Consider the following 71,538-nt stretch of genomic DNA (forward strand, 5'->3'; position numbering starts at 1 on the left):
ACTTATGAGGCAGTAGGCCTACAGTATACCTCACGGTAGTGGCCCAGCCCTTGGTATATTTGTATGTGGCCCTCTGTGAAAAAGGTTTGGACACCCCTGGAGTAAGCCCTTAAATATACACAAAATGTGAGTATATTTGAATTTTAAAGAATATAATGTTCCCTCAGGATGTTAAAACTCTGAATTCCCCCCTCCTCAAGTTAGTTGCCAAACTGAAGTCATGTGGGGAAAATAGGGCACAACAACTCAGAGAAAGGTAAGAAATGTGTAGTTATTTTTTATTTGTTCTCAATTTGAAATGGACATTTATACAATAGCACTGAGAATAGAATACTTTCAGGGCTAAGTCATGAAATTATCACAGTACAGGATTGTACTTTCGAAAAACACTTAGCGCCCTAAAACTTGCATTTGCCATGAAGATACATTCGGCAGAGTATTGATGCAAAAGATAGTTCATGGTAAATAAGCCCTTTTGTTGTAACAGATTCCACAATACTACACCCATTTCACACTTCCTTCTCAACACAGGTTTTTACATACACACATACACGTTAAATGACACACAATCATTGCGTCATTCCATTATGCATCCAGAGGCACGGGACACATGGACAGACAAACCAAATTGAAAGCATAGAAGCAAATCTGTGTTAGCACAACACAGTCTCCTCTGTTAGAGTAGAAGGAGGTGGGCGTGATGTAGGCCCAGTCAAAGTTCCGCAGGTTTAGTGGCTTCTGGCAGTGCTGTTCGCTGAGAGCAAACAGGGCACGCACAAACGAGTATTTGGCCGAGCAGCTGACGGCCGTCACTGTACGGACCTTGTCAAAGTGCAGCAGGAAACAGGGGTCATCCTGGAGACACAAAATGAGAAAGCATCATGAAAAGATAAATAAAAAGCCTTCTGGTAATCTATTTTAAAACCAGAGGTAACACAATTATTTAAAAGAAAACCGTGTTCCCTCAATTCAAATGAAATGTGACAAGAAACTATTGGCAAATTGACGTACATTTAAAAGGGAATGGCCTGGTAGGCAATAAAAGCATAAATATGCGATAATGTTTTTGATCAATATTTCAGCAGATTTCCAGCACACTACCTTTTGTAATAAAAAACTTTCCACGTTTATAAAGGCTTTCCGAGAGATGTCATTAATTGATCCCCAGCTGGGAAGCTTGAAACCATATGGACTTTGAGTTAAGATGTGTTTAATCAAGTCCAAATAACATTTGACAAATTAAGATAATTGGTGGTTGTGCATATAAAACGTTTATGATTATATATAGTAATCATTTGTATAGAAAACAATGGTAGATAATGCAGAAATTACCAATGAAAAGCACATGTGATAAAATTGTTAATTACCACATCAGCATCGCGTCCGTCAACAAGAGTCAGGTCCTGCAGGGACCAAATCTCCGCCTTCCTGTAGCACTCCTGTATGCTGGAGCGTTCGGTGTGGGACCCTTTGGATCCAGACTTCAGGGCCGTCTGAGATATCTGACATCGCACTATACATAACTGCACTAATTTATTTTTAGCAACTGCAAAAAGAAAAACAATGTTTTTGTTGGTATGTTTGCACATAAATAGGCACACTGCAGCACCAGACAGTCCATCTGCAGCAAAAGTATAACCTTGACTTCTCAGGCCTCATAGGCCAGGTAAAGTACACATTCAGTACATTTCCTATACAGATTATCTACAGCAAGATAATGGTCTGTAACCTGTAACAGAACATTCGACTCAGCATGGTTGACCCTTAAAAATGCTTTCATAAGAGAACCTGTTAAAAAGCTTTTTACCTGAGACACAAAGAAAATGTCTTCCGTGTGTTGGCTCTTCAATCTCAATATACTCCACCAGTGACTGTTTTGACGGTCGGAATAAAACTCTCTGCATCTCCTCCCTCAGAAGAGACGACATCACTGGAAAGAGTAGGAGAAAGATCAGATGGTGAGAAAAAGCTCAAAACAGAAGCAATAAGCAGGAAAGACACAAGAGAGATGAGAAATTCCAGAGATCACTGAAACCTGGCAGTGGTGGGATGGGAGGCGCTTTCCTCTTGTCAGACCACGTGAAAAGTATGTGGTTATGTGTGAAATGAGCTCCCTCTCACACACACACTCCAGTGTGGGGCGTTCCATTTTTGATGGTATATATGTTGATGTTTCATTAAAGTACTGCCTTCAACTCGCCCAGAAGGGATTTATTAGAAAGGTTGCAATCAAAGGCCAATCGTTTCATCATTTCATCCTTTTATTGCTTCAATTAAGATCCATTAAGAAGATGATCCTGATGTTTCCTGCAAATATGGATTTTAGTCCTGAAATTGTGTTTACTTTTAGTCATAAAGACACAAACAGTACTTTATCCTGGTATTAGTTATAGTCTTCCTCACAACACATATACAGTCTCTTTCTTTCCGTCTCTCTGTCTCCACTCACTCACATAAAGATGTTGATATATAATGTGGCAAAGCGCCTAATGTTTGTCTGTGATTAAATGTTGTTGTGTGGGAAAAGGATGTCCCACAGCACTCTGCATGGTTTCCATTACCAATTCAATATCTGAGAACAGGTACAAGTGGGGTAAAGCACTTAAATGGAAGGATTTGACAAGCACATAAAGTATACTACACTTCTTTAGGGACCATGGCTCCATTACAAATATATGCTAAAGTTGATGCACTGTTAAAAAGAACAGAATACAGAGAGGAAAACAAATCAGTTCAGTTTGTGAGAGGCGGATTGAAACAATGTGGGAATACTTTTCCATAAACAAACCTCATAATGAACCAGACCAGGAGCCTGTACTACGAAACTGGTTCAACCTAACCTGGATATGTTTGAGTTAGCCGGTTGGCCTAATCCAAAACAAACGCGCTGTCGCTAAACGGTACTACGACGCGGGTTATCAAGTGGATCGCTCAAGCCAGCCGTGTCCTATCTAGTTAGGTGCGGGTTCACATGAAAGGGGTGGTATTTGGAGCATTCGACCAAGCACAAACATGGAGAAGCATACTGACAGCGCAGCGTCATACTTCCTGAATGAAAAGTGAACTTTAATACTAGTCAAATATGAAGAAGTTAAACTTTAAACATCCATGACTTAACACTTTATCCATGATAAAAGCCATAGCTGCACCTGCAAGGTGAATACAGCTGGTACAATAAAAAGTGTTTGAATGCATACATTAACAGGTTTATGATATCACTGCCCCGTCTAAAACACGAGTGGATCTGACTTTAATTACATTTGTCTCGAGTGTTTCGTCAACTTAATGTGTTGCTTAAAATAATACTTCTGCATACGTGACACTGAGTGTTGCACGACCAGATACGGCTGACTCAGATAAGGAAATATATGATACATTATGATGTGATATGCCGCGGACTGTAGTTAATGTTACTCTGATCCGGTTACTTATGTTGTGGCAGATATTTAAGTAAGCTTTCTTAACGCTAATGAGAGCAAAATTAGGGACTAAATCTATGGCAGTCAGTAGGGGCTTGGACTGTGAGCCGTAGGGTCGCCGGTTCAAGTCCCCGACCAGACCTATTTGGAGTGTGGACTTCTACTTGGAGAAGTCCCAGTTCACCTCCTGCCCTGCCGTGGTGCCCTTGAGCAAGGCACCAGACAAGGCTGTACCTTTAGTAATGAATATTACATGTTGTGAGGAAATCTTTCCACCAATAATTCCAATAAGTAATCCAAAATGTATTCACTTCAGGTTTACGAAAGTAACTGTAATCAGATTACTCATTTTTCAAATGTAACACGAGCTGAATACAGTTACTTGATTTTTGTATTCTGATTACGTAACGCCGTTACATGTATTCCGTTACAACCCAACCCTGGCCACACCCCACTGGGCTGGGCTGGGCTGGAACACTTACAAATGTGGGCCGGTAGGATTTAGGCAAAAAAAAGGATTTTTTCTTTTTTAGAAACTTTTTTTTTTTTTGGCCCTCCGGCCCACACACAGCACCGGCCCACCGGGGAAACTCCCGGTATTCCCAATGGCCAGTCCGCCCCTGCTGGACGATGATTGATTGTTGGCGTGCCATGTGTCACCGTGTGTCTTATTGGTTTTGTGATATACTGTATTTTATTGTGTGCAGCTGGTCCTTATCTCCAGACACATTTAAAACAAATAACCTTGAAGTCCCATCTCTCCCCACCTGCTCCTGCTTCCTACATCCCCTCCACACCACACCAAGTTGTTCTTCTTAATAATAATAATACATTTATTTTGGGGGGCCGCCTTTCATAACACCCAAGGACACATAGGATAGTTTATGTTTAAATTGTTCCCTATATTGCATAGGGGCAATATAGGGAACAATTTAAACAGTGGATTTTGTGATATATCAGCCGGGGTGAGACAAGACAAACCACAAATGGACTACAGAAGGACACAAAAGGACACATGGTACAGTTTATATTATTCTTGGTCTTTTTTCAATAACATATTTCAAAGGTTCTGGATTTGTTTACAAATCTAGAAACTAAATACAAAACTAGGATGATATGAAGATCTCATGTCAAAAATAATTGTGATAAATTAGACAGAACTGGTCTGTGAGCACATTTTATTTTGGTTTGGTTCTTCTGATAAAGGTGTGAATATCTAAATAATATACCAACATATGCTATTGTCATTAGTTGTGTCCCTGTTCTTAAAGCTAAGGCATTGCTAAATTAACAACTCTTGGCTTACAGAGTTGGTAACATGAGACCGATTTTTATATATAAAATATAAATGTATTTTAATTTTATAATTTATTTTAAATATTAACAATATAATAAAATAAATGGAAATATATACACCGGCAAATATTTAATATAAATACCTTGTGTGTGTATAGCTATTGCTTTATCTGATTAATGTTATTTTCATATGAAAGTCCATGATTATAAGTATGCAGTATCATAACTATATCTTTGATGTTTATAAAAAAACAAACCGTTTGAAAATTGGTTGAAAATTGAGCATGCTATGGTTATTTAAATAGTAAACCATAATGTTATGAATGAGAGAACTCCCTGTAGCAAGATGGCGGCCAAGTGGCAACGTCGGTCTCCATTGGCCAGCAGCGCGGGTGAGTCATCTAGTGTTTATATATATATCTATGGTCACATAGGCCTACTGTATGCAGAAGTATTATTTTAAGCAACACACAAGTTGACGAAACACTCGAGACAAATGTAATTGAAGTCAGATCGTGTTTTAGACGGGGCAGTGATATCATAAACCTGTTAATGTACGCATTCAAACACTTTTTATTTTGCCAGCTGTATTCACCTTGCAGGTGCAGCTATGTGGCTTTTATCCTGGATAAAGTGTTTAAGTCATGGATGTTTAAAGTTTAAATTCTTCATTTTTGACTAGTATTAAAGTTCACTTTTCATTCAGGAAGTATGACGCTGCGCTGTCAGTATGCTTCTCCATGTTTGTGCTTGGTCGAATGCTCCAAATACCACCCCTTTCATGTGAACCCGCACCTAACTAGATAGGACACGGCTGGCTTGAGCGATCCACTTGATAACCCGCGTCGTAGTACCGTTTAGCGACAGCGCGTTTGTTTTGGATTAGGCCAACCGGCTAACTCAAACATATCCAGGTTAGGTTGAACCAGGGGGGTATACTACGAAGCAGGATTTTCGCTTAGCCGGCTAAATTCAGGGCAAACTCCGGCTTTCCGGTCCTACGAAGCTGGTTCTCTTTTTAGCAGGCTAGATCTCCATGGTAATTTATGCTTAGCGGCTAACCTGGTCGGGACCAGGTTAGGTTGCAGGCTAAGAGCTCAATTCAGTGAAAGCACCGCCTGCTGACCAATCAGAGCTCAGTGTGCGGAGTTTAAAGCGATCAAGTCATATTACAGGAGAAAGGAAATACAGAAAAGCTGCCGTCGCAGGAAAGACGGCCAGCAAAAATCACCGACTGTGTGAACGTGAACATCAATAGAATATCACCTCCCATCTTCAGAGCAATCTGACTATTATAACATTAGCGTTAAGAAAGCTTACTTAAATATCGGCCATAACATAAGTAACCGGATCAGAGTACATTAAGTACAGTCCGCAGCATATCACTTCATAATGTATCATATATCTCCTTATCTGAGTCAGCTGAGCCGTACCTGGCCGTGCAACACTCACAGTGTCACATACTGTATGCAGAAGTATTATTTTAAGCAACACATTAAGTTGACGAAACACTCGAGACAAATGTAATTAAAGTCAGATCGTGTTTTAGACGGGGCAGTGATATCATAAACCTGTTAATGTACGCATTCAAACACTTTTTCTTTTGCCAGCTGTATTCACCTTGAAGGTGCAGCTCTGTGGCTTTGATCCTGGATCAAGTGTTTAAGTCATGGATGTTTAAAGTTGAACTTCTTCATTTTTGACTAGTATTAAAGTTCACTTTTCATTCAGGAAGTATGACGCTGCGCTGTCAGTACGCTTCTCCATGTTTGTGATTGGTCGAATGCTCCAGATACCACCCCTTTCATGTGAACGCGCACCTAACTAGATAGGACACGGCTGGCTTGAGCGATCCACTTGATAACCAGCGTCGTAGTACAGTTTAGCAAGAGCGTGTATGTTTTGGATTAGGCCAACCGGCTAACTCAAACATATCCAGGTTAGGTTGAACCAGCTTCGTAGTACAGGCCCCTGGTCCCGACCAGGTTAGTCGCTAAGCATAAGTTACCATGGAGATCTAGACTGCTTAAAAGAGAACCAGCTTCGTAGGACCGGAAAGCCGGAGTTTTCTCTGAATTTAGCCGGCTCAGCGAAAATCCTGCTTCGTATACCCCCCAAAGCTCTTATTTGATTTGTTTGAAAGAAAAAGTGTGGGTCCATTGGATTTGTCACATTTGTGAAAACAAAGATGGGTTGCTCCATAGCTAAGTGCTTTATTGTTGTTGTTGTTGTTGTTGTTGTTGTTGTTGTTGTTGATGATGATGATGATGATGGTTTCTGCGGGTGTTCATTGGAAAGGCTTTATGCCTCTGAGATGGAAAGATGAGCGGATGAGCAGGAAGTAAGTAGCAGAGGAAATATACAAGTGTTGAATCTCATGAATAACACATGAGGTTTATTGTACTTACTCAATCTTCAACCCCAGCATGTTGTTCATGAGCATTAAAAGGATTCTCATTTACAAGAGTTGGAGGAATCTCCAAATAGTCACAGGAGTAGTATTGTACTATCTTGGAATATATTTAATATGTATTCAATGCAAGGCTTCAACGTGTCTGTATTTGGCAGTAGTGTTCTTGTCATAAAGCATTCCCATAATCCCTGACTTTGTTTAGACCTGCAGGAGAGTAGCTATAAACCAAACAGCAATTATAATACATAAGGCTATATGGGAGGGGGTTAGAAAGAGAAGGACGTGTGATTTGAAAATGATTAAGAGGAGGTGTATCAGTCAGAGAACCTGGCACTAAGGATGACATTAAGATCTGAGTAACACTGTAAGGATGGATAACGTTGGGGAAGAAAGAAGAGGATGAAATTATGAAGAATAAAGAAAGGGAAGAAGTATTCAAAAATGATCAAGAAACAGGAACACCAGAAAGGATGGAGAGCAATGACACGGCAATGGGGAAAAGGAGAAGGAAGAAAACATTAAGGATCGTCAAAAAAAAGAAGGAATACATATGAATAACAGGAAGTGCTGCTGAGTGCAGGGGTTGTGGAAAAAAGATAAGAAAAGGGGGCCAGTCGTTAACGGCTAATCCGAACAAATCCTGAGAACTGTAAATGATGAAAGAGGAAAAGCGAGGGGGCAGGCTGAGTTCACAGAGAGGAAGGAAATGGGGGGAGGGAGATAATCTACAAAGGTGTGGAAGAATTATGGGTCCATGCAGGAGTAAAGACTGAATGAGGATCGCACTGTTATACATTAAACTGTGATTTCGGTGAGATTATGAAAATGGTGGTCCAAAATTACAGAGGGGGTGCCAAAGCACCAGCTCTGACACATTTAGAAGCACTCATTTAATTGTATACACCAAGAATCCAACGTAAAAGGATTTTGTTTGCTTAAACTAAAGGAAATAACTAACACTAGTGTGATTTCGCTAAGATTATGACCACATGGTCAAAAGCTACAGAAGCGATGCCAAATCTGGCAGGACCAACAGCTATCCCATCATCATTTTGGATTGCTGACTTGGGAAATTCCTAAAAAAGGACATTTCTGTAATAGCTTTACCTTTCACAAGAAAATATAACAATGTTTTCCTAAATGCAGTCAGGAAACATGTTTATGTTGTATCCATAAACCTGGATGTTATTCTGAAGTGACAAGAACGAATTTCAGACTTAAATGTTTCAGTAATGAAGCCTCTGAACAATATACTTAAAACGTAATGCATTAAATAGGAGCAAAGGACTCTAAATGCACTTCCACTAAAAAGAATATGAACAATTTATTAGTAGCTATTGTACTGTGGCAGATATTGATCTGAAAAGTTGACATTACTTGTTGTAATGTGTTTTGACATCAATGTAAACACACACAAACACAAGGACTGTGGAAATTGATTTACCCACACAGCCACAAAAAACGTATAACATTTCTGATAATGGCCTCATATCATTTAAATTGTGCTGCACTGATGTAATACGATGTGTATCTTCTACTCTAGCAGGACTGGCACAGGTAAAAACTCCAGGTCTGTTATAGGCTGCACACATTTGGCAACAATTAAGCTATTGCTTTGGATTTAGTTTTAAGATCAGGATTTGTCTGTACCCGACCAGACTCCTCTGTCATCTCTTTTTCAATATTTTTTATGAATTTTTGTATTTATCCAGAAATATATTGTAAACTCATTATAATCAATAATGCAATATCATTCAACAAAAATCACATCGTCGTTTGAAGAGAATGTGAAATTCACATCTAATCCGTAGACTAATTCATAGGAAAGGTTTCTAAAGGTCAACAGGTTCAATAATATTAATGTCGGGGAACCACTACACAATATAACGTCACAGTCTATAGAGCTCCTGATTGGTTGTCAATGAAAGGGGAAACCCCCTGCCATCCGGAACGCAGGGCCATCCCTACCCTGCCTGCAACCTTCTGGCGACCGTCCAATGTCACATTCACAGCCAACTCACTGTAACATATGTATTTCCCGAAAAATAATACGGTGGTGTTAAATATGCATATTAGTAAAATTGTGAATATAAATAAAAACAAGGTGGCATTGAATGCATTTTAAGTCGTAGGCCTATCTATTTAAAGGAATATCCTATTCGGCATAATTTCCGCCATGCTCGCTTTAGGTGCATTCATTTGCAAGCCAGGACGCACGATCTCAATCTTCCTTTTATACATTTTCTATCATAATAAAAACTATATGGCACTGACAGTCGATTGGTCTGACTGGGAAAGCGAGAAAAACAAGCGGAGTCATTTCCCCGGTGAAGATCACTCAGCGATCTGCTGCTTGTGTACTGTGCTAAATAGTGCGCCCTACTGTCTCCATTGCGCATGACTGTACGGCGTAATATGAAGTAGGCCTCCTGTTTTTCTCCCCAACCCGGAGTCCTCCGAGCCCCCACCGACTCGATGCAACGTTCAAGTAAGCAAAACACGGAGGCTGCTGTCGATTACTCAGGAAGGTAAGCTTAATATTAAATGCATATAAAAAGCCAGCGGTAGTTATGGAATAGCAAAGCCGCGGTGATCGTTAAACGGTGTGTGTTTTAGCGGTGGGACTGCAGAGGAGGGTTAGGGACTGTTTCCGCACGCTCGAGGGAGAGCAAGGCCCAGTGACCCACATTCAGAGCAGCCAGCAGTGTCTATGTGCACGAGTGGCTGAGCGTGCGCGTCTCCGTGTGTGCGTGTGTGTGTGTGTGTCTGTGTGTGCCCGGGGACCGTGTATCTTTTGTGTACATTACATCTGCCGCGAAAATGTTTTCACCATCGCTGATTTTAGACATTTGTCCGCGGCCGACTGTTATGTTGTTGTCTGTTTTGGTGAGGACCTTTCCCCGCACGGTGTCTGAGGACACACGGTAACATTTTTAGAGATTATTTTGTCTTCAATGTCAGTTGTTGCGTGACAGCTTGAGGCTCGGCGGCAGCTTTGCCATGGCACAGGCTGATCATTTCTGCTGTTTATTTCACAACCTGATTTACCTGTCATAACTGTGTCATTGTGTGCGTGTGAGTCTGACGTGAGATACGGGCCATTAAGAGCATTACATCTCTGGGTTAAATGGTCAGTTTTCGGAGCAAGCTTAGTTAGCCTGCTAGCTAGCTTTATGGGTTGCTCTCTTTAGGTTGTATAACGAACACCTGTGGACTTAAAGGTGTATTAAAATCGTTACCGTGCATATCTGATAGCTAGTTGTGCTTTAGTTGGACTGCCTTGCATGTACTACATTGTCTTTAAGCGTGTTTATTCATTGACAAAGGTGTACAGTGGGCAGACTGGTCCAATGAAGGAGCTCAGTGTAATGAGGCTTCACTTATTGGCCATCAGGAACAGTGACTGTAGGTCAGACCAGTGCTCCCCCAAGTAGAGACCAGTGGTGTAAGGTAACTAAGTACATTTACTCAAGTACTGTACACTTTTGAGGTACTTGTACTTTACTTGAGTATTTCAATGTTTTGCTACTTTCTTCTTCTACCCCACAAAATTAAAAATAGGTAAATCATGTATTTTTACTCGATTTATTCAATACCTTTATTTACTTTGCAGATTTGGATTAATGATGGGAAAATACAACACTTAAATATGACTTCAGTCACACCTGGAGTAAATTCACAAGCTAGCCTGCAGCATACAACAAAAATGAAATCATGCTCCACCTTTACCAGATTTGATAAACACTGTAATGCATCAATAATCATAATCAAAACATATATATAACTCTGAAATGGGCCGGTCTGCATAATGAGTGCTTTTACTTTTTGGACTTTAAGTATATTTTGATACCAATAATTTTCTACTTCTACTTCAGTAACATTTTCAATGCAGGACTTGTACTTGTTACTGAGCATTCATACACTCTGGCACTTCTACTTTTACTTAAGTACAACATCCCTCTGATAGTTTAACAATATGCCTAAAATCTTCCACACAAATGAGTGCAATAAATAATTTAGCAGGGTGATAATGTAGGTCATTGGGTTTGACTGTCATATCTTGCAGCTAAATCTTCTTAGCTCATTGTTACACAATGTGGTATGTTGACTGATCTGGTGCCAGATAGGCTTGACAAGTGCAGGAACTTAATTGTTAGCTTTTTTACCCAGACATCACAAAAGTAATCAATGTGAAGCAACAATTACAGCATTACTAGATTAGCAGATTCTGTACTTTTTCTTCATCTTATGTGATAGTAATAATATGATATTCATGAGGTGACTTCTACTTAGCAAGACATCAAACTCTTTTTAGATGCCTCTTTAGGCTGTGGTTGTCAGAATTTCTAGTTTCACATTTTCACAATTTGAAGACCAAATTACTGAGAAAGTAATCAGTTTTTGATTGATAAATGCTAACAGATGTTTTTCAATTATTCAGTTATCAAGCTTCCATCAATTGTGAAGATATACTGGTTTTCTGTTTTATGGTTTTATACATACAGGATATTTATCAAAGTTAACTGAATATCTTGTATATTGGACTGGGACAGACCCCATCTAGAAACATTTTTATTATTAAAATGAATCGACAGTTTTATAGACAAAAATGGTTACTTACAATAATAATTGGCAGATACATTGATAAACGGTTAACTACTAGGTGCTGCCCTAATCTTTTAGTAGTATGAGTATAGTTTGTTTTGGACTGTTGGTTGGCTTGGATGGTTATACATTAGCTAGGTCTGGGCAATATGGCAAACATATTCTCTCATGGTCATGTCAAAAGTACTTCAATGCAAAATTACTTTTTGTTGTGAAAAAAATATAAAGAATAATAAATAGATATGGGCCTAACTCTATCTAGAGAAACAATATTTAATATACATATAATCTTGAAATGTTTTATTTTGCTCACAATATATATCTTTTTAGGCCAATCCCTAGTTGCAGCCCTAGTTTCCTGTTTTGATCTTGCAACAACTAACATATTTACTTTGGTGGTTGGCCCTTAGAATTTGCATGCATGGTAAACAGTGAACACAGGCTGGCCCCCTGGTATGTTTGTGAATGAGTATGGTTTCTGTGTTGCAGGTGAGGTGTGGCTCACCCATGAAGTGTTGTCTGTGCCTGGAATGATAGGATCTTAATTAGCTTTTCACATTCCAGAAAGTAAGTTGAAAAACACCTTCTTAACACTTTTTCATATCTAGGTCACTGTGCTGAAAGTTTCTGAAGAACTTTGAATGTAATCATAATAATTGATTATTCCAGGGTTTCCTCGCTGCACTGACGTTATTTGCACTTTAAAGGCTGGAATATTTTTCTATGATGTTTTGTTATTGAAAAGCTGAATTTAAGTAGTGTGGTTATGTTGGGTTGTATTGTTTGTTGTAGTCTTTGTACAAAGGTTTTATAAACTGTACCAGAGTATTTTTCCTTTTTAGGACTTTATAGCTTACAGTGTTGAAAAGTAACATTTATTCAAGTACTGTACTAAAGTAAACATTTGAGGTCACTATATATATTGTACAGCTTAGGTTACTAGCTACTTTCCACATTAAACTATTAATACAAATATATAAATCAACTAATAAATTATAACATATTATTTTAGGCTGAGCCTAATTCAAACAATGCACCTCTTTCTGACAGCCTAATAAAATCGACATTTGTCAGATGCAAGTGCAAAAAGTGCTGCCTTTTAATTGACCTAATGAACCCTCATGACCCCAATAAACCTACTGCTGTGATTTGTCCCGCAGGTTTGGTTGACCACCATGTCTTTCCTGTGGTCTGTTGTCCTCTCATGACCCCAATGACCTCAACAGCAGCTTTGACCATAGAGTCAGCTTTGACCCCGTACGCTTTCTCTGACCCCTGAGAAAAGACATTAAGTGACCACGTGCATAAGCTGTGTTGGGGTAAGAAGTGACCACACACACACACACACACACACACACACACACACACACACACACACACACACACACACACACACACACACACACACACACACACACACACACACACACACACACACACACACACACACACACACACACACACACACACTACAGGTTGTTCATGCATCTTTTATCGCAGTTAATTTAAATACACTATAATAAATCAATTTGATTTGTGTTTCCTAAAAATATGCTCTTTTTTAATAAATCTATGCCATGACTCCGTAGTAATCTTAATTGACTGTAAAATATGTTATAAGTATACAAGCAACCACCATAGTAAGCCAGTTATCCGAACCCCATGTGTTCATGCTAATACCCCATGCTGATAATTGTAATAAATGTTGGAGAATGACACTGGGTAAAAAAAACATGCAACTTGCCTGTCTATTTTCGACTCATGCTTAGATAATACTTTATTGCATATCAGCTATTGCTTTGATCAAGTTTACAGAAATCTAATGGTCTCCTCTTCTAGCCTGAATAGTTAAGTTTGTCAGTGTGCTATTCCGTGTGTGCAATAAATTGCTTTCGCTTCAACACATTTGTAACTGCACTTTGGTCTGATTTAAATCTTTATTCATAAGACACAATTCAGAATATATTTAATAATTCACAAGTGATTCTTGATTGATGAGATTTAACATTATTGCTGTACCATGTGAGCCAGAACATTTAGTCACTGATGTTTTAGTCCACTGAATTGCTATGTAAATCCTAACTGGAACCTAAGCAAATAAAATAATTGTTTTTCTGTCTCTCCAGGTGGTCGTCCAAATGCCTACCTCACGCCTAAAGAGCAAATCACTGCAGCCACAGGCCTGATCAGCAGCTACCATGACATCAAGCATAGGGTATGCTGCAACTCACAGACATTTTTTATCATAAATTACTTCCATACGCAGACATACATACACAGAGTTCAAGCACATTTAGTACAACATATGTTCAGATTTAAACCTTTTTGAGTAAATTAAGCCCTTAACAGGGTTAATGATTGACAAAATGGTCCTTATTTATTATGCCATGATGTGCCTCCGAAAAAAGTCACACGTATTAAATTAAAAATGAAAGTATTTTTATTGACCTATTTTAGTCGAAATGTACGCAAGAACACGCCCTGTTTCACAAATGCACTCGTAATCTTTTTGGCAAGCACAACACATTCCTTCTCACTCTCTCTTTCCCTCTCTCCGTCTCTCACTCTTTTTTTTGTGACCCAAAAATAAACCTGCTGCTGGCATGTAGGAATCCTCTCATTACCAACATCCGTCATTCGCTATTATTAACAATACAGATCTGCTTTCAAGCTGCCAACAAAACGTCCACACACAGGAAAACACAACGTGAGACTTCAAATATTATGCTCTCTTTTTGTAGGGATGATTGTAGCATCTTTGATGGGTTGATGGAAGAAGATGAAAAGGACAAAGCAAAACGGTAAGCTTGATATAGAGGAGCAACACACTGAAGTTATGATACTTGTATTTTGTATTGATATCAATAAAACATTCCTTTTTATAAAACATCCCATGGTATTTAAAGACTGAAACCTGTTAAATTAATCATTATTTGAAAGTCCTACCTATTTAAATGTAGGTACATTTTTAGCTACAGGGAATATACCATGTCTAATCCGACATTATTGTAGGCCATACACAGCAGCCACACTGCATTACCTCATTAAACATTATAGAGTGAAATATCAAAATGTTTATAGCAGTTTATTTGCAGGTTGTTTTTTCTGTTTGTCAGAATCTTGACATTTTTAATCGAATGTATAACTGTAGTTTCGATCGTAGCGTGTCCCGTAACAAGTCTGAGAAGAAGCGGAGAGACCAGTTCAATGTCCTCATCAAGGAACTCGGCACGATGTTGCCGGGCAACACCAGGAAGATGGACAAGTCCACCATCCTGCAGAAAAGCATCGACTTCCTGTGTAAACACAAAGGTCAGGGCACGGCACAGGGTGGACACTTCTTGTTTTATATTTAGTTGTTCTTATGTACACACTGTTGTTGTCTGTGCTGCTTTACTCTCATTACTACAGCTTGTTTCACTTTTTACAAGACTTGCCTTGCGACTGTGTAAAGTTGACTTAATCATTATGAACAATAGTAATTTCATACTCTTAACTACTTCATTTTCTTAGGTTGAGATGCTTCACACCACTTCTCTATTTTACCTTCATACCTTAATTGATCACTACTTGAATACTGTGATTATATTATGATGAAAGATTTTTTTTCCCTTTGCATGTGTTCACGCGTGTATGCTTTCTACTCCTAGCTCTGTTCATTGTTGTTCATGATGATTAATTTAGCTTCCACTTTACTGGCGCTGTTCTTTCATTGTGCGTGCTTACCTTTTGTGTAGTCTCTTTCTGGTCACGTCGCCTCATGTTTTCCTTACAAGACTTTTTCCAGAAAGACTTTGTTTTCTTCTTAACATTCCGTTTTCTTTTTCCTCCACCAGAGATTGCAGCCCAGTCAGAGTCCAGTGAGATCAGGCAAGACTGGAAGCCTCCGTTTCTTAGCAATGAGGAGTTCACCCAGCTCATGCTGGAGGTCAGATATTTAACATTTTGTTCTGTTCTCCTGTCCGTTTTTATCTCCCCGTTTATTATACTCTTAATAGAAAAGTCCTTTTACTTGTACTGCTGTAGACCAACACTTAGAGTTGTTCTTTATCTCATCTTGCATTATCAGGCTTTGGATGGGTTCTTTATAGCAATCATGACTGATGGGAACATCCTCTACGTCTCTGAGAGTGTTACCTCACTACTTGAACATCTACCGGTGAGTAACACTGGCTCTTTCTTTTGCCTGGTCACATTAGTCATCCCTTCTATTGCAGACCAAGCTTTTATCCATGTTGTTGTTCAGATGTCAGGATGACCTTTGTGTGTACTGGAAAAAGGGTTCGGCTGTTCTTCTTGTTTTTGTGTGTGTTCTCATGCACGTATGTGTGTGTGCTCCTCAGACTGACTTGGTGGACCAGAACCTGTTAAACTTCCTGCCACTCGGGGAACACTCTGATGTGTACAAGGAGCTGTCCACACACCCCACCGAACACGAGAACCTTAGCTCCGATTACCAAAAGAGTCAGTATCTCCCCATGACACGCTACATCTGGCTGCTGGTTTTAGAATGATTTAAATCAACTGTAATGTGTTTGGTGGTTCAAAGGGAATATAATTCTGTTTAATATTTACATGTATACTTCCTTGCTGTGGTTACAAGATTTTGTAAAGAATTAAATCTGTGTTTAGGCCTTAACATCCAAAGAAAATTATGTAGAAACGGAATAAGAAAAACAAGTAACACATGTTCTTCCCATTAGACGCTTTCTCACCAGAGTACTTTTCCCAGGAATAGTTCCGATAGTTCCTGGGATTTTGCGTTCACACCAAAAATATCTGGAACTAGAACTTTTTTTCGGGAACCTTTTCACCCCTTTTCAGGCCTTCTAGAGAGGTGGTACTTTCCTGGGTAGGAAAAGGTTCCAATTTCTGATTGGCTGGGCGAATTGCAAACCACGCCCCGTAAAACTCTGAAAAATGTTGTGTCGCGCTTCTGGCGATTTACTCCCAGCAGCTTCTACTGAAGCCTTCCGAGTAAATCGCCCCAAGTCTGGGGACTTCCGTCCGGGGACTTCGGGTGGCAGACAGTGGGTGTTTCTCAATGTCGAGGACGCTTCCTTGGTAGCACATGTCTTCCGAGTCAGGTCCTTCAGAAGCGAGGCAAGAATCCTTCCTAGCCTCGCAAAACGAAGAATGGTGGAACAGGCTAGCAGGTGTGCGTCATATGCGAGGCCCCGCCTTAAATGGAGCGAGATTTCCGCCAAAGATTTTTGAAATGTTTCCGTGCGCAAAGCATTGTAGGGATTTTAAGACCGCGGAGGATACACATGTGCAGCCTCGACATTTTCCCCAAATTCCAAGGATCCTGGACATTGGAACAGTCCTTCGGCAGGACTCGATGACATAGCATCCTTGAAATAGTGGCTCTGGAGGAGCCTTCCTCTACATTGAGAAACACCCAGTATAGTTGTTTGCGGCCTGCCAGTAAACCCAAAGCAGAAGAAGAAGTGACGTCAGGGGCTTCATTTGCGTAATCCTCCCTCAGGGACTTATTCCGGTGTGAACGCGATCTACTAGATAGTTCCTGAACTGCAAATGTCCGGGGATCTAAGTTCCGGGAACTATTCCTGGGAAAAGTACTTGGTGTGAAAGTGCCTGTATAGACTGTAATGAAAGTTATTGAATGTATTTCTGGCAAAAAATAGTTTTCAAAACCGTAACTAATATTGTTAGTTTATTATAAATCCTTTCCTGTCCATCTAGTATGTAAGGAACCACATCGGTAGATATAAAGTAAGAGACAGATAGTTATTAGTGCAGGAACACAAAAAAGCACTTATTCTAAGTGTCTTTGGATAAAAACGTTAAATAGAAGTTAATCTAATGTAAATAAAGGCTGATATACTGGCTTATCATTATCCCTGTTTTGTCTTGATACCCTAACAACACCATTCACACATTATGAATCCATTAACGCTATGTTTACAACACCTTTTTGACATATTATGTTTATTCTCTCCAGCTAAGAACCACATGGAGTTCTGCTGCCATATGCTGCGAGGGGCCATTGACCCCAAAGAACCGCATGTGTACGAGTATGTCAAGTTCATCGGCAACTTCAAGTCACTCAACAATGGTATGTCACTCAAATAGCTTTCAGCACGGCAGGCTTTGTAAAGCTTGTTATAATTAGAAGTGAACATTGTCAAGGATTTGTCTTTGTCTGATGGAGTAAACAACATTTTCAACGGCAAACTCTTCTCTGTGGTGTGCAGTTCCCAACGTGACGAGGAATGGTCTGGCAGGGGTGTTACAGCGCTCTCTGCAGCCTGCGTTCGACGACAAGGTGTGCTTCGTAGCCACAGTTCGGCTGGCCAAACCTCAGTTCATCAAGGTAGCCTAGGGCACACTGACAAACAAAAGTGAAGTCACACTGAGTCATAAATAAATCATTTAATCTAACATAATCTTTCTTCATTTTTATAAACATAGGAAATGTGTACAGTGGAGGATCCTAATGAAGAATTCACCTCGAGGCACAGTCTAGAATGGAAGTTCCTCTTCTTAGACCACAGGTAAACACACACATACAGATTTCATTGAATTCTTATGTCGCCACTATTCTCTGTCAGAAGTGATTGTCTGGTGGTCACAGTTTTCCAATGTCAAATTAGGGGGAGTCTTTTTCTGACTTATTGAGAAACTCAAATCTGACATTCTCTGTGTGATTAGCTAGCTGTGTAGAAGAGAGAAATGAGCCAGGGTTTAAACTTCTCAAAAGTCTCTTGTTATTGTTCACAATACTTTGAACAACCTAGTGCAACATTATAAGTAACTTCCAGGAGACACTGTCTGAAAAATAGGCGCTGTTCCCCTCTCACTATGACGGCCAGCTTTTCACCCCGCCCTCAAATGTGGCTCTTTTTTCAGATATTCAGGTATTATAGAGTACACTACATCTTGTTTGTAGGCCTACTGTCTGTGGCTTTATATAAAAAGAAAACCAGCATGAAAACATCTTGTTACATAAGAGAGAAAGAGAGATTTGAATATACTTTTGACATTGACAAGCCTTCAACTTAAAGATAAAAATGGAATAATTCAAGTGTGTGGTGATAAAATGCTAATTAATATATTGTGCACGTTTGTGAAACAGAGTAATCTTTTAAATGCCTTTTTACTGAAGTTGTTCCTCTTTGGTTACATTTGACTGAAATGTGAAAGCACTCCGTTGGTCCAGGTCACTTTGACTTTGTAAAGCCTGCATGCCGCTTTTTTGTGAAAGCGAATTATAAGGATACAATTTCTCCTTTTCAGAGCTCCACCAATCATAGGCTACCTGCCGTTCGAGGTTCTGGGAACATCAGGGTACGACTATTACCATGTGGACGACCTGGAGACATTAGCCAAGTGTCACGAACACTGTGAGGGCTCGTATTACACACTTTCAGTCACGATTTTAAAAGAAAGCATTTATCTTCTTGTTGTTTCTAACAACTCTGCTCTCGTCTCTCTACTGTTCAGTGATGCAGTACGGTAAAGGGAAGTCGTGCTACTATCGTTTCCTGACTAAAGGTCAACAGTGGATCTGGCTCCAGACGCATTACTACATCACCTATCACCAGTGGAACTCTCGACCTGAGTTCATCGTCTGTACGCACACAGTAGTCAGGTACTGCAGCTCCCTTTGGCCTCATTACTGATGGTACAATTATCAGAGATCATTTTTTTCAAGATCATTTGACATTTCAGATACACTCATTTACTGGTGACACTACATATCGCTCATTTTCGTCACATCCTTCATGCTTCTTTATTGGCTTAACTTTTTTTTTGTGCTTAAAATACAGCTATGCAGAGGTGAGGGCAGAGCAGCGCAGAGAGCTGGGCATTGAAGAGTCCAACCCAGAAGGGACTGTGAATAAGGTGAGAAATGACATAATCTGTTTTCCTAGACACGAGCCGAATTATAAAAGGTATTACAATATATAACGTGTGAAGGAAACATTTATTCAAACTAAAAACAAAACATGTTGTGTTTGAACTTTTAGATGTGTTGTTTAAGCCTAAGTAACAAAATGAAACTATCAGTAGTGTAATTTAATTTGTATTAAATGTTTGACTGAAATTCTCTTGAGAATGTATTCATTATACATTAGAAATAATATACACAGCATTTAAAGAGCATACGATTTAATATGTCAAGAGGCGTTTAAAAAAATAAACAAACTTCAAATATAAACAGTGTCACACAACAATAAGCCAAAAGCTTCCAAACTTTTAACCTTTAACTTCTGTCAGTGAGTAACTGCTGCCCATTGATGTATCTCACACTGTCTACAACTCTGATGCACTTTCTGCTATCTATATTATCTCAATCCTTTTGTTTAGTATCAACATCAAGCTGAGAACAACAGATGATCCTAAATCAAACTCCAAACAGCATAATGTTAATCCCACATACATTCAGTTCTATTTGCTGGTTTAGTTAAGTTGCCATCTAAAAGTTGATAATCAGTATGTATGGGTAGAATAGCACATTTAAGCACATGAGTATTTTATCATGAATAATGCTTCGCTCTTTTACAAATCAGCCCTGTTATTATCACCTTTATGCAGTCTGAATTAGATTTTTAGGATTGGATGCCAAGTGTATTTTTTCTTTGTTTCTCTGCTTTAGATTCAGGACTCAGAGTCACAGCTGAATACGTCCAGCCTCAAGGAGGCTCTGGAGCGATTTGATCGCAGCCGAACGCCCTCGGAATCCTCACAAAGTTCTCAGAAGTCCTCGTCGCACGTCTCTGACAATACTTGCACCTGTAAGGACACACGTGTACAATGTATAATATTATGATGTTTATACTAACTTTTCAGATCAAGTCCGAATTTGTGTTTCATCACAGCAGCTCCATTTGCAAATAAAAAGGCCAAACATGTGTACAAGAAAAGACACAATTATAATCATTAAGACAATTCATGCAAACCCTTATTGTTGTGGAATAAGGCTCCATATTTAATTACAACTTGATGATAATTATCTGTCTTTGATGTTCAGGGCAGGATGGGGTCAGAGGCAATGTTGTTGTCCAGCCTTAGTATAATCATATTAATCAGTCATGCCTTGACGTAAGACGAGTCAGTGACGCATCAGTTTGGGAGTTAGATGGGATGAGAGTTGATACGATATCGTGACTCTTACTCATCAATGATTCTGTCTCTGCCGCAACAGCCTCTAAGCTACACATGGACACGGCCACACCTCCTCTGCAGTCCATGGCCTCCACCATGGTGATTACGTCACAGCGTCGCTCGTCCATCAGCAGCCAGGTGAGATCTGATTGGACAGAAACACCCAAAAATACCAAGCTAGGACTTCCTAAACTGATGACTGAACAAACTCACACATCAGTTGTCATAATTATCTTGATTATATCTATATTTGCAGTCGATGAGCTCTCAGACCACGAGCCAGAGTGTAACTCCAGGGATGATCCCTCAGCAGCAGCAGCAGCAGCAGCAACAACAGCAACAACAACAGCAACAACAACAGCAACAACAGCAACAACAGCAACAACAACAACAACAGCAGCAACAACAGCAGCAACAACAACAACCACAGCAACAACAACCCCAGCAGCTACAGGCAAACGTACAGGTGAGAATGGGTCTTCATTTCATGACATCATTATGTACTGTGGTGTAAAGCTAAAACGTTTTGTTGATTAATTGCCCAGACAATCAACAATACATTCATATTTAATAGATAGTGTTATTTTTGGGAGAATTTTCTTTCAGCTTACCTCTCTTTCTTAAAGGTCCCATGTCATGGCCATTTCTACTGATCATAATTCCATTGTTGAGGTATACTAGAATAGATTTATATTGTGCAATTTCCATACTATTTCCAAACTCACATTGGTTTCTCATGCATCTCTGTATAGTATGTGTATTCACTCTCTGTCCTAAACAGCTTGTTGGAGCTCCTGCCCCCCCTCCCTATGAGCCCACTGTGCTCTGATTGGTCAGCTCGCCCACTCTGTTCTGATGAGTCCACCACCGTTACAGCGGAACATCAATGATTATGTGTTACAATGGCGTTAGCAACCAGAAAATGACACTAACAATGACAAACAGATGAGAATGCTGCGTGGGGTCTGGGTGCCGTGTTGGCGGGACGTTGCGGGGCCTCTTTGCAATGGCTTTTAATACTAGTTGAGCATTACATTTTTATATTTGTATGTGTTTTTTTATTTATTTATTTTTATTTTTTATATGTTTCTATTTATTGTGCTTTTTATTATGTTTTTAATTATTGTTTTTATTATCGTACTCCCATTGGGCTATTCACTATTGTAGTTACTGCCTGCCCTGTACAGCACTTTGGTCAGCCGAAGGTTGTTTTAAATGTGCTATATAAATAAATAAAGATTGAGATTGAGATTGAGGAGCGGCCAGTGTGAGCTGGGTTCATTTCCGTGTGTGTGTGTGTGTGTGTGTGTGTGTGTGTGTGTGTGTGTGTGTGTGTGTGTGTGTGTGTGTGTGTGTGTGTGTGTGTGTGTGTGTGTGTGTGTGTGTGTGTGTGTGTGTGTGTGTGTGTGTGTGTGTGTGTGTGTGTGTGTGTGTGTGTGTGTGTGTGTGTGTGTGTGTGTGTGTGTGTGTGTGTGTGTGTGTGTGTGTGGAGCTCCACGGATTGGTCAATTTTGACCAATGGGTCCATTTGGGTATGGTCACGTCACTGTACCCAGGAAGAAAAAGAGAAATCTCCAACGAGGCATTCTGTGTTAGAGTTGTACTCGCTACAGGGTGTACTTTGAGGGTTTGTGACTCTGCAGACCGTTTACATGCAGAAAAACCTTCATAACACACAAGGGGACGGGTAATAACCGGAAAAGCATGACATGGGACCTTTAACTCTGTTAGTTACCAGCTTCATATCTTCAAGTGGTTGTCTTTTAATGTATCCTGTAAAAATTCAATTTTCTTACTATGCACCATGACATGGAATAATCTAAAAAAAACAAAAAACATGATAAAGGCATGTGTATGTTTTTTATATGTTGTATTTTAATGTATTTGTTCTGCCAGGTATCTTTTTTTTTTTTTTTGTATTGCAATGGGACTTCCTGAAGTAAAAATAAAGTAAGAATCTGGGGGTTACAGGTTCTTCAATGTTAATTATTGCTTGGGCTAAAAATACACATTTGGAGATGGTACAGGGAGTTCTTCGATTGTCATTCTCTACTTATTTCTGATTGTTAGAAATAATAAATCAATGGATGGAGTCAGACAAATCAATAATAAAAAAAATCATGAGCTGCATCTCCACTGTGGACTTTGTGATGTTCATTAGCCAGTGTTTCGTAATGAAAATCAAACATCAGTTGCTGCACAGCTGAATTAAGTGCCCTTTTCTCTCCACCCACAGCCGGTGATGGAGTTCTCGGCGCAGGTGAATGCTATGCAGCATCTTAAAGATCAGCTGGAACAGAGGACAAGACTAATCCAAGCTAACATCCAGCGGCAGCAGGACGAGCTGAGGCACATCCAGGACCAGCTGCAGAGGGTGCAGGGACAGGGCATACAGGTAGGATTTACACACATGTAGAATGTACCTCAAGTTGTTACATTTTGGTCAAATATGCTCATTGTATATGTATTATATGTAGTCTTTAGTTAGATATCTTAAATCTGAGGGCAGTTTTATATTCAAAATATATTTTCTTTCTGCTTGTTTGAAAAAGATTAGCACGAAAGCCCTTCTGTTTTTAAAGATCAGTAGGTGTATGGTGCTTTGTCTCTTCCTGCTGTATCTGACCTAGATCAGGAGGAGAATCATGCATTATGAATAACTTTTGTTCTATTCAGAGGAAACAGCAGCTTCACTACCTGCGTTTGTACCCTGATAGGATCATTTCCGCTCATTAACTAATTGTATTCTACTCTAGCAATAGGCAATTGCTAAGTAAATGTTCAGTAATAAGGGCCTGCAGTGAAACCTGGACAAACTGGCATTGCGTGTTTCCATCCTGACAGATGTTGCTACAGCAGCCGGGGGGAGCGATGAACGTGCAGCTCCCTCAGACGGGGTCGGTCCAACAAACGGCTAATTTGACCAACCAGGTCCAGCAAACAACAATTAACCCCGTCCATTCAGGAACTCAGCAGCTCACCATCCAGCAGCAGGCCCCACCCCCCCAGCAGAACCTACAGCAGCAGCAGCAGCAGACCAATGCCCTCACACAGGTGACACACACACACAAACACACACACACACACACACACACACACACACACACACACACACACACACACACACACACACACACACACACACACACACACACACACACACACACACACACACACACACACACACACACACACACACACACACACACATTTCAAACAAAAGGTCGGCCATTATAAGGGAAAAGATCCAGCAATATTTATGTTGACAATATTTGAGGCTATGCAAGAACACTGACCTTGTGCGAACTGTCCCGGCTATCTGTCATTCATGTTTGCACTTCACAAACTGCACAAACACAGTAGTGCTCTGTGGAGTCGGCAGGAAGAGCCTCAGGGCACGTTGTTAGTGTTAAATCACCTAAGAGATTTCAAAAAACTCAACGCTGAACTGAAAAACACACAAAGCATCATTTCTACCTTGTTTAGACATATCCTCGTATCCTCTGCTATTCATTTCATTTCAAACCTTTATTTATCCAGATTGGTCCCATTGAGATCATAGATCTCTTTTTCAAGGGAGACCTGCAGCATATAGGTTCCACATGAAACATAAAACAATAAAGGACATTATACATTATATTTACAGGATACATAGTTATAGACATTTACAAGTGCCCATAGTATCAACGAGCATTTCATTTAGCCTAGCTTTAAAAACATGCAGAGGAATGAGATTGCTCAGTTTCAATTCTTGCTGAAGATTGTTCCAAGCAAGTGGAGCTGCGCACATAAAAGCTGTCTTACCTAAGACAGTCCTTGCTCTTGGCACATCTAACAAGACTACATCATATGACCTCAGACAATAGCTGCTTGCAACTCTCTGTGTTATCAGAGAGCAGATATAATACGGGAGTTTACCCAACAAAGCTTTATAGATAAACGTGTACCAATGACTGAGCCTCCGTACAGAGAGTGATGGTAAACCTGCCTTGGTATACAGTGTACAGTGATGTGCAAGCGCTTTACAATTTGTGACAAATCTCAGAGCACTGTGATACGCAGCATCCAATTTGCTCAGGTAATTGGCAGGTGCATTCATATAGACCAGATCACCATAGTCCAGCACAGGTAAAAAGGTCTTATTGCTCTTGTTGTTTATTATTAGAGTCCATTTTATTCCGCGAGGGCAACAAGAGCAACACATTTCAGGAAATGTTCATATATTATGTATCACAGGAAAGCATACTATAACCAAAGAGTAGCTGTGTGGTTTTTTTCTCCTCGAGTTTAAGTTTTAAAACAACCTCCCAGTCACTGACACTTTTTCATTTAGACACTTCAATCTATTTTTATCTTTATTTATGACATAATCTGTTGGGTCTATTTAATGTATTTTCAAATGAGACATGCATGAAAAATGACATTTAATGTAAAGACTACTGGAAGAAAGAAGCAAAATGACCTAAAAAGCACGCTAACAGTTTACTCTGTCTTTAAAGGAATTCATATCATGTCCCTCCCTCCTTCCCCACATTACCACCCTCCAGCCCCAGCGTCAGCCCCAACAACCTCCGCAGGCTCAGCCCCAGACCCAGGGCTCCGTCTCTGCTCCGCTCTACAACACCATGATGATCTCCCAGCCCGGGCAGCCCAACATGCTGCAGATCAGCACCAGCCTGCCGCAGACCAACACACAGCAAGGCACAACGGTGGCTACCTTCACACAGGACCGACATATCCGGTAAGGAGGACGACACGATGACAGTAGTCATAATATTATGTTAACCCCGCCAGAGTCATTCCTCTATGGCAGGGGTGTCCAAACTATTTTCACTAAGGGCCACATACAGAAAAACATACGAAGGGCTGGGCCGCTCACAAGAGGTGAGGCAATTGCAAGTTATAAGTCAGCAAAATCAATCAAACGTAGGTCAACTATTCTTGATAATTGAACATATGAACAAAAACGCCTACATCACAGCTCTCCATAGGGTTTAATTTATTTAGTTCGAAGCTCCTTCCTAAGAACAGAACCTCAGATTGCAATATGCAAATATGTTGCTGGCCTTTTTGTTATCAACTAAGATTTGTTAGAAAATGTTTTCAACTTTAATTGACTGACTTTATTTAAACATTGGGCTTATTAACACATGAATACTATTCTGTAATATATGTTTACATATTTAGGAAATACAATATAATGGCGCATTTCCACCATGGTTTAAGCGTGCAGTGTCGTGCCGGGCCCGTTTTTTGGTTGCGTTTCCACTAGGCCTTGTTCCGGCCCGGGGCTACTTTTTCACCTTTTTTCTGGCCCGACAAAATCGTGGTTCTATCGGGGCCAACAAGCGGGCCAACAACGGGGCTGAATATGCTAAACTAGTGAGAGAATCGCTGACAAGGGGGCTACAACTACAACAAGATGAACATATTTGACCGTGATTTAATTGTAATACACGTTTCAAAATGATGCCGAAGTAACAACATACTGATACCGGTTAGTAAAAACCATGAATTAATGCTTTGACAAGTCTGCAGACAGACGGCAGGCGAAAAACCCTTTTAAAATGCGTGTTTCCTAAAGAGCTTGGCTAAGCTAACGCAGTATATGCTCCGACCGTCCACACTCACAACAACGGCCTATACAGACATAAATAAACCAGCGACTGTATTCGCCATGACACAGGCAGTCTGTGGTTTGTACTTGTTTAACTTTTGTCTAGTTTCTGAACAGATATGAGGAGCTGTGAGCTTGAGTGCTAACAGCTAACGGCTGATGTTGTTTTTCTGAAGATGACGTCACGGCTCCGCCTACACTGCGTTACTATAGATACTACCCCAGTTCCTAAACTGTAATGGAAGCGCAGCATTAAAGTGAGCCGGGCCTAACAAGGCCTAACAAAACCGTACTAAGTCGAGCGAGGCCTGCGGTGGAAATGCGCCATTAGACAAGCACAAGCTTCATGTGTTGGCCATATTCCATTATACTTTAGAATTTGCTGAGGGCCAATACAAAACTGAGCACAGGCCGCATTTGGCCCCCGGGCCGTAGTTTGGACACCCCTGCTCTATGGCATCAACCAAAATAAGTGGGAAAATGTGCAGATCTGATATGGGCAAAAATCCAATAATGTGTATCTCAAAATGTATGGATTGTTTGTGTGTATGCTGTGTGTGTAGCATGAAAAGGAGGATTATACACCCCTGTGTTGTTAAGTGACAAATACACAAATCTTCTAGCCTTGTTAAAGTACTGCTACTTACCAAACCTGTCTGAAGCCAAGCTATTTAAAGATTTGAATAGTAGACATCCAGTATTGTACTTGGTTACTGTTATGACTTTTATTCTCCATTTCCTGCTCTCTAGCTTCCCAGCAGGGCAGCAGCTGGTGACCAAGCTGGTGACAGCGCCAATGGCATGTGGAGCAGTGATGGTGCCCACCTCCATGTTCATGGGGCAGGTGGTCACTGCCTACAACCCCTTTGGTGGTCAACAGGTATGGACAAAGCCCTTTGAGTCCCAGAGCAACTCATTAACTGTATCTAATACCAGAAGAAACACTGCTTTAAATAGAGAATGATCAAATCGATGATGCTCATAACCACCCAGCTGCTTAGTGCTGACAGAGTGGTAATAGTGTGAAAGTGTTAAATAAGATACTACAATTATACATAAAATCTGGCTTTTTTTTATCAGCAAATGTCACTCCTTTATAAATTAATTAATTAAAGATGTTTTGTATTTGATGCTTTTATTTAGTGATGAAAAGAAGATCATGAAAGTTAAGACTACATGAGGAAAGTAGCAATGTTTTAAATGTAAAATCTAGGCCTGAAAACTGCACACAAAGACATTTAAATGCATTTTGTATTGTCATTAAAGCCTAAAGAAGACTTAAGGACTAATGGATTATTATATTTGTTGTCAATAAAACAGGTGCAGTGCATTAGAATGTATAGTAGTCTCCCTTTTGACTTAAGGGAGTTTACATTTCCAAAGTATACTGAAAAAGAGCATCCTTAGAGAATCCATTGAGAGATATTATAAGGAGTTGTAGGAATTATGTTAATACAAAAATATGTGGGATCTCATGAAGCAGTACATTTGATACAGTATTCTAATGAGATTCACTTTATCCCTTTTATTGTTCTGTGATAACTCCTGTCTCTTCCCAGCAGGGGGGGCAAACACAGACCCTGACCCTGCAACCAGCCCAGCCCCCCCAAGGTCAGCCCGATGGCCAGAACCAGACCACTGTAGTGACTCAGAGCGGCCAGCAGGGGCAGCAGCAACAACAGCAATTCCTACAGGTATCAGTAGAGGGCAGCAAATACCATCAATTCAAATATACTGTCCATCTTGACAACATATCAAGTTATCAATATGATTCATTTTGGTGAAAAGTGTCTTTACACTGCAAGTGAGTCAAATAGTCAAACTAATGTTTGCAGAGGCTTATCATTTTAGGTCTCTCAACTTGTTGGGAGAAGAGAACGAGGCATTTAATTTCACTTGAAGAACTGCTTGATTGTGTAATTTCATTAGAGCAACCTTGTCAATCACAATTATTCTCAATGTATATTCAGTTTTTATCAGCAAAATCACTTCAGTAGAAATTGTAAGTGGAGTTTTGAAGGAAAAAATTAAAAAGAGAGGATAATTAATAATACATAAACAACATTTCTGGGGGCATAGGGGTCTGGGAAATTAGTAAGTTGTGTGTGAATGTGTGTATTGGTATAAGTGTGTATACTTACCTACAGAAATAGGATGACATGGATGCATGTATGATGTTTTCTAATCCTTGCTCTGTTGTTCTCTCAGGGCACTCGTCTTCTCCACAGTAACCAGTCCACTCAGCTGATTCTGCAGGCAGCTTTCCCACTCCAACAACAGGGCACTTTCACACAGGCAACTCACCAACAACAACAGCAACCACAGCAACAGCAACAACAACAACAACAGCAACAACAACAACAACAGCAACAACAACAACAACAGCAGCAGCCACGGCAGCAACAACAGCAGCAGCAGCAACAATCCCACCACCAGAGGCACCAGCAGCAGCTGAAGCCCCAGCCCCAGAAACCACAGAAAGCCCCGACGTCACACAGGACTGAGAGTGTCAGCAGCCAGCCGCAGTGAGGTCTGGAGGGGAAAACATTGGGATTTAAAACTCCGAGGGAGTTGCTGCATACATTTATATTGCTCACCTGGCTGTTGCAAACCCTTTCTTCCAAAAAATGTGTCGTCCCATCTTCCTCCACCTGAAAGAAATGAATCATAGGAAAGAGGAGAGCCCATGAGTCCTCAAGAAACTCACCATAGATTGTCACCATGGCAACAGGATGGATTCAAATCCACAAATTGTGAAGGAAGACCCAGTCTCCTTGGAAACCTGACAAAAATACAGAGAACACCTTATCGCCACGGTAACAACAGACTGTTTTGAAGGTCTGTCAAAGTGGACTGACTGACCTTGTAGAGATTTACTGTATGATAAAAAGAAAAACTTGTAAATATCATAAATAGCCTAACAGAAAAACAGAAATGTAGTATTTTATATGATTGCATGGAAAGAAAAACGGTGAACTTTTATTAATCGCTTTTGAAAATTGAATTTTTACTTTGTTCAAGTGTTTTCTGGTCAAAGATGGAGCAATGACATGCTCTGTCGATCTTCTCCCACCCCCTTCTCTGAAAAAAAAAACACGGTTCGGAAATAACAAGGCTTTATAGTTCTGCAGTTTGGTTGGGCTTGGGTTTTCTTGTGGAAGTTGTGTTTTCAAAAATAGCTCTTTTTAACTTTGTAAGTACGAATTATATTTGGCAAAAAAAAAACAAGATCACAGTTTGACTGAATTCTTTGCAGAGTGATCACTGTACGTGTAACGGGTTTAGTGATTCCAAGTGCCAATAACATAGTCAGTAGTGTTTTTTTTGTTTTTAAAGCAGACTATTCAAAGGCGTATATATATTTTCCAACAAGATATTACCCCTATTAAAGTTAATGCGTGTGTATATAGTAGGGATTATTTTTTAACAGTCAGAGCCCTATAAGTAACAAACGGTATATCCTCAACCTCCTGAAACTTTAGCACTTGATGTGGTTGTGTACAGTAAATCACTGTCCAGACTTAGTTGTTTATCTGTGGTGTGATTCTGTGAGCTAGTGTGTGCTTTTGGGAATACAATCTTGGTGTGCATGAGTGGGCATGAGAGTGTCTGTGGTCAGTGGGTGTGTATGAGTGTGTGTCGTGATTCGTGAATGTGTTTGAGTGTGTGCGTGTGTGTGTCCTGTGCGCTTGTTGCCCCTTGTGTCTTACAATATTTGACTTAGTAAGGGTGAAGTTGCTGGATGGTACTTGTATTCTCAGGAATGTGGAAAGTTGTTTGCTTCTGCCTCAGTCTGGAACCAGACATGGAGGGACTAGACGTTGATGCTGCAAAAATCAGAGGAAGAAGTGTCAGTGTGAAAAGTGCGACTGGTGGCTGAGTTAAATTCGTCCCAGATCTCATTTCCTTATACAAATACAATTTAAGGGAAAAGTCTTAAAGACAGTAAGACTATCCTGTTATCTCAGTATCTACAATTCTGACTTAACACTTTAAATGTAAGAAAAATGAATTACTTTTCTGCTGAAAAAATATGATGGGGTAGGATTATAGAAAAATTTTTTTCAGCTATTCATCCAGATTTGAATAGATTGACTTCATAGTACCAGCAAACCTGCATTTCTTCTCACTGTCTCGTGGTCTTCGGTATCATCAATGTTTCTCCTTCTATCTCTTCCTAGGCCTCAGAAACCCTCATGCAGTTCAGTTCACTCCTCTGGTAAAACAATGCTGGGCCCCATTCCATTTCCGATACATGGATGGAGGCGGGCTCAGCCCCTCAACTACAGTTGTAAGCCATATCAAACAGAAAAGCCTTGGATTGGAGGAAGTGTAATGGTTGACAGTGGAGCATTTAGAATTTGTTGTTTTGACTGTAGTTAAGACTGTGTGTGTGCGCTTGTGTGAGTATAGCGTCTCCTAATTCTTGTATCACTCGGGGGTCAGTATTGGTTTCCCCTTGCGATAGCCAATCAGTTCTTGCGTTGCAGTATAAAGAGATAATTGTATTATTCAAGAAACTTCCTCTCCGGTTGGGCCCAGCATTCTGCAAGCCCGTGTGTGGGATAGCTCAACTTGAATACATGTTTGTGTGAAAGAAAGTTAGTATGCATGTTACCTGTCATTGTAACCTGTTATATTTTCATATGGAAACAGATGTGTGACTGGGAAAAAAATGGATGTTAGGCAATGCAGATCACCTGTCAGGCTGTGAAGAAGATGGGCAGTGTTATTGTTTTACAATGAGAGACCGCTAAACCTACACTTCTAACAACAACTACACATCCGACAGGTTTCAAACGGTAACACTCTGAGATTATGTTTTTAATGTAGATTGACTATTTGTGTGACAAAGCAGGGAAAATGCTTCTCTTTACTTTGTCTACAAATAATGACTAGAAGAAAGAGATTGAAAGGGTCTTACTATTTGAACCATGTCTTCCACCTTTCACATAACAGATATAAATCCTCTGTAGACTAGTTTGTGTTCAAGGCATCACTCTAAAGGGTAATGCTGAAATATTTATAGTTTGTGTCACTAATACCCAGCCCAAAGAATGTAAAGGTGTTTTAAAGAGACTAATGGATGTTTGATAATGGAGAACCTTTGGCAGGCTGAGTGATGAAGGAAAATGACTGTTGTGAAAGAAAATAAAGTTTCTCACTACAATGATCTACACATTTAAAAAAGAAAAACAATCTTATTGACCGGTTTTGCATTCTCAAACAACCTTATGAATGTTTCACAATTTCAATCTTTCAGTTTTTGCAACAATAATGTTCTGTTTAGAAAAAGAGTTTAGAAGGTTTTGGAAGATGAGGTGTAGGATATTGGAAATGCTCCTCACAGATACACAGATCACCTTTACACTACACAATCTGGTCCAAAAGAGTCCTAGTTCTAGTATTAAACTGTACACCTTCACAACGCGAAGAACACCAGTATTCAGTGTAAAACGGTGCTATGCTTACCTGTACTGTATGTATGTGTATCCCTTCTTCTGCTCTTGAACTGTGCTCCTTTTATCTACCTAAAAGTCAAATGTAATAATAATCTAAATTTTGAAGCAAAATGTTTGCTATTATTATAACCCCCCAACCCCCCCCCCCTACCCTATTGGTCAATTTGAAAATAAAAACAGTTGCAAATATTATACGTGACACACACATGTCTGCTGCAATTTTGTTACTCGTGTTAGTCTCTTATTAGCAACCTTGGAGCTAGACATTAGTGGCGCCAAGGAAATACAATGTCTTAGTTTGGTCCAGACTAAAATATTTCAACAACTAGTGCAAGAATTACAAGGAATGTTTGTAAAGTGGTTCATGGTTCCCAGAGGAAGAATCTTAGTGACTTTGGTGAATGTCACTTTTTGCAAATCAAATATCTGCCATTCTTATGACACCCCCTTAGCCCTAGCTGTACTTAGTGTTAAGTGCCAACAAACAAATGTTGCATGATAACATGCTCAACTCATGATGTAAATGATTGTGCTTGCTAAACATCAGCATGTTAGCAGGCTAATGTTAGCATGCTAAGGGTATCATTTAGCTCAGAGCATCACGATGCCCACAGCAGCCTTACAGAGCTGCTTACTCATGTATTACACAATTTTAAAAATGATGAAGGACACTTTTTAAGTTTCTACCATCACAGGTACTTTCTTTATTACAAGTAATCCAACTGTATCAAAACCAGCATACTGAAACTATCCTGGCTCTCAACAATAACAGCGTCACAATCAAATGCATTCAGTATTTCACAAAAAGAACCTAAAGGCACATCTCTATTATATTTACATTGCATACATGTTTGACATAAACCTAGTCAAAAGAGCAAACAGTCCTAAACGCCTGGCCACAGACTAAACTAAAGCTAACCCTATAATACATACAGCAATACACCAGTTAGTCACAGTATTTAAAGCTACAACACACAGGTGGGAGTCAGTGTTTCTGTGACTTATGGTAACTTTATGTTGTTTTTTAGGAGTTATCGCTTGCATGCCACCTCACTATGGCTCATTTGTTATATTGTAAAAGAGGCTTCAGGTACTATAAGGCATTGTTTGTCTTTCAAGCCCCATTAAAACCAGTTTTAAGTAAGGCTTGCAGACAACAACTCATGTTAATATAGTGACTCTAACAGTAAATGAATAAGAGTTTGGGAAAATACACTATTTGCTTTCTTGCAGAGGGCTGGATTATAACAATTAAGTGTGCAGGTGGAGCCAGCAGCCAGTTAGTGTGTAGAGCATTAAGACTGATGACATGAGGAAACGGCTAACCTTGCTCTTGTACATATACAAGAAGTAGACATGTGCATAAGCACAACTCTTTAAAAAATTGAAATAAGGTTGCCAGCAGGTTCTCCTGGAAACCACTGCTCCCTACAAGAGTGCTGTATTTCTTTATATTACCCAAACTGACAAAAATATTCTTGTAGAAACTTAGGGACAAAATAAAGTCCACCGATCACTTCACTAACTGTGCTTATCTTTTCCTCAGTCAAAGGTCTCTGTTTTCCCCAAAGCATTTAAAGATGCAATCTAAGGCTGAATGTGAGCCAAACTCCTGCCGATGGGGATGTTGTTTGGATCTGATGGCGGTTAATGCTGGAGTCTGCTTTATATAGACGTGCACCGGAAATACCTACCGCAGAGATCAATACAGCAATGGGAGATTAGATAGAGGACAATACTGAGAGACCAAGGCAAGGTCATATATACAGTGTGTGTTGTGTGTGCGTGTGTAATGCAGGAAGTCCAGTGTTTGACAGTTAGTTTGAGTGTGTTGTTATTAGTTTACATACAGAGTGCATTTGGCTCCTGTGAGGTGACAATGATCAGGGAGGTGGGGGTTGTACATTTGATAGCAGTGTTTATGTGCATACGTGTGTGTTTGTTTGTGTCTATGTGTCAGACATAGCCCATGAAGACGTCAGCCGTGCTTTGCAGGAGAGGTTGGGTGGGAGCTGTGGTGCTGCAGACGGAGCTCAGCCGCCGCGTTAGCGCCTTCTCCTGCGCGGGATGACCTGGAGCGTTGCTCAGTCTCAGGTACACCTAAGAAACAACACACATTTCAGGCTTATGATAATACTACTTTTTTACAACAACAAAAACATTTGGTTTAATGAGAAATGTCGAATGACGAAGGTCCATAAATGGCAAAATGATGATCAATCTCAATCTTTCTCCTGGTTTTTAATTCAGGCTTTCTGTTTTTTCTTTTTATCCTTAAACCAACATTGAGATATCCCCAATGTTTTGAAAGATAAAAAAGGAAATGTCTGTGATTTATGGTTCCTTTTACTCACATTCCTGGTATTTTCTGAGAGCAGCAGCTCAGTCCTCTCCACCAGTTTCCTGAAGGAAGGCCTCTTCAAAGGATCGTGGCTCCAACAAGACAACATCATGTCATACCTGCAGAGGTGAGGCTGACATTAGTTTCTACATTCAAGAACTAAAATAATCCAGCAAAGCGAAAACAAAGATTTTACATTTGATGTTTCTATTCATACAATGGATAAATCATTGTGCGTTTATTATTGTCTTTAAAATGTTTTGAATCGATTAGCTGATTGTCAGAAATTAATCCGCAGCTATTTTGACTTATAATTTCGTTAAGTCATTTTGAAGGCATGATGGTTTGGTTTCAGCTCCTCCAAATTGAGGATTAGCCACTTTTCTTCGATTATGATGCCTATGTAAAATACATATTTTTTTATTTGTGGACTGTTGCTTGAACAAAACGATACATTTGATAATGTCACATTGCTCCTTTCTCAATGTTTTCTAGCATTTCAAAGGTAAACTATTACATTGAAAGAATGATTGATCATTAGTTGATGCACTGTTTATAACACTCACTCTCACAGACACATGCTTTCTTGTTTCTGCAAACACACACACTTACATCTCAATGGGAGCAAACTCAGGCCTGCTCATCCTTTTTCCATCTTGAATCATCTTGTAAAATACTGAGCCCACCTGCATCCCAGGATACGGACTGTTACCTGTAACACAAACAGTATGCACACACTTTAAATAACATGGTTTCATTCACGCCTCAGATTTCCATGAAAAGAAATAATAGATTCATACTATGCTACTGGTTTCTGGAGAAACATTGTTACACAGATAATACGATTTTGTGTGTTTCACCCGGTTAAGTGATGTTGCTGCTCAGGAGCATCATTAGAGCCTGTAATAGGGCCCCAGTCAGCTCAAATGGATGGTAATAACGGCCTAGACATTATGAAACAGATGCAACAGTGCAGCTCTAACTGGAAATGTTACCCAGAGAGAAGATTTCCCAGAGGAGGATGCCGTAGGACCACACGTCACTCTCATAGGTGTAGACGCAGTCGAAGAGGCTTTCAGGAGACATCCACTTCACCGGCAGACGAGCCTGCAGGAGGGAGAGCCATGATTACAAAAGCAGTATGTTTACCTGTTTTTCAATCCAAGAAACATTTAGCTTTTCTCTGGAATTGTTCATCTCCTTTTAACTTTTAGAGATAGATCCCTTAAGAAAACATCAATTAAAAAGAAAGAAATTGCAGGAGAAAAGAAGAAAGAAAGGAGTGAAGGAAAAAGGGTAAAAAGGAAGGGAGGCAGAAGAAGATTCAGAGATAAAAAAGTGACAGACTCACATTGCCCCGGAGCACATAGCTGGCATCAGTCGTGATGTCTCGTGCCAACCCAAAGTCACAGATCTTAGCCACCCTGCCGTGAGTCAGCAAAATGTTTCTGGCTGCAAGATCCCTGTGGACACACTACACAAACACATAAACAAACACACACACACACACACACACACACACACACACACACACACACACACACACACACACACACACACACACACACACACACACATCCACACAAACACTGAAATTAGTTTTAACATTGTAACAGGTTTCTGCGGTGAATGACTGACACACAGCACACATTTACTAATGAGCCGCGGCGAGTAAAACTTGTCACAAACCTCAGAAACACAAATGGCAAATTGACAAACTTTACGCAATGCATAGTACAGAGTCAGGGCAATTACAGTCTAGAAGAATAATGAACATACAGTGCCTAATTCAAATAAAGCAACACAATTATGATGAGAGAAGCTGAATCAGGAGAACAAGATGTTGTATACAGAATCTAAAGTATTTGAGGAGGAGCTTATTTACAGGTGTGACAAAGCTTTGTGTGTGGAGTACATGATGTAATGTAAATGCACCTTCAGATTGTGCATTATTGTAGCTGACAGCAGTGCACAAAGCAGGTTGGCCCTGAGCCAAAGTGATTTATAAACTAGCAGCAGCAGTTTTAAATCTCTTCTGTAACGACCCTGTTAATAAGCACATGGGCTGTAACAGCCTTACGTTCTTGGAAGTAATGTACTCCATTCCCTTGGCCACTTGGTAGGAAAAGCTGAGGAGATCTTCGGCGTCCAGAGACAGCTCCTCGATATCCGCTAGATAAAGATCACACTGTCAGACTTCCACAGGCGCCAAGAGTGATATTGTATGTGTGATAAGAAGTGTAGAGTGAGAGACTTCCTACCTGACTGGGAAGACCTTTCTTTCTCCGAGGGACGCATGGTCACATATTCTGTACCAATCACCTCTCCACTGCACACAAACACACACACACAAATATTACATGTTGACACAGAAACCATTAAGCATTTGCAATCACAATTGTAACACACACACACACACACACACACACACACACACACACACACACACACACACACACACACACACACACACACACACACACACACACACACACACACACACACATACACACACACACACACACCTTGCTTTAGGCTCTGTTTGGTTCGAGACGTTGCGATAGTAACCATCACCAACTTGGGAGTTGAGGAAGGGCTCTCTTTTTCTGCGCAGGAAGTTAAGGAGGTCGCCATAGCAACAGTACTCTGTGATCACCAAAATCGGGCCTGGCAAAGATAAAAAAAGAAGCCTCACTCGCTGATTTTAAAACCATAAGACATCACATAACAATGAACAAAGAACTTAAGCAAAGAGCCAACAATAAGTGTGTCATGTGACAGGTTTGAACAATGTGTGTGTGTTGAAAAGCCTTTATCATTATGCTGGTGTTGAAACATATTGGGAAATACGTGTCAATGGGATTTTTAAAGTCCATGTGTTTACTTCCTTTTATGCACTTGTGCATACTTGTGTGTGAATCCAGTCTTAATGCTGCATAATGATCAATGTTTAGTCTAGACAGACCCTGATCCACTGCATCATAAACTTGTCAGTAAATATGCTGCACGTTTTCATATTGGAGTCAATGATACTGACTCTCCAATATATGAGGCCAATATTGGCTGGGAAAAAAGCTAGTCAGCATATCAATCAAAAACAATACCATAAATCAGACAATAAATATCTTATCATGTGAAAGCAAGAGGCTTTTAGCGTCCACACCCAACAAAAAACAGAACCAAATTAAGCCCAAAATCTCTCTCACCTCCGACGGTGCAGGCCCCCAGCAGGTTCACAATGTTCACGTGGTTTCCAAGGTAACTGAGCACCTTCAGCTCTGACATCAGCGCCTCTTTCTCCGTAGCATGAGCGTTGGCTGCGATGACATCATCAGGACATTTATTACATCTTACAGCGTCTCATGTGTTTCTACAACACGCATCGGCAAGCTGTGTCTGAAATGACTCCCTATTTATTACTTAGTGCTCTGTTGTTACTGTCCACCGATTTATTTGAGTGTCTGGGAAATATATAAAGTAATATCCTTTATATTTATTATTCATATAAATGTAAGCCATCTAGCAAATAATGAATTATAAATCTATTGGTCATCATGATATTCATAATGATGCTAGTATACCAAAACATTTTACAAATAAATCACTTCTGATGATTGTTATTAGTTAAAACATAGTCCTTAGTACTGCATTATTCAACATTTATGAGTCTATTAAGGAGAGTTATCTTGTTAATAAAAAATATGTAAGTGACAGATGACACACACACACACACACACACACACACACACACACACACACACACACACACACACACACACACACACACACACACACACACACACACACACACACACACACACACACACACACACACACACACACACACACACACACACACACACACACACACACACTTACGTTTCAGCATCTTAACAGCAACGGTTGTCACAGTATCTGCAGAGCAGAGTCCGTACGCTGTGGCCCTCACTACCTTTCCGAAAGCCCCAGAGCCCAGAGTTTTACCTGTGGGAACATCTACATTTTCCCTTATTCAGCAAGAAATTATAATGTTACACTCACATCATTTTGGACAGTGGAACTCAAACATCCAATTCAAGTATCAATAACAAGAAGTCATTCTGGGATATCATACCGAAGCGTAGTTTCTGTCGAGGAAACTCCCATTTGGAGTCATATGGCAGCTGGGTGGGGTCAATATATATGTAGTTGTTGCCATGGATACTCTCAATGACCTTCCACTGGATTTGAAACTTTGGTTTCTGGTAAAGTTTGAAAAGAGAAAGTCATTATATTTAATGTTATCTTACTCAATGCACTTCAGTTGTCAACTCAAGTCAGAACTGATGATCCCACTGTGAATTCATAACCTCGTTCTCAAGTAGTCTGACTCATCTGAGTGCGAAAAGAGCAGCATGCACATTAATGGCATCATCGCAGTGTCAAAAAAGCCTTTAACTTCAGCATGTCTGCACTCTCAATGGCTGATAGGATCATTTCAAGTTCATTACAGCACATTCATATTGATTAAAAGGACACTCTTATCTGCTGAATACCGTTACCAAAAGCAGAAAAAAGTAGTCTGATTTAAGAAATCTTCTTCTATCCTTAAAATACAATACTCAAGATGGAGGAACGAGTCATTAATACATGGGAGTTGGCCTTTTGCCAGAAACCAACAGCCAGTTATTTTTCTGTGTTGAAAACTGCATCTCAATGATGAACTTGATCTCACATTGAAGTCGGAGAATTTTAAACAGGGTGAAAACAAGGTTCTGATTGATGGCAATATATTTACTTGACATATGAGAGATTTATGACCCTCTCGCACTCAGATTAAATACTATTTCTTCATTGCAGTAATGGTATTGTAATGTATGATTTATGTTCTGTTTTACCTGCATGTATTTATAGAGCAGCACCACAAGAATGAGGCTGAGGAAGACACCAGTAGCCACCATGCCGGTCAGAAGAGGAGTGAAGAGTTTATGGGGGACGATTCGTTCTGAGAGGAAACACACATCAGAGTAATCAGACAAAGGTATATGTTTTACTGCAAGTACAGGTTCAGTTTATACACAAACCCGTTAAAATACTAATACATACAAAAGGTGACATAATTCCTGATTAATCTCGTTCTTTACTTTAACATTCCTGGTTGAAATGTACTCTGTGAAGGAGTGGGCTCTGGGGGGATATGAAGGGCCGGAATGGGTCAATGTGAGAGTGTGGAGGAATGAATAAATGAATAAATAGAGAAACGAGCGAAACGAGCGAAACGAGCGACACGAGCGACACGAGCAGCACACTTTAAAAAATAAGAAGGGAAATTACTAGGTGAAATGGAGAAAATCAAATATGACAATGTTTCTGTTAAATTGATTTAAGATTGTTGGTTTTTATTTATGACCAAATGCCTCAACATCAATATTTTCTTGAGAATAAAACCCTGCACTCCAATAAGATGATTTGAAAAAATAAAGGTATAAGAAAATTAATGAAAAGGTAGGGTTGACCATTGGTGTTATCAACAAATATTTACACAATTATATTTCTGATAAAATAATCAGCAGTAATTTCGCTTGAATAACAAAGTAACAGCACAACTAGAATATTCTTTATAAAATAGGAAAATACATTTATGTGTTAATTTAAATATATTATTATGTTTTATATCATAATATAGATATCATAGACTGTATAAATAAATTGATATGATGCCCAACCTTATGAATGGTTGTAAACATAGTGATTTCATTTTATGATATACTGTTGTGCCCTACTGAAAAATACAAATAATATTACATCATATACATTAGTTGAAGTACATATATAAGACATGATGGAGATACTGTATGTCAATTGGGATCCCCTGAGAGGAACTTGAGAATAGTGGCACAAACACTAATCAGATGTTTGACAGCTGCTGCAGCAGTGGTGTTTGTTTCTGTGACAAGGATTAGTGAGTCACACTTTATAATCCCAACCCGGACAGTCATAATACACTAATCCTGTTCAATCTGTATCCAGTAAAAACACAACTCTGCAGACCGAGGGGCAATGGGTATAGTTTATATATTCATACATATATAGGTTTGTGTGTGTTTGTGTCGTACCACTGATGGAGAACAGTGTGTAGGCCTCCTCCCCCTCCTCCGTAGTAGCCACACACTCCAGGGTGTGATAGTGTGTGTGCTCCTTGCTCACGTTCAGGCGGCTAACAACCTCACTCCTGCCAAAGACAGACTCTGTCACCATGGCGACATCCAGGGACTCCCATTGGGTGGCATTGGGCAGGTGTGAGCACCTGTTCAGGGGTTGACACAATGATAAAGTAATTTCAACCTTGGTCATTCACAGCAACTGTACTTTTTATTACGTCTTATAATAAACCCTACTGTTAGCCTATAACATGTAAAATAACGAGTCAAGTGCCTGTTTTAACAGAGCTCTAAATGTCTTATATTGCTGATATTGTGATGACCAAGAGTCTAAACCCTTTTTGGTTTGAATGCTAATGAGAGTATATAATGACATAAAGCAACTTCTTCAGCTCCCATGATCCTCTCTTTCTCTCGGAGGAACTGCCAGACCAAACAACAGAAGGTGTTGGAGATAATGGTGAGGAAAATGGTCTGAAGTCGCACTGCTGCTCGGTTACAGCTTTTAATATGAGAAGCATAAAAGCCAAGGAGTCCAAAGTTCTGAATTATATATGAATAGGTTCATTTAAATGCATTACATAATGTTCTTCTTATATTATTGTTTATGACATTATTTACATGGAGAATGTAAAATTAGGTTATAACACCCAATGTGACGCAGTGTTTCATCACTAACAATGCTTATTTTGAACCAATTCTGATTACATGATAACTTTGTACAACTCTTCTCATCTGTTTCCTCTTTGTACATTTACAAGATCACCCTTTTAACATCTCGTTGTGTAAAAGACAGTCTTATTACATTTAAGATATCAAAGGTTAACACCCAGCTCATGCTAAATCAATAGTGGTGGATAACTCATATTCCTATCTATTAAAAAAAGGTGACACAAACACTTTTTGGATGAAAGTAGTGCAATATATTTGAGGTATACCTCGTGTGGGGCAGCTCACAGAAGTACCAGCTGATTTTAGGGACTGGGTAACCAGAGGCCTCGCAGCGCACCTGTCCATCAACAGGGCCTTCCTGGGCGATGATAATCGGCTTGCCTTGTAGAGAAAGACATGGGCAGATTGAAAGTAAAAATACACATATTTAACATAGAAAACATGAGTGTTAAAGTGAAGGCCACTTACTGTTGACGTACACATGAAACGGATGATCTACAGATGCGTCCTCATGGCTCGCTGAGAACTTATAGATCCCACCCTCCGAGCCGAGGACCCTCACCAGTCTGAGCTCGCTGATGAGTCTGATAAAACAAACATTACTTTCCAAATGTGTAAATGCACAGGTAATTGCAGTGAAATACATATTTAAACTTGCTGTACCTGTATTTGCGGCGATGTATGGTAATTACATGCTCTGTGGTGTTGAGGAGCCGCTTGCCATTGTAAGACCAGGACAGGGAGCGCGGAGCGGGATAGGCACTGAGTTCGACTCTGAGGCTCAGGCTCTCCCCCTCTTTGACATCAGCCTGCACTGGAGCTGGGCTGCCTAACATGGTGATGAAGCCCTGATCTGAAGAGCATCAGAAAATTAGCTCACCTAAAACTGTGGTTAAGGCCTGGGATATTGGACATAGATATATTAGCTACAAATGAAAACATAAAAACGTTATAAATCCACAAAGACAATTTGATTTTAGGCATACATAAAGACAGACAGGAAACAGGCAGACAAATAAAAGTAAAATGCTGTAGCTAGATCCATGTTTCGTTGTTATTTATTGAGGGGCATTTCACTGAGAGCCAAACTCTTTTTTTCCTAGGTAGGCCCAGTATAATAAGATAATATTTTATTTGTGATTGCTCATGTAAATTAGACTTTATGAACAGAACAAATCCACAGAGTAAAACAAAACATTGTTTGAGGTCTGGCAAGTGTGTTGCTTACTTCCAGACATTCTCACTGGTTTATAACAATATCATACTTTGAACAATGATAGCTCTTTCCGCCAGGGCTAAGTTGTCTACATATTAATTGATATACTTTGGAAAAAAATTGTATTAGGCTAATCTAAACTTAAAGGGGACCTATCATGCAAAATGCACTTTTGTATGTCTTTTATACACGAATATGTTTTCACCAAGTGTCAGAAAACACAATCCTCTCTCTTTTCCTCCATACCCAAATCTCTAAAAACGGGGCTGCAACGGAGCTGATTATTATTTGAATTTTTCTGACGTCAGAAAAGGGGTGCTCCGCCTATATGGGCAACTCTCCACCTATCAGGGGAATGAGAGACCGCTCGAAAGCGCTGGAGACGCTGTAGTACATATGCCAGGCCTGTAAGTGGCGCTGTAGTCTGCCACAAAAGCAGAATCAGCCCTTGCAAAAACAGGGCTGGAAAAGAGCAAATAGAGCAAAATGAGGCATGGCTAAAATGCATGATCTGTTTGGTATTTTGAAAAAAAAACTTCACAGACATGTTTTATATAGGTATGGCCCTACAATATATGTTTCAAATATAGCATGATAGGTCCACTTTAAGTATGTGTGCATAGCAAGTCAGACTTGCTGCAAGACATGCTATGCTAACCTAAAACTTTTAAAGTCCATGTCCTAACCCTAACATTCTGGTAAATGTTTAAAAAATTGAGGGTTACCATCTAGACACAAACTCACCTTGGACATCCAGTTGCAGCGCGGTGGCACTGGTGCCTCTCTCGTTTTGGGCATGGCAGCGGTAAGTGCCCGAGTCGGATTTGCTGACATCCGTGATCAATAGTGTGGTGACACGTTCGACACCGTGGAAACCAGACAGGATGTGTGAGGATTGGAATTCCACGGGATGCTGCAAGGCATCATGGGTAAAGGTGAGCATTTTAACATTAATCTCAAACAGCTGACTTAAAGGTGGGGTAGGTAAGTTTCAGAAACCGGCTCGAGATACACTTTTTGTTATATTCCATGGAATGCTCTTAACATCCCGATAGCAATGAATATCTGAAGTGCTTTGACAAAAAATCCATAAAAAAATGTCATCTGTGGAAGCCGTAATACTGTAAAAAGCACGACCGGGCCGGCTAAACGGATTGGATTGCCGCCCTGTCTGTCAGCCTTCCATCTCGTGCACGCACAAATGTATCTCGTGCCCTCATTAGGCGTGCATTGCAGCAGTACTAAAATGACTCGCCAGCAACAGGCGGCCACTTTCACCAGTCTGCTGACGTCATGTGCGCGTTCATGTGTGTTGGAGGAGGTGCTCTCTAAGGAAGTCTGAAGGAAGGGGCGGATTCTTTTTGGCTGTGTACTTTCAAATTTTAGTGCACTCGAGCCGGTTTCTGAAACTTACCTACCCCACCTTTAACATTCACGAAAAACCATGGTTGATGCCGTGATTATAAAAATACCTCCGCTACAACCCAAACTCAATAACATTAACAAAGTATTTAAAGAAATCATAAAACTCATACGTAAGTCTTCTCTGCACTCACTGGCATGTTTATTATGACTATTGCCAAAATAGTTGTATTCTTATAAAATACTTAGTATAATAAATATTACAATCTGTCATACAAAACCCAACATGTGTCAAATGTGAAATAATATATGCATCACAAAACCTGCTAAATCCCTGAAATTATTAAGGATGTCCTCAATGGTAGCTACAGCCCTGATACAAATGCAAATGTTTGGCTGTTTCTTGTATTGGTAAGGGTAAAGCAGGGGTCTACATTGTTCAAGTCAATGACTCCTTAGCAACAAATACAGAATATACCACTATATATATTGCAATAAGACTTTTTTTAAAAAACAGTCCGCCAGATATAAACACACTAACTCTCACATCCTGGCAGTTAGTCACCCGAACATAGAGACTGAGGAGAAGCAGTCAATCTCTTCATCAATCTCACCGCTGTGGAGGGGAAATCCCACTTGACACTGAAGTCCGTGTTGACGTTAGAGGAGCTACAGGTAATCTTGAACTCGTCTCCTTTTCTCAGGATAACAGGGTCTTTGTGAGACAGCGTGATCACTGGAGGCACCTCTGGCACTGGATCAAAAGATGCAAAACCAGAATTAGCATGAATCATATATAATTGATTAACATTCACTATTGGTTGCCAGTCTGAAATACATATCTTAAAAAAACCTCCTGTTTGCTTAGTGTCAGGGAATGCATCGGTCAGTGGACTAACACTCACTAAATACAATGCAAACAGTATCATATTTGCATAAGCGTACGCTTGTGTGCGTATAACCCGGATGATTAATCTCCAACATTATATGCCTACTGACTTCACTTTGATAGCTGTTTGACAAGAAGTGAGGTGGTTTTATTTACCCCAAACACAGCCTTCATGCACCGTTACAAAGCTTTGTTCAGTGTGGGAATGTAATCCCTCTACTCCTCCCTTCTTTCACCTCACTGACCTCTCTCCTCTCAATACGTCTCTCCATCAGTGAAAAGGACATTACGTCCCTGCCCCTCCCGTCTTGTTTATGTTTAGAGTAGACATCTTTGCACTACAGACGAGGCTAACAATGCTGATTCAGTGCAGGGATATATAGAAACATGATCCGCTTGCACTGACGAAAAATGCTCTTATGGTTCATTTTCTATTTATATAGAAGATACGAGAAAAACTGTCTCTTGCCAAATCACATCTGCAATGTGGAAATGTGCTGTGTCTACCGTTAATCTTGGCCAGGATGCATTAAGATCTCTTATGAAGATTTTAGCCATGCTGCTGGTCTGTCTAGCCACCACTTTGGTCCAGACTGAAATATCACAAGTCCTTTTGGATGAAGTACAATGACATTTTGGACTTGTATTAATGGATAAAATCCTACTAATTTTGGTGATCAATTAAATGTTCTAAATACTTTGGTTTATGACCAAACCCCATCAAAAATAAATTACAAGTACACTCTTTCATTTACTGCTGGTTAGCAAGGAGCATGCTAACAGCAGTAAGATGAGGAACTTTATAAACATTGTACCTATTGACCATCATTAAATCCATATTCTATGTTTTTGTTTCATGCTTATGGATCAAAATCAGTACACCAGTGTCCTACTTTCCAATAAACCAGTTTCCTGTGTTTTAGTCCTCCATTGCGAAGATCAACAAGCCAACATCAGGACAGGTATATTTTTCCATTTCTTAACTAATATGATGATAGGTCTTTTGAAATCAGAATAATAAAGTCCTCTTAAAGTGGACCTATCATGCTATATTTGAACGATATATTGTAGGGCCATACCTATATAAAGTATATAAATATAGTTGTAACTTGTTTTTTTCAAAATACCAAACAGATCCTGCATTTCAGCCATCCCTCATTTCGCTCTATTTGCTCTTTCCAGCCCTGTTTTTGCAGGGGCTGATTCTGTGACGTAGCTTTAATGCAAATGAGCTGCAGCTGACCACGCCCCTCTGCAGGAGAGGGAGCGTGCTTTGAGGTCAGCTGCTGGGCTGTCAGAAGAGGGGGAGAAAAAGAGATCTCCATCCTCCGTGTTTTATTCTTATATGATTATATAGTCGTTATACATATGTTTTAAAGCTCAATAAATAACAAAGAAGACCTTTGACCGGCACTTTTCTAATTTTGTACAGAAGATTTAAACTTTAACGGACATGTTGACCGGCGGAAAAAAATCTAATGGCGCATTTCCACTACACGGCCTCGCTCGGTATGGCTAGGCCTTGTTAGGACTGTCTCACTTTATGGCGCATTCCCATTACAGTTTAGGAACTGGGGTAGTATCTATAGTAACGCAGTGTAGGCGGAGCCGTGACTCATCTTCGATGAGAGCCCCAGAAAAACAACACAGCCGTTAGCTGTTAGCACTCAGAGCTCACAGCTCCTCATATCTGTTCAGAAACTAGACAAAAGTTAAACAAGTACAAACCACAGACTGTCTGTGTCATGGCGAATACAGTCGTTACTTTATTTATGTCAGTATCGGCCGTTGTTGTGAGTGTGGACGGTCGGAGCATTTACAACGTTAGCTTAGCACGCATTTTAAAAGGTCTGCAGACTTGTCAGTGCATTAATTCATGGTTTTTACTAACCGGTATCAGTATGTTGTTACTTTGGCATCATTTTGAAACGTGTATTACAATTAAATCACGGTCAAATATGTTCATCTTGTTGCAGTTGTAGCCCCCTTGCCAGCGATTCTCTCTCTAGTTTAGCATACTCAGCCCGACTCAGCCTGGTTGTTCCTGGCCCTAGAACCAGCCATAACTGAAACTCTGCTGCACGGTCCCCTCGTTCCTTGGAAGAGGCGGAGAGGTGGGAGTTTGTCATCTGCTGGTGGACTAACCGGAGAGAATTACAGTGCTTGCCTCGACGGGGAGGGATTGCATTGAATTACAGCAGCGGGAGCAAACGCTTCCCACGGGGAGGGAGAAAAAGAGCCACAGCGGACAATAAACAGAAGGGCAACCATGGCAACCATGCGCGGGAAGTCTTCTTCGCTGCTTTTGTGGCAGACTACAGCGCCACTTACAGGCCTGGCATATGTTTTCGAGCGGCAATGGCCGGCCATGGCCCAACCCAACATTCCCCTGATAGGTGGAGAGTTGGCCATATAGGCGGAGCTCCTCGTTCCTGACGTCAAAGACATTTAAATCTGGATCAGTCTGTATCAGATCCGTTCCAGCCCCGTTTTTAGAGATTTGGGTATGGAGGAAAAGAGAGAGGGTTGTGTTTTCTAACACATGGTGAGTTCCCTGGAACACCGGGGACACATATTCATGTATAAAAGACGTACAAAAGTGCATTTTGCATGATAGGTCCCCTTTAATATTATAAGCTGTTTTTCCTCACATGTCTCAGTCCAAGCTTTGTTTGAAAAAAGTAGCTGTATTATTCAAGATTCTCTACCTTTATTTAGACTTTATTATTCCCCGAGAGTTAATTCATTTCAACAGCACAGTACGCATCAGAAAACAAACAAGCAAAAGCACACATTAACAACATTCATTGACGGGCAGTGACAACTTTAAACTGTGTTTACTTCACTGTTTACTTTGACACAAGGATTGGGATTGCCATTTTGGTTTAGGAAGTCAGCTTCCATTAATTTGGCTTCACCTACTGACTACTGGCATTACTGTGAGGCTACAACAAGGTCAACTTAATGATCCATTATACAAGCTAGCATCTTTTACACTGACTTTATTAATCTGCTCTCAAATTGTTATAAAGATGACAGGAGCTTATACCTTACTTATTTCCTATCAACAGCATTCACACTATAACTCTTTTAACCCTTTTAACCTTAATTATCACCCAAATCACAAATCTAGTAAAGCTATGCCACAAAGAGAACCACTAAACACATGTATACATTTGTAACAAGTGACAAGAATATCACAAACAGCCCTCCATCATATCTCTCACTTACCAAGTCGTACATCAACAGTGTATTGGATGGACGTCACTTTGGCTCCATCAAGCTGCCCCACACATACGAAGCAACCATCATATTCCTTTCTCACGTTGCTGATAATGACGCCTCGCTGGTGGTTGCTGTGGTAGCTCATACCAGAGGGCAAAGGTCCTCTGTCGCACATCTCCAGAGCTAGGAGGGTGACTTCAGGGTCGGTCACAAGACAGGGGAGGGTGCAGTTTTCACCTTCTCGCACCAGGATGACGTTCACCATGGTGCGCTGGAAGGCATTCTGGGGGTCTGAGGAGATGAAAGGGAGATTTGGATTGATCAATAGTTTTAGAGGGAGACACAATCACATGTCTCTCCCCCCTCAATCTCTAATACAGACCTTTCACATATACATAAACGGAGCTGTGTTCCAGTGTGCTGTTGTTTATGCACACATAACGACCCATGTGGTAGGCCTGTGCTGCTGACACCTTGACATAGGCCGTTCTGCCCTCCTCCACCTCTCCCTCCAGCCGGCGAGCACGCTCCCTCTGCCACCTCAACCTGGACGGGGCACCAGACATCGTGGCATTGTCATGGCAACTCAGCTCCAGCTTCCCCCTCTTGGGAACAACAATGTGAGGGCCACTAGGGGAGATGACTGGCTGGCACCATGCTGAAACAAACACATATATAATGGTTGACGTCTGCTGGAGTAAAGAGCCAACACAAAGGCAAATAAACTGCTGCTTTCAGCAACACTGATGTTGATGAAGGGCTAGCAATGGGAAGGGTAAAGTAAAGTACCAGACTTTTTAAAGTAAAAGTAGTAATACCACAGAGTATAAACACTCTCTTTTCAGTAAAGGTCCTGCATTCAAAATTCAACTTGTGTAAAATATACAAGTTTTAGCATCAACATGTAGGAAAAATAAATACAAATAATCATTCTGCACAATGACCCATTACAAAACAATGTAAGTTATAATTGAATTATATTTAGTGATGCCTTCATGTGATCATTATACTATATACATTTCATAAAGGGACCAATCCAGTTTTATCTTAACCTATAACAGAAAATGATAACACATCTTTAAGGATATTTTGTATTATTAATCTGAATCTGAACATTCAAAGCACCTACGTTATTAAATAAGTCAAACGTACACCATTTTTTCAGAGTACAAGTATAAAGGATTAAGAAATGATAAAGTAAAGTAAAATTACCTCAAAAAAGTACTTTGTATGTATGTATTTATTTAGTTACTGTGAGTTGTACCCAGAACCACTACTGATAGCTTTCATAACCCATGAGTTTTATATTATTTTATGTATTTATCCATTAATTATACCACCACAGTTTCTTAAAACCTAAGATGTTCACAGTGTGATGGTTAAATGGGATGTTATGATTGGCCCCTAAAGACAGAGTGCTATCAAACCACCATGGCTCAATTGAACAATCAATAATTATGACCGTGTCTACCCGCTGCTGAGTAATCATGCATTAAGAGCCCTATATCCACTCCCCAACACGAGTAAACTGACCTAACATTTTATATTTACTTTAACCCCACCAGCCCAACCCCCTTCAACTTGTTCTTTTTGCCAGTATGTTTTTGCAGATTTCCACATGATAGGCGCCATTTCAGGATTTTCATGTGACTGTTGTGCCTTCAGGCCTGGCAGCAGGGGCTGAGAAGGCAAGAAGCACGTGTGCACTGTGCAGAAAGACTCCCCTTTAAAATAACATCAATATCTGTGTTTTTGCAGGCTCCAAGTGCATGTTTTGTAGCTGTTATCTGAAGAGTGTGTGCCTCGCAGACAGTTGGTCTTTGAGTAAGTATAAGGTTTCAAACAATCCTGAGGCTGTGTGACTAAACACAAAGCTATAGCATCACAGCAGCTAGAGCGGTTCAAAGTCAAGGTGCTGCTGGCTGTGGTTTTTGTTAAAAGATGTGTTTCTGGCTATTGTTCATTGTGCCATGCCAAGACGTACAACCTAACCCTTTTTATTTCGGTTTGATAAATAATTAATCGTCCTCAAACAAACACACGCACCTGTTGCCTGCTGGGAAAGGCATCTCCTAGGCCTACCTCTTAAACGGTATGCAAATGATATGATCTTGAGATATGAGCTGACAGGTTGATCACCCTGAACCGTTAAACTACACTTGTGTTTGTTTTACATCAACCACCTTTCCAGAAACATTGAGGACACGGCACCAGATTCAGTATCAGGATCATGGAAGAGAAGCTGCGCAATACATGCAGCCTTTTACTTCTGTCCACCTGAATTAGTCCAATTAAGTGCGAAACGACCTTAAATAGTGATACACTTGAGTCCGAACAACACTTGAGTGATCTGAAAAGACAAAGACTAACACAAATGCTATATAGTTTGTAATTTTACGCATAAAGTACCCTACGACTATTTTAAACTCTTCACTAAAGACATAGCCTTCTCTAACTTGCTTTGGAAGAGGAAAACGTGATTTATGAAACTAGTGTGAGGTGAAGAGATTAAACGAGGTCACTTTAAAGTTATACATCAAGAAAACACCAAGTCCCCATGAAGCAATATTTAAGCAACATTTCAATGGTTTTCTTACCTGTTAGTGGCAGCAAAACAAAATGTGAGGCAAAGAGAACCCAGTGGCATCTCATGATTGGGCGGGTTTGAAGCCTTTTACTCTACTCCATGCGTTTCAAGTGCAGGAATAACCATCCTGGGCTTTAAAACAACAGATCACACGCACACTGAGCAGATCCCTCCACAGCACTGGACGCACTAACACAATAATGATCGTGTGTGCTGAGACTCCCCCCGATGGATCTCACTGGAGCTTAAAGACACAGCGCCTCTCCTCCCTGCTCTGGATCCGTGCCACTCCTTTCTGTCCCGCATTGGCTGGACCCGGGCCAAGGATGAGTCGGTTATTACCGGGAAGAAAAACCACGCGCCTATATCCAATACATCTAAACCGTTTTTTGCAGTCATTGCAAGAAAATGAATGACAAGGAACTCCCCAGTAATGGAAAAAAGAGGCTGAAACACAAATGATTATTTTCAATAAGATGACTGTAAATGTTTATCTCGGACATTATAATTCTGGTGACAGCCTTTCCTTGGGCTCTTGTCCTTATATGACAGTTCTCACTCTGCAGGAGTTCCCCTTTATATCCTCATTCATTTTCTGATGCACTTAACTGTCTCACGTTTCCCAGCTCTAATTGGCATGACTGTATTTTCCCAGATTTAATCAACTTCATAACCCACAATGGCCTTAATTTAAAAGTCATGATGTTGTGGTGTGGAAGCAAAACCAAACATTTCCAAGCCCACAGACCAGGCTACATAAAGCTCAATAATAATAAGGCCTACATGTTTTGGACAGTTTAATAGGCTATTCATGAATATAAAGATTCGAAATATGGCGAAGAAACATTAAAGAGAATGAGATTCATTAATTCTATTTCTAAGCAAAAATAACTAATTTCAGAGAAACACATTGCATTTATTATCAGAGCCTCCTGGTGGCTGAGAAACCATTTATTTCACTTAATGCCTCAGGTCCAGAGCTGCCTTCAAGTGTGTGCTTGTGTGTTGCATGGGTTTGGTTATGAGGGGATCATGTGTGTTTTTATCTATTGGTCTGTCTGTGTGTGTCTGGGTGTGTGTTTGTGTGTGTGTGTGTGTGTGTGTGTGTGTGTGTGTGTGTGTGTGTGTGTGTGTGTGTGTGTGTGTGTGTGTGTGTGTGTGTGTGTGTGTGTGTGTGTGTGTGTGTGTGTGTGTGTGTGTGTGTGTGTGTGTGTGTGTGTGTGTGTGTGTGTGTGTGTTTCCTGTTGCTCTAGGAAAAGAGAAAACACTTGGACCGTTGTGTTTTTTTTCTTATCCACATGATTAATCTCAAACCTCACAGCTTCGCCCCACATCAATACGCCGTTCTCAGCACATGATGGCAGGAGGAGGCTAAACAAACGAGAACAGAAGCAGAACTACATTTTAATTTAATTTTGCACTTAATTAGTTTGTTTTTGCAGTATAATTCTCCAGAAAATATGACATGTAATGGTTTCAGTTAGAATTACATCAGAAAAAAGCATTGGTGGTGATCAAACTCTCATAACAGACACCCATTCAGACCAAGCCTTTGGCCTTTTGAAAAGTTTGTCTTCCTGCTGTATGTGCAAAGAGCTGCTTTTCAATAAAGATAACTGGAACCGAAGTCCAGTTGCATCCTGTCTTGGGTCATCGTCCTCCTACTGTATAGCACCGTGTTTCCAGTGAAATGTTGCTGAGTTAACAGATGTTTAGGGGTTGTTTACAACTGGGTTCAACACAAGAGGGAGGCAAGGAGGGTCTTGATGGATGAACTTGGGGTGAGAGAGGGCAGTCGCATCCCAACCATGTGCTTGACAAAGAAGTTTTTGCACACAGTGAGGCCTCAAAGCAATTCTACACATTTGCACCACAAAATAGTTTTTTAATCCAAAATTGGGAGACACATCTAATTTAAAGGACATGCGGTCTGAGAGCTTTAAGATATTGGTCTTTGCCTCAGTGAAATGAGCATTTGTAACTATATTTAGTTTAAGGGTGTTTTGATTTTGTGTGTCGGTACCCATGAAGAATACAAACAAATTATTAATTAATAGCTTAGCAAAGAGACAAGAAAGAGGAGGAAACATCCATTAGCAAACCAAGAAACAGTTAGTTGTGCTATTTTACTTTTACGCTTGTGAGGGAATCAAAATACAAATTATACAATTTTAATTTGTCAACTTTAGATGCAATGTATTCCACTAGGAAAGGCTATAGCTATTTCCTTCTGTAAATGTGAATACATTTTTGACAGATTAACTTCAACAACAGACTTTTTTCTGTTGAATAATCTGCTAGAACACAAAGGAAACCTGTACCTCAAGGTGTCCAAAACACCTGTTCAGCCCATAGTCCAGCTGCCCATAAGCTCAATGAGGATGTCACTGTGTTTGTTTGTGTGAGAGTGTGGTTATCATTCAGGATCATCCATATGTCTTCTCTGAGTTCACATGTCATTTGAGCAGTTTATGTGCCTTTCCCTATTTCATTATTCATCATTTAGGTGAGCGTCTATAGCAGATATGGGCTGACTCACTATGACTTGGTGTGTGTGTGTGTGTGTGTGTGTGTGTGTGTGTGTGTGTGTGTGTGTGTGTGTGTGTGTGTGTGCGCGTGCGCGTGTGTGTGTGTGTCTGTGGATCCACAGTGACTCACTCAGTGCTTTTAGACAGATGAGGACAGCGGTCTCATGGAGGGCGACGGAGGTTTTATGCAAGAAAAATAGCCACTTAGATTAGATTACGTAATGAAAAACATTCTCTCTTTCTCTTGTTCCTTTTCACCTTCCCATTTCTTCCGCTCTATCTCCTTTCTCCTTTTTAGGCTCCCCCCTCCCCCATACACACACATCATAACTCAATAATCTACAAATGGATCTTCACACCCTCAGGCAGGCACGTAGGTGCACCTTCTATGGCTTTTTCCACTAAACGCCCTCACACATTTAAACCCAAAGAATACCTCATCGTTTCTCCTTTCAATGATTGGCCAAAAGCTCATACAACCTTTTTTTCCCTGATGCAATCCAACACTGTTCTCTGTCTGCTGACTGGACATTATAAACCTGATATCTGTATCTGATATTTGTCTTCACTCGCCTTTAATACAGTCAATGCAGTGGAGGTTTTCTTTTTTACCCACTATGTGGTTGTTGAGTGTCCATCCATGGTTCAATTGTGGTGTTGCACATATCAATTATGACCCATTGAACATTCGGACTAAGAGGTGGGCAAAAGAAAATAAAGAGCATTTCCTCAGAGAAATAATGTAAACTTTACATTTCCATGGATATCATTTATTACAACTGAAAACCATTTATTTATAACTTAAAATTATTAATATTACAGTATATATATTGTGAAATAAGTGTTTCTGCTTTCTGTTAGAATTAGATGCCAATATGACACTGTGACTACACTGTCCTGTCTGTCAGTCATTGTACCTTCAATACTGACTGTCATCTACTGTAGCTAATAAACTAACTATGGACTATTACCTCATACAACCCCACTTCAAAAGATTTAAACTATCCCTCAAACCCAAACCACGACCCTTTCACGAACCTAACCAATTAGTTTTATTGCCCTAACTTAAGGACATTTCTTGCAGAAAGCACTGAAGTCTAACCTCTCCCCTGTGAGGAGGGTCTAAGGCTAAACAATGTAATACAGCCCTGGAGAGTGATATCAATCTTCTCATGTAAATCTAGGAAGAAACTAAATAGGGATTCAATTCTCATTATTTCTCTTTTGCTTTAAACATTGTCATAGAAGGATATCCTTATGTTAGCTGTCTGAATTGTTGTTTTGCAGAAACAAAAGGACAAAAACAATCATTTATCTCAGATCATATTGGAAGAAAAGATACAGTTTCTGTAATCATGTTTGCAATAATTATCTCATATTCTATTCTAAGGCCTTAGTTTGAAACAGAAGTGTATTTATTTTCACAACAGATGGATCTTTGTGTAGTGAAACAAAAGAGCAGAAACGGCTGTGTTAAGCTGTCATGCATCACACTGTTGAGATAACCAATGATAGATCCAAAGAGATTGTGTGGATTGAAAATGTGCCAAAGCACATATCTTAGTAAGCTAATATCTACGTGTGTAATTACTGATAGCCCAATGATCGCCCTCTGTCTGGATAAACTTGATTAGCATCGACTAAGCTGTGAGATACCCTAATCCACCGTTAGGAGAGAAGGATGGACGCAGGGAGAGAGGGAGGGAGGGAGGGAGGGAAAGAGCACAGACACAGAATAAGACAGGATGATACAGTGAAACAGAGCGAATGGCAGAGGAATGAGAAAAGGGAAATAAAGGCAAACATGGTGCAAAAGGATGGAGAGCAGAGGGGTAAACTACTGGGGTGGAGTAAAAGAGAAGGGAGGAAAGGGTCATGGAAAAAAATGAACAGAGGCAGCAAACTACGTCAGAGCAGGACACAGCCTGAGGGCAACTAGAGGGGCACCACGTGAAACTGTACTGAACTCCTTCAAAATAGGCCTCCCCTTTTTATTTCTTGAACGGTTCTCACCATTACATGACATGACTGTACCGACTTGTGTGTTGAATTGTGCAGTTTCCCGTTTATTGTGAAAACAATTCGAACTGAAAAGTCAGTTAATTAACTTTATTTCACAAATGTCGTAATGTCTCTGTTTTTTTTTGTTTTTTTCAACTTGTTTGCAATAGGCAAGGCAAGGCAATGCAAGTTTATTTATAGAGCACTTTTCAACGCAAGGCAATTCAAAGTGCTTTACAAAACAAAACAAAAACAAAAAAAATGAAAGACATTAAGCATTAAAAAAGAAAAGCTAATCAAATAAACATTAAGAAAAAATACATGGATAAAAGTTACAGTGCAGTCTAAAATAAAACATTTTATTTCATTATAGTAAACTGGCTGGGGTGATGTTATAGTAAGTGCCCATATAACATGATCTCCAAATAATGAAAAGGGAGGGTGAGATGATTACATATAAAGAGATTGAAGTAAATAATTAAATGAGGAAAAAGAGGAGAAGAACAGAAAGAGGGAGTTAAAAACAGAGATGAGCTAGATGGGGTCAGTGAAATAAAAGAAAAAAAATCACAATTAGTCTAACTGAAATACATTGGTATCTATCTCTCTACTGTGTGTGTGTGTGTGTGTGTGTGTGTGTGTGTGTGTGTGTGTGTGTGTGTGTGTGTGTGTGTGTGTGTGTGTGTGTGTGTGTGTGTGTGTGTGTGTGTGTGTGTGTGTGTGTGTGTGTGTGTGTGTGTGAGCATGGAGATCTACACAAATGCTCTGATGTGATACAGTAGCTAATTCTTACATGTACCCATGTGTGATTCTTTCGTGGAGGTAAACAAATCAATGTACTCATACATATAATATTACCACTGTGTGTGTGCTTGCTTTGATTTAATTTCAGATTCTTCAAAGTGTGAATGTTGTCCACATCTCTTTATGATCACCACTGTTAAGAAGTAAGAAATGAAACTGAAGCAGTTGAGAAAATACAGAGGGGGAGTATCCATAGACTGTTTTGCCATTTGCTGAAAAAGCTAAAGTGGCTTCCATGTAAATGGTCAAAGGCCATAAATGCATTAACAATCCTCTTTGCATTAATGGGGGCAACTTCTTGTACAAACAGAACCACAGAAGCAATTAGTTTGCGGATGATGAGCCTGCAGCAGCTGCTTGACTTCATAAATGTATAAAAGGATGCAGTATGACTGTGAGTAAAAAGAAAAATACATTTAAATCTCATGTTGAACAGGAAGAATGTGTGGCTTTGTGCAAAAACTGTGGAAAAAGTAAGTATTTCTTTAAATAGAAAATAAATAGAGAATCACTCATAAGGCATTAAATGGATTGGCTCAAATACCTACTAAGCTGATACATGGAAGGTGTCCCGGTACGGTCAACAGAAAAAACTGCTCTTAAAGGTCCTGTTTGGGTTAATGACAAGACTCACTGTCAACTCATTGCAGTATGTTATATATTGAGGATGTTTTCTTTTTTCCAGTTATGCCCTGCCCTGGCTGCACTGCTAATGTTACATATTCATCCATCCATCTTCTCCCGCTTATCCGTGGTCGGGTCGCGGGGGTAGCAGTTCCAGCAGAGAGCCCCAAACTTTCTTTTCCCTGGCGACATCAACCAGCTCTGACTGGGGGATCCCAAGGCGCTCCCAGGCCAGCGAAGAGATATAATCCCTCCACCTGGTCCTAGGTCTACCCCTTGGTCTCTTCCCAGCTGGACGTGCCTGGAACACCTCCCTAGGGAGGCGCCCAGGTGGCATCCTAACTAGGTGCCCGAACCACCTCAACTGGCTTCTTTCGACGCGAAGGAGGAGCGGCTCAACTCCGAGTCCCTCCCTGATGACCGAACTTCTCACCTTATCTCTAAGGGAGACACCAGCCACCCGGCGGAGGAAACCCATCTCGGCCGCTTGTATCTGCGATCTCGTTCTTTCGGTCATGACCCATCCTTCATGACCATAGGTGAGGGTAGGAACGAAAATGGTCCGGTAGACAGAGAGCTTTGCCTTCCGGCTCAGCTCCCTTTTCGTCACAACGGTGCGGTAAAGCGACTGCAATACCGCTCCCGCTGCTCCGATTCTCCGGCCCATCTCACGCTCCATTGATCCCTCACTCGAGAACAGGACCCCGAGATACTTGAACTCCTTCACTTGGGGTAAGGACTCATTCCCTACTTGGAGTGGACAGTCCATCGGTTTCCTGCTGAGAACCATGGCCTCAGATTTGGAGGTGCTGATCCTCATCCCAGCCGCTTCACACTCGGTTGCGAACCGATCCAGTGAGTGCTGAAGGTCGCAGACCGATGAAGCCATCAGAACCACATCATCTGCAAAAAGCAGTGGTGCAATCCTTAGTCCACCGAACTGCAGACCCCCCCCCCCCCACGACTACGCCTCGAAATCCGATCCATGTATATTACAAACAGGATTGGTGACAAAGCGCAGCCCTGGCGGAGGCCAACCCTCACCGGAAATGGGTCCGACTTACTGCCGAGGACCCGGACACAGCTCTCGCTTTGGGAGTACAGAGATTGGATGGCCCTGAGTAGAGACCCCCTCACCCCATACTCCCGCAGCACCTCCCACAGTAACTCCCTGGGAACCCGGTCATACGCCTTCTCCAAGTCTACAAAACACATGTAGACCGGATAAGCGTACTCCCAGGCCCCCTCCAGGATCCTTGCGAGAGTAAAAAGCTGATCCGTCGTTCCACGACCAGGACGGAATCCGCATTGTTCCTCCTCAATCTGAGGTTCGACAATCGGCCTGACCCTCCTTTCGAGTACCTTGGAGTAAACTTTCCCGGGGAGGCTGAGTAGTGTGATGCCTCTGTAATTGGCACACACCCTCTGATCCCCCTTTTTGAAAAGGGGAACCACCACCCCGGTCTGCCACTCCTTCGGTACTGTTTCCGACTTCCACGCAACGTTGATGAGACGTGTCAACCATGACAGTCCCTCAACACCCAGAGCCTTCAGCATTTCCGGGCGGATCTCATCCACCCCCGGGGCTTTGCCACTGTGGAGTTGTTTGACGACCTCAGTGACCTCCCCCCGGGAGATTGGCGTTGATCCCCCGTCATACTCCAGCTCTGCCTCTAACATAGAGGGCGGAGTTGTCGGGTTCAGGAGTTCCTCAAAGTGTTCCTTCCAACGTCCCAACACTCCATCAGTTGAGGTCAACAACGTCCCATCCTTACTGTACACAGCTTGGATGGTTCCCTGCTTCCCCCTCCTGAGGTGTCGGACAGTTTTCCAGAACAACTTTGGTGCCGCCCGAAAGTCCTTCTCCATGTCTTCTCCGAACTTCTCCCACACCCGCTGCTTTGCCTCGGCCACGGATGAGGCTGCTGCCCTTCGGGCCTGTCGGTACCTTGCAACTGCCTCGGGAGTCCCCCGGGATAACAAATCCCTGAAGGCCTCCTTCTTCAGTCGGACGGCTTCCCTGACCACCGGTGTCCACCAGGAGGTTCGAGGGTTACCGCCCCTTGAGGCACCTAGGACCTTGAGACCACAGCTCCCTGCCGCGGCTTCGGCAATAGAGGCTTTGAACACCGACCACTCTGGTTCAATGTCCCCAACCTCCACAGGAATGCCTGAAAAGCTCCGCCGGAGGTGTGAGTTGAAGGCCTCCTGAACTTGGGCCTCCTCCAGACGTTCCCAGTGCACCCGAACTACACGTTTGGGCTTACCAGGTCTATCCAGAGGCTTCCCCCGCCACTCGACCCAACTCACCACCAGATGGTGATCAGTTGACAACTCCGCCCCTCTCTTTACCCGAGTGTCCAAAACATACGGCCTCAGGTCCGATGATACGATAACGAAATCGATCATGGACCTTCTGCCTAGGGTGCTCTGGTACCACGTACACTTATGAGCATCCTTATGTTCGAACATGGTGTTTGTTATGGCCAATCCATGACTAGCACAGAAGTCCAGTAACAAACCATCACTCCGGTTCAGATCAGGGGGGCCGTTCCTCCCAATCACGCCCCTCCAAGTGTCTCCATCATTGCCCACATGTGCGTTGAAGTCTCCCAGCAAGACTAAGGAGTCCCCTTCAGGAGCCCCATACAGGACTCTTTCCAGGGTCTCCAAGAAGGCCGAATACTCTGAACTGCTGTTGGGTGCATAAGCACACACAACAGTCAGAGTTTTCCCCCCCATAACCCGCAGGCGTAGGGAGGCGACCCTCTCGTCCACTGGGGTAAACTCCAACAACGAAGCACCTAACCGGGGACTTGTGAGTATCCCCACACCCGCCCGGCGCCTCACACCTTGAGCAACTCCGGAGAAGAATAGAGTCCAACCCCTATCCAGAAGTAAGGTTCCAGAGCCGACGCTGTGCGTAGAGGTGAGCCCAACCAGATCCAACTGGTACCGCTCCACCTCCCGCACAAGCTCCGGCTCCTTCCCCCCCAGAGAGGTGACGTTCCACGTCCCCAAAGCCAGCTTCTGCCGCCCGGGTCTGGTCCGTCGAGACCCTCCGCTTTCACTGCCACCCTTCTGGCAGCTCACCCGACCCCATCGATGTTTCCCGTAGGTGGTGGGCCCGCGGGACGGAGAAGCGGAGGTGTTGCCCACGTTGCCTTTTCGGGCTGGGCCCGGCCGGGCTCCGTGGCAAGCCCGGCCACCAGACGCTCGCCGACAAGTCCTCCTTCTGGGCCTGGCTCCAGAAGGGGACCCCGGGCTTCCTCCGGGCCGGGTATCCTCACTTCCTGTGTCGTCTTTCATGAGGTCTTTTGAACCAATCTTAGTCTGGCCCCTTGCCTGAGACCAATTTGCCATGGGAGACCCTACCAGGAACACAAGGTTCCAGACAACACAGCCCCCAGGTTCATCAGGGCACACAAACCTCTCTACCACGGTAAGGTGCTGGTTCTTCAGAGAGGATGTTACATATTGCAGTATAGATTATTACACCTTGTTCCTGCTCAGTAAATCCAACAACCACAGTCTTAATGCTGACCACTGAAGGGAAGAGTGCCTTGTTCATTTTCATTGGCAGTCCATCGATAAAACCCTTTCACTCAGCCGAACATCTCTAACTCTTTGCCTTTGTAAAGCATAATTGATGTTATTAGAGTTACATTATTTTCAAAACCAATGCAGAAATGTTTTTTTAGGAACACAAAAACAGTGATTCAGTTTCTAACAAATTATTTTATTTATTCTTTAGAAATTGTTTCAATTAATAGACCTGATGTACCACCATCCAGGTTTTAATTTTTTTTGAAAACTTCCAATGTAGACCACATCTAAAGTGCATTATAAAGGAAATGATAATGCATTTATAAATCTTTGTGGCTGCACTCAAAACACACAGAATACTTAGAACACCACATCAATCAGATCACCAGAACTGCAGTTTTCCACTAAAAAAACACATTTGTTTATTACAGTGTCCATCACTCCCTTTCTCTGCTGCTAAACCCTGATCCATCCCACAATCTACCATGACCACATCACCCCTGTCCTCCATAACCCCCACATGCTCGCTGTCCGTCAACATATTCATTCAAAAAATCTTTCGCCTCACTAACAAAGCCCTCCACAACCAGTTCAACTGGCTCCATCACCTCACTGTTTTTAAAAATGGTTGTTTTTTAAGATTTTTCATTACAACGCTAAGTTGAATACTTGATTCTGATGGGTCAACAGTGCCCAGTGCCCCTGTAACTCTGCACTTCATAAATCAATAACATTGAAACCAAGTCAGTGACACAAATGCTGTTACTAAAACAAACACCAATTATGTTATTTTAGATATTTATGTTTAAAATGTGTTCAACATTGAATGTGTCCCTCATAAAATAACTGCCCCCAGCTTGGCTCCCCCAAGTAAAATCGGTCTAGATTAGAACCGCCACTGGTTGTTGGTTCATGCATTGGTTGCCCCTGGATACAGCGGGACCTCCCTCAGCCGGCGGGGGGCGCTGTGTTTTCTGCAGAGACTCGTTCACCTAGCGGGACACCAACAACCTCTTCCGGGTTCATACTCACTCGCAGACATTGGAGATGAATCTGTTGAAGGCATCATTTTTTGTACAATAGCGCGTTTCCTCCGCTGAAGGGATAACATTGAGTCTGTATTTCTGCATTTAGAAGCTTGGGTTAATATTGTGTTTCGGCCGCTGCTGCTGCTGGGGTAGCTCCGTGTTTTCCGAACATGTCTGCGGAGGAAGCGGACAAAACAGGCACCACTGATGCCAGCGGTGGAGATGAGGAGGAAGAATGGCTATATGGAGGTACAAAAAAACACTCATGCTTCCCACAAACATAACTCATTTTTACCAAAAGAGATATGAATCATTGTGTGTAGTTCTGTTTAAATTAACTGCTAATCAACAGCACTGCTATAAGAAGATTAGAGGGTTAGCATGGAAGCTAAGCTAGCAGCGCCTGTTTGCAATTCCCGGCCTTTTGCAGCCGTTTGACTGGAGCAAAGTGCTGTGGAGAAAAGTGGTTAAATGTGTCTCTTTTACATATAATGCTTATATTCAACCGTAAATATGGAAAATAATCCCTTTGTAGTTTTGTTTTGGGAGTAGGAAAACATAGGAAGCTAATGAATGGCCTCTGCTGCTATGGTTGTTATAACTGTGTTTTTCATCTGTTAGATGAGTGTGAGGACAAAGACGAGGACGAGGAAGCCAAACTGAATGCTGCAGTCAGGTATTTAACACAAGTCATGATGCATAAACACATGTAGATTTGTATAAGTGATTTAAAAACTCTCGAGACAGTGACACCTGTTTACATCTAGAGGAGGAGTTGCTTTCCCCAGCAGCACATGTGAAATGAACCATAAATACTCATACATCCACTTCCCATTATACATCTCTCACACACTGCCGTTATAGTCCCTAAATTAAATATTTTTCAGTTTGATAAAAAAATGTACATTATTTGTATTTGTTCAACAACTGAAGAAATTAAAACAAATTTATAAAGGTGTGTAAATTGTGAAAACCGTAGTGTTATACTTTAATTTAAGCGCTAAATATGAGAGTATAAAAACCCAGTTTGAAAAGAAGTTGCTGCCTAACTAAAATCTAGAAGTGGCCCGTGTAAGTGTTGACATTCAACATCATTCTTTTTATTTGCCACTTATGCTCCTATTAAAGCATTTGTTGAACATTTATAAAAGCCCATTTCCCCACAGTTTTTGAAATCTACAATCTTTTAAAATAAGGTTTGATTTTCCATTAATACCATTCTTTTGCATTCTTTGAAGACATTAGAATATTTTGTTATGTGCTTTTTGTAATTCAAATACTTTTGATGTTTCATTCTTTATTCCATCCACAGTGCACCTGCTGATGCCTCCACAGAGGACGCTGCTGAACACGCTACAGGGAATGGACTGGCCTCTGAGGTAGGAACGTGCATGCACTCTTTCACAGTGTGTGCTACGGCACTTGTCCTTATTTTCTTGTTTTTTTAAGTTTCCCTTCCTCTCAGTTGTTTTCTGTTCTTCTGTGAAAAGCGCATGCCTCATTTTTGTATTTTCCTTCTCTTCCAGGCAACAGGGGAGGGTGAAGGTGAAGGCGTAACCGAGGATGTTGATAGTGACAGTGACAGTGATGATGACGACGATGATGTCCGCATCACTATTGGAGTCATTAAAACTGGAGCACCACAGTACACGTAGGTTTTATTGAAAATGTGGTGTTTTGCAAATATTTGCCAAAATTAAGGGCATTGATTTAGATTTTAATATGGTCTTTCATTTTGATGTATTTTGTGCTTGTTACTACTTAAAATAATTCAACTTGAAGTAACTTATCCTGGCATTGACCTTGAACAGAGACCAAGAAGTTCATTCACCACAGAGTTCACTGTTATTCTTTACTTGTAAATGATAATGAATATAGTGGTAATTACCGCTAATTAAGAGCAGACCTTGTGATATTATTTCTTTACCTACCAGAACTTACGGAGCTCCCCCTGTCAATCTCAACATAAAGACGTCGGGCTCCAGACCTTATGGACAAGGTAATGTGAAGGGGTTGTTGAAGTAAATCCTGTTTTGTGAAAACACAGAGAAACAGACATCATAGCTATATATAAATAGAGTATGATAAAGTTTGTACAGTTAACAAGTTATGTTGTTTCTTTTCTGTAGCCTCCAAGATGAAAGGAGTGGATCTGGACGGACCTGGAAACATAAACGGGGCTCCAGTGCTGGAGGCAGACATGGAGACCTTTGAAGAGAAACCCTGGAGGAAGCCAGGTCAGTGTTTGTAGCAAAAATCAACCCAGGAAACATGAGTTCCTTTGGCACAGCTATTTTCAGGATATTTGTTTACAAAGATATGCATAGTAAAGGATTCAACACAACTCTTAAAACTTTAAATAACTTTAACTGCATTGTATTTCTTACATAATGAATCTTGATCTAATGCATATTTAATGTGTTATTGTTTATTCAATGTATGGTTTATTACTGTTGCTTGTGTCATTTTTTTTGTTGATGGTTTTGTCTGATGTACGGTGTCCTTGCGTGACCAGGGCATGACATTAAGGATTTTGGGAGATGGCCCTGTGGGCCATCTAAGCTAATTTACAGATGGCCCTGAGTCCAATAGAGATGGCCCTGAAAAATGCGCGCGGACGAAATGACTCACGAAAGGTTTGGGGGACCTGCAGGTCTTAGATGCTGTCTGGTGCATTCTCTAGAATTATAAGATGAACCACCACAATATTATATTGTACAATTTCAATTTTATTCTTAATTTCACTTCTTCTTGTTTGTGTTTGCTGATTCAACGACTCAATGGCCCTCTGTCTGTCAGAGGGCCACTGACTGGGGTTGAAGATGGAACATTTTGAAGGGACACTCCCTTTCTGGAGATCTTGGAATCTTTTCTCCAGGTGCTTGATGAGCATCTGATCTGCAAACACATACAAAATGTCAAATTATAATCCCTGTCTCTGGACCACCATAAAAAAATCATTTATATCATAACAAATGTGAAATTATATTCCTGTCTCTGGACCACCATAAAAAAAATTATCTATTAAAACATGTTATGCCCATATTTACTTATGAAGAAAATATTTACTTTTGAAGAAAAAATATTGAATATTTACTTTGAAGAAAATATTATTGGGCACATACCTATGACTTTGATTCTCTTTTTTCGGGGGGGGGGGGGGGGGCTGCAGCTCAGTCTTTCTCTTCTTTCCAGGTGGTTCACCTTGCTTTGGTGGACTAAGAAACATTGTAATACACTCTGACTTTAAATTATTTGATCATTGTGTATTCAGCATCAGAATCCGTAACAAACTGAAATTCCCGCGAAAATGTGGTTGCATTCGATTCATTGTCCGGGTAGTATTCAGTTGCGCCACTTATGTGACAGACAAGAATAGTCAACTCTAATGTCTAACACTTAATGTGGAGAAAGAGATGTCCTGTATGGGTTGATTGTGCGTTGATCTGTTGGTAATGCCTCGGGGTTCCGGTGGGCATGTAAACAAATGCATAATGCTGCGCTATACTTTGTGGCCTCACCCAGTTGCATAGCGACACTTATTGTTTAGGTGTCTTTTAATAAGCAGGTAGTCATATCATTAGCTAGAACTAGCTGGATCTGATCGATATGGACATAAACGCGAGTGAAGTCTAATCTGACGGGAGAGAGAGATCAGCTGCTGCTGACGAGTCGACACGCAGCTCTGCATAATCACATGCAGCGGTGAGCGGACAAAACACACACTTCAGGTTAGAATATCACACGTAGCTATTTTAATTACTTCTCAAACTACCTAAACTAGTTATAGATGTGTTTAGTTTTACTGTCGGGTCACTCATTACTGGATCCGCGAGCTGCATGATATTGGCATAATAGATTGCCCGATCGGGCAACCAGCAGGTGAGGCTTCATTGCCCGAGCTAAATACTAGATGGCCCGGGGCCATCGGGCCATCCTTAATGTCGAGCCCTGGTGACATTAAAGGCACCTTTTAAAAATGTATTATTTCTGGCATTTGTCATTATGCCATGCCAAATATTTACAGCCTATCTCTATGTGTTTGTGTGTGTAGGAGCGGATCTGTCAGACTACTTTAACTACGGCTTCAATGAAGACACATGGAAGGCTTACTGTGAAAAACAGAAGAGGCTGCGCATGGGCCTGGAGGTCTCTACCGTCAGCTCTGTGGCGAGCAAGATCACCGTGAGAGACTAGCGCTTACTCTGGCCTTTTTATCCATCAACACTCTACATTTCAGCAGCTGTTGTACTCATAATACCCTCTATCTCATCAGTTAGTTGGAATCAGAGCAGTTTTATGCCTGGTTTAACCTGGAACTCTTTTTTATGAAAATATGTGTTTAAAGCTCAGAAGAATGCATTATATTAACAAGCTTTATTTTGCCTCTTTCTTAGGTTCAGCAAGGCAGGACAGGCAATGACAAGGACATATGCGTTTTGCCTGTTCACACCTCCAAACCAGACTTCACATCTCCTCTCAACATGTACAAGCCCGTTATCAGTCAGGTCACAAGGTAACACTTCTACTTTATTTTCACTTATTGAGGCATCTGAAAATATAGTACACCTGCAGTGATGTGCACAGACATTTAGAAAGTAGAAGTGAAAATAAGAAATGTAGTGTTTTCCCCTATGCCTGTTTCATTTAATAACAAGTTGAAAATGTTTGATATAGAAAAAAAGTAATGAAGACTTGACGTATGCTGGGTTGAGGTTTAGAAACTTGCTCTATCAAGTGCCTCACTGGAAGGAAATAAGGATTAAGAAGAGGGGGCCATTTTTAGTGTTAAGCTTTTTTAAGTCAACATGACACATAAATCACACCTCAAGATATGCCATGCTAAAAAGACAGCCTTTCTATTAAGCCATCTTGTACAATACCAGAAAAAGTGCTCTACAACGTTCCCCCTCATTATTCACCATTGGCAGAGGGAACAACTTGGGGTGTCTTGACATGCAGACAGGAGAAGCTGGGGGTCAAACCGCCAACCTTGTTTAAAATGTATTCATTGGGACGAATCTCTTGAGATGTATTTTCTCATTTATGAGGGATGATAAAAGCCGACCTGTTCTATTTCTGAGCCACAGCGACCCCTCAACAGGTGTCCCCTGTACGTGGTGTTTCTGACCATCTCTCACCTCCTTTAACACATTCTTTGTTTCAAAATGGTAGGATCTCTCCCCCTCAGTGGCCCGGCCCGCCTCCTCCTCAGGACATGTCCTATTATACGTAAGTTGGCATGGATCTGATGTTAAATGTGTTGGTGTTAAAGGGTTTTTCTTCTCCCCTCATGAACACAGAAAAACTCCCGGTGCTACTTCAAAGGCCCCAGGGATTCTTTCTTTTTTTGTGGTGGGAGTTGTGCATGTTTCATAACTTAGAAAGTGAACTTAAAGGTGACCTATTATGCAAAATGCACTTTTGTACGTCTCTTATACATGAATATGTGTTCCAGGGAACTCATCGAGTGTCAGAAAACACAACCCTCTTTCTTTTCCTCCATATCCAAATCTCTAAAAACGGAGCTGCAACGGATCTGATACAGACTGATCCAGATTTGAATTATTTTCTACGTCACAGAAGTGGTGCTCCGCCTATATGGCCAACTCTCCACCTATCAGGGGAATGTGGGGTTGGGCCACCGCCGGCCATTGCCTCTTGAAAGCGCTGGAGACGCTGTAGTACATATGCCAGGCCTGTAAGTGGCACTATAGTCTGCCACAAAAGCAGCAAAGAAGACTTCTCCCGCATGGTTGCCATGGTTGCCCTTCTGTTTACTCTCCGCTGTGGCTCTTTTTCTCCCTCCCCGAGGCAAGCGTTTGCTCCTGCTGCTATTATTCATTGCAATCCCTCCCTCGCTGTAATTCTCTCCGGTTAGTCCACCAGCAGATGACAAACACCCACTCTTCCAAGGGACGAGGGGACCGTGCGGCAGAGTTTCAGTTAGATTTTTTTCCCGCCGGTCAACATGTCCGTTAAAGTTTAAATCTTCCGGACAAAATTAGAAAAGTGCTGGTCAAAGGTCTTCTTTGTTATTTATTGAGCTTTAACCTCTTAAGCCCTGAGCCTGTTTTTCAGGTTTCAGGCTCGAAAATGCCACTAACACAACAAAGACTATATCTTCACTTCTAAAAGGGGTAAATTAATAATCTTTTCTCTCAAAGCAAGGTTACATCTGTGAGTTGGATGTAGAAGTGTCAGAATCAATATAGATGTTTTTATTTTAAAGTAAATTCAGATGGAACACAGTAAAAACATGTAAATTCTAATGTCCGCCTAAAAAAAACCCATTACTTATAGTGAAAACCACCCTTGAATGATGGGCTAGTAGACTAAAAGCTTTCGGAATCCAAACTATAACATATAATAAGTACCCTGTATCAATATTGATGCAAAACAAGTGAAATTTGACCTTTTTAGAGAGGTTTAGAAAAATAAAGTCCAAGCGGACTCACCTCTGGGTAATTTGGGAACCATCAGTTCCATTTGAACTTTTTCCACTGTAAAAATCATTTTATTACTTTGAATTATCACTATAGGTATTCATTCCATCCAAATACAACTGTTGTGGAAAAAAAAAAAAAACATAGGCCTACTCTGTTATCCTCTTACAGTGAGCCTCTGAATTAGCCCCGAGCGAAAAATGCTAACCTATTACTGCACCGAAAATCACTCCTAGCTCCCTTATTACTTATCCTAGCTGCCCATCCAACACATTGTTTATGATCGTAAAGACACAGAATCTAACGGTGCCCACCTCAACACTGAAAGATACAAACTCGCGACGTTATCAACAAAAACGTACATCAAAACAAGTGGCGCTAGCGCTAATGCGCTAGGCTAACATTAGGGATGTCCCGATCACCTTTTTTTGCTCCCGATCCGATTCCGATCATTTGATTTTGACAATCTGCCGATACCGATTTTTCCCGATCCGATCTTTATGCAATGCATTAAGAGAAAAAAAAGGTAACAGATAACGGCTGGTCATCCAACGCGTTGCTATCTTGCCTGTTATTGTGTTGGCCTTTTCACTGTTCTGGGGCAGTTTCTCTTTCCTTTTAAAAGTCTCTGAAAGTGTCGGTTGTTTCAGTGCCGTTACCTGAGTGGCCGCTGTGTACTCGCCGTGTTGTTGTTGGTGTTTGTTTCTCAGGTAGCGTATTAGATTGGTCGTGTTGAGCGTAGCTCTGTTCTTTCCACCACGCGAAACCTCTGCCTTGCAAAGATTGCATCTGGCTGTTACACTGCCTTCGCTTTCAATTTTATAATACTTCCAAACTCCTGACATTTTCTCTGTCCCGACTCCCGAGTCACCAGCTGAACGTAGCCTCTCGTTAGCTTACTGCTACTATAGACACTGCGCCCACTCTGTTGCCAGATTTCAGAGAAATAAGCAACCAGGTCTGAAAACAAGCCCAAAGAAAGCAACACATACATGATGTTGTGTAATTTTAAACCAAAACTAAGTCCTCAGGATGACTTTAAGACGTGAACATGGTCATTTTTGTTTTGTAACATTAAATAATAATAAAAAAATGTAGAACAAAAAAACAAAACAAAATCCCGATCCCCGATTTTTTGAAAATCACGTGATCGGCTCCGATCCCCGATCACGTGATCGGATCGGGACATCTCTAGCTAACATGGCTCACCTTCCTATTTGTCTGGTCTAAACTGGTCTTCAATGGCATTAAAACGATAAAAACGATGATGTAGTTAATCCATAGGTTAATATTCAATGTGGCTGTGTCCCCTTTGAAATGTTCTGATAATCTATAAGCAATTCCGTTATCTGCTGTCCGCTCTGTGCTCCGTGTTGCTCTGGGTCCTGCAATTCCTGCTTCCTTATGTAGTAAACAATAAGTAAAGTCTGCTGCGTAATGTACTTAAACTGGCTGGCATTGTTTATACTTTACGCAGGACCATATCTCTGGAACCCATTGGTCGATTTGGGTGATTTACACCTTTTTCTTAACCATTACATTACATCCAATAGAATCGATGGGCAGTTCCCAAATCCACGTAAACATTACCATTGCGGACGTAATAGAAAAGCAAACGAAACATCTGAAAGTACAAGCCTGGATGGCAAAACTTTATACCCAGTATATTGCCATACATATGATGATGGATTATCAGTAAAAATGTCTACGTGACACAAAGACATTGGATTAACCTTGAGCGGCGTTTTTATTCCGTTAAACACAACTTTTGATCACAAATCAAAAAAGTTAAGACGTAATTATTGTAATATTTTTGAAACCGGATGTTGTTTACTTTCTCTTTTCTGGCTGATAGCTCCAGGAATTCAAGGTCGTACAGTGATGACATTACATGTGTGGAATCTGTGGAGTCTCAGCTTTAAATCGTATATCTTGTTTGTGCAGTTAAGATAGTAATAAGGGCATTTCTACCGTGAGTTCTGTGTAAAAAAAGTGTTAGCATTTTTTCGCTCAATGCTAATTCAAAGGCTTGGTATTACTCTTGTGTTTTTGTTAGCTAACAATTGTTCTTATTGTCTGTTAGCGGAGTTTCTTACCTTTTTTAAAAGGGTATGGAACATTAATAGTTTCATAAATGTTAAGAAGCCCTGAGACATAGTCTCGTAAAAAAATGGTGGGAGGGGTCCACTGGGGGGGACCTTCGGGCTTAAGAGGTTAAAGGTCCCATGTCATGCTTTTCCGGTTATTACCCGTCTCCTCGTGTGTTATGAAGGTTTTTATGCATGTAAACGGTGTGCAGAGTCAAAACCCTCAAAGTAGACCCTGTAGCGAGTAAAACTCTTACCTCCCCAAAACGCCTCGTTGATGATACGTCATTGGTCATTGTCCAGGTATTACTTCCTGGGTATTGTGACGTAGGAATGGCCAGTAGCCGCGCCCAGAGCTATGACGCGATACGGTCATGCGGTACCCGGAATCAAATGGACCAATCCGTGGAGCCGTTACGTTAAGCCCGCGCTGATTGGTCCAAATTCACCAATCCACGGACTTCCTCACACACACACTGACTGCCCGTCCACACTACAGCTTCAAAAAAAGCTTGAAGCTCGACCAACAACCAATCACATGAATCTCCCGCCCCTGACACACAAGCAGCGGTTTGATTGGCTAGAGCTTGTACTGGCATATGATTTGATTTGCTGAGGCTTCCACCGAAAGCTTCAGAAGCTTCAAAAGTTGAACATTGCTCAACTTTTGCAGCCTGAAACGCCAGGAAAGCTCCGCTCTGCTTCCCACAATGCAGTTCGGCGAAAAGTGACGTCACCCCATTCAAAGTGAATGGGCAGAAGCGTTGGAAACCGCTGTCGAAGCTGTAGTGTGGACGGGCTGTCAGTGCAGGCAGCTCTGCTGATTTCTCCTCCCTGGCTGCAGGCTGATAACAGACAGTTGGGATCGCGGCAAAATTCTCTGCAGACCCATTCTCACAGCGTTTATCAACCTTTTTCTTACTCAATATCAAGCCACACTTATTGTTTTTACTTCGGCTGTGACTTTGTGTGTGCTCAGGATGAGTTTGGCTGTGTTTCGCTGTGTATCGCTAAACAAGGAAACAACACCTCCACGGAGCTCAGCGCGATTCAAAACATCCCGACCAATCAGAGCACACTGTGCTCACAGGAAGGGTGGGGGCTGGAGCTATAGAGTGGCGAAGTCCCAGCCCTTCCGGTGGAGCTCCATGGGACCTTATTTCGGAAAAATTATGGATTGAAGTCAATGGAGAGAGAAAGATTATCGTTTGATCCCGTTTGAATTGTGCCAAGAATTACACATATAATGTTTGTCAATTTAAAAGATAATTTTGCAAGTCAAAAAAATTTAAATGTGTTGTAAAACTGTGAAGTAACACATTTGTTTGTGAAACGCTGAATGAACTACATCTCCAGTCTAGCAGAACAACACACGTCACCAAGATGGCCGTCACAACTGTCTTGTCAACAAAAGGATTGACTACCCTCACTATCACCACAATGAAACACGTCCAGAAGAATGTCATGCAGAGCTGCCTGCCTGCCTTCCTTTGATTCTCTCTGAACTGCCTGGTCTTTTCAATGTGTAATGTCAACCATTTGTGCAGATTGCGTGAAGTAGAAAAGATCGCAGATGCTAATGTAGCGTTATCATTTCTCCCCCGGGCTTAAATTGTGTATTATAGAATGATCACACCGGTGTGACAGTACTCTTCGAAGGGTTCACGAAATATGACTACTGCTCTTACTGTTTAACATGTTGGGTTACTTAATGTTACTTCATGTTAAGGCTAATAAAAATGACAAGGCTGTAATGCTAACTAACGTGGTAGCTAACTTGATCCAGCCACTCCTGGTCCTTTCATCAGACGGGAAGCGAAAGAACGAGCAAGACCCATTGCTGGTATGATAACAACCTGGTACTAAGCACACAGGCATCTTGTTAAAGTTATCTTAGCTGATCTTAGCTATTTCTTAGTGGAGGAAAACAGTTATGACATCACTTTGTAGTCTGTAGATTTGTAGTCTTTCTAGTTGCGTATTTTTCATAGTCTTATATTTCAACAGTTTTACGACAAACTGTGACTTTTTTGACATGGAAATGATTTTTTAAGATTGGCAAACATGTGTAATTCATGGCACAATTCAAACGGGATCG

General features: G+C 41.0%; 4 protein-coding genes across 13 annotated transcripts in view; 2 read left to right on the plus strand and 2 right to left on the minus strand.

Moving 5' to 3' along the window:
- Positions 1-322: 322 nt before the first annotated feature.
- Positions 323-15,557, minus strand: exoc1l (exocyst complex component 1 like). 2 transcript variants are annotated; one of them, XM_034081635.2, is made up of 4 exons: positions 15,460-15,557; positions 1,808-1,930; positions 1,368-1,546; positions 323-855 (listed from the first exon to the last, which is right to left on the minus strand). In XM_034081635.2, exons 2-4 carry the CDS (start codon positions 1,926-1,928, stop codon positions 586-588), a joined length of 570 nt encoding a protein of 189 aa, XP_033937526.1. In that variant the 5' UTR covers positions 1,929-1,930; positions 15,460-15,557; the 3' UTR covers positions 323-585. The 2 variants fall into 2 exon arrangements, with proteins under 2 accessions (XP_033937526.1, XP_071059084.1); XM_071202983.1 differs by lacking the exon at positions 15,460-15,557 and adding an exon at positions 2,789-2,878.
- Positions 9,567-29,710, plus strand: clockb (clock circadian regulator b). 8 transcript variants are annotated; one of them, XM_034081576.2, is made up of 24 exons: positions 9,567-9,656; positions 12,223-12,300; positions 12,894-13,052; positions 13,860-13,948; positions 14,475-14,534; positions 14,885-15,045; positions 15,570-15,661; positions 15,803-15,892; positions 16,077-16,197; positions 17,699-17,812; positions 17,952-18,070; positions 18,169-18,251; positions 18,994-19,100; positions 19,201-19,348; positions 19,527-19,602; positions 20,357-20,495; positions 20,906-21,003; positions 21,122-21,331; positions 23,102-23,260; positions 23,710-23,919; positions 25,365-25,606; positions 27,233-27,362; positions 28,042-28,176; positions 28,691-29,710. In XM_034081576.2, the coding sequence occupies exons 4-24, from the start codon at positions 13,932-13,934 to the stop codon at positions 29,009-29,011; spliced, it is 2,832 nt and encodes a 943-aa protein (XP_033937467.1). In that variant the 5' UTR covers positions 9,567-9,656; positions 12,223-12,300; positions 12,894-13,052; positions 13,860-13,931; the 3' UTR covers positions 29,012-29,710. The 8 variants fall into 8 exon arrangements, with proteins under 8 accessions (XP_033937467.1, XP_033937475.1, XP_033937491.1 ...); XM_034081584.2 differs by having other exon boundaries at positions 28,045-28,176; XM_034081600.2 differs by having other exon boundaries at positions 25,413-25,606.
- A 2,930-nt stretch (positions 29,711-32,640) lies between these two features.
- On the minus strand, positions 32,641-50,599 carry kitb (KIT proto-oncogene, receptor tyrosine kinase b). Of its 2 annotated transcripts, none has more exons than XM_034081655.1 (21): positions 50,387-50,599; positions 48,172-48,447; positions 47,796-48,080; positions 44,290-44,429; positions 43,058-43,226; positions 41,761-41,950; positions 41,566-41,681; positions 41,364-41,478; positions 40,381-40,571; positions 39,163-39,269; positions 38,400-38,526; positions 38,165-38,269; positions 37,492-37,602; positions 36,811-36,952; positions 36,547-36,614; positions 36,366-36,457; positions 35,637-35,759; positions 35,281-35,392; positions 34,898-34,997; positions 34,299-34,404; positions 32,641-34,044 (listed from the first exon to the last, which is right to left on the minus strand). In XM_034081655.1, exons 1-21 carry the CDS (start codon positions 50,439-50,441, stop codon positions 33,901-33,903), a joined length of 2,874 nt encoding a protein of 957 aa, XP_033937546.1. In that variant the 5' UTR covers positions 50,442-50,599; the 3' UTR covers positions 32,641-33,900. The 2 variants fall into 2 exon arrangements, with proteins under 2 accessions (XP_033937546.1, XP_033937537.1); XM_034081646.1 differs by having other exon boundaries at positions 38,165-38,281.
- Positions 50,600-60,859: 10,260 nt separating this feature from the next.
- fip1l1b (FIP1 like 1b (S. cerevisiae)) overlaps positions 60,860-71,538 on the plus strand; it is a 16,743-nt gene continuing 6,064 nt past the window's right edge. The window contains exons 1-9 of the mRNA XM_034081664.2: positions 60,860-61,156; positions 61,529-61,583; positions 62,220-62,286; positions 62,434-62,558; positions 62,842-62,906; positions 63,037-63,144; positions 64,962-65,092; positions 65,305-65,423; positions 66,083-66,139. Of these exons, the coding sequence (XP_033937555.1) occupies positions 61,078-61,156; positions 61,529-61,583; positions 62,220-62,286; positions 62,434-62,558; positions 62,842-62,906; positions 63,037-63,144; positions 64,962-65,092; positions 65,305-65,423; positions 66,083-66,139 (806 nt within the window). The 5' untranslated portion in view covers positions 60,860-61,077. The remainder of the gene's footprint in view (positions 61,157-61,528; positions 61,584-62,219; positions 62,287-62,433; positions 62,559-62,841; positions 62,907-63,036; positions 63,145-64,961; positions 65,093-65,304; positions 65,424-66,082; positions 66,140-71,538) is intronic.

Source organism: Pseudochaenichthys georgianus, chromosome 1 (assembly GCF_902827115.2).
Source record: "Pseudochaenichthys georgianus chromosome 1, fPseGeo1.2, whole genome shotgun sequence".
NCBI classification, from domain to species: Eukaryota; Metazoa; Chordata; class Actinopteri; order Perciformes; family Channichthyidae; genus Pseudochaenichthys; species Pseudochaenichthys georgianus.

Coding starts and splice junctions, on each gene's coding strand:
- exoc1l (XM_034081635.2), bottom strand. CDS start 1,928: ATGTCGTCTCTTCTGAGGGAGGAGATGCAGAGAGTTTTATTCCGACCG. Junction 1,547..1,807: donor ACATTTTCTTTGTGTCTCAG/GTAAAAAGCTTT, acceptor TTCTTTTTGCAG/TTGCTAAAAATAAATTAGTG. Junction 856..1,367: donor ACGGACGCGATGCTGATGTG/GTAATTAACAAT, acceptor TTGTGTCTCCAG/GATGACCCCTGTTTCCTGCT.
- clockb (XM_034081576.2), top strand. Junction 17,813..17,951: donor CTTCAAGTCACTCAACAATG/GTATGTCACTCA, acceptor TGTGGTGTGCAG/TTCCCAACGTGACGAGGAAT. Junction 18,252..18,993: donor TTCCTCTTCTTAGACCACAG/GTAAACACACAC, acceptor TCTCCTTTTCAG/AGCTCCACCAATCATAGGCT.
- kitb (XM_034081646.1), bottom strand. CDS start 50,441: ATGAGATGCCACTGGGTTCTCTTTGCCTCACATTTTGTTTTGCTGCCA. Junction 48,081..48,171: donor CGTTTATGTATATGTGAAAG/GTCTGTATTAGA, acceptor TCATCTCCTCAG/ACCCCCAGAATGCCTTCCAG. Junction 36,953..37,491: donor GGGGGCCTGCACCGTCGGAG/GTGAGAGAGATT, acceptor TATCTTTGCCAG/GCCCGATTTTGGTGATCACA.